This window comes from Cyrtonyx montezumae, unplaced genomic scaffold (genome assembly GCF_038088225.1).
Source record: "Cyrtonyx montezumae isolate F1298 unplaced genomic scaffold, pur_monq_1.0 scaffold_3, whole genome shotgun sequence".
Taxonomy (NCBI): Eukaryota; Metazoa; Chordata; class Aves; order Galliformes; family Odontophoridae; genus Cyrtonyx; species Cyrtonyx montezumae.
The window spans coordinates 40,282,096-40,354,184 of NW_027072034.1; the positions used below are offsets into that span (position 1 = coordinate 40,282,096).

The 72,089-nt window shown below is 35.8% G+C and overlaps 2 protein-coding genes and 1 pseudogene across 3 annotated transcripts; 1 reads left to right on the forward strand and 2 right to left on the reverse strand.

Moving 5' to 3' along the window:
- The first annotated feature begins 11,714 nt into the window (after nucleotides 1–11,714).
- Nucleotides 11,715–20,835, forward strand: LOC136051719 (uncharacterized). The gene is made up of 4 exons (XM_065741291.1): nucleotides 11,715–11,956; nucleotides 14,444–14,791; nucleotides 16,574–16,677; nucleotides 19,432–20,835. Exons 1-4 carry the CDS (start codon nucleotides 11,908–11,910, stop codon nucleotides 19,609–19,611), a joined length of 681 nt encoding a protein of 226 aa, XP_065597363.1. The 5' UTR covers nucleotides 11,715–11,907; the 3' UTR covers nucleotides 19,612–20,835.
- On the reverse strand, nucleotides 15,782–15,900 carry LOC136053390 (5S ribosomal RNA; annotated as a pseudogene).
- Nucleotides 20,836–24,683: 3,848 nt separating the features above from the next.
- PNPLA4 (patatin like phospholipase domain containing 4) lies at nucleotides 24,684–45,585 on the reverse strand. Of its 2 annotated transcripts, XM_065741300.1 has the most exons (9): nucleotides 45,533–45,585; nucleotides 44,258–44,549; nucleotides 43,336–43,462; nucleotides 39,725–39,909; nucleotides 35,054–35,148; nucleotides 34,757–34,892; nucleotides 33,038–33,103; nucleotides 28,173–28,325; nucleotides 24,684–25,568 (listed from the first exon to the last, which is right to left on the reverse strand). In XM_065741300.1, exons 2-9 carry the CDS (start codon nucleotides 44,414–44,416, stop codon nucleotides 25,437–25,439), a joined length of 1,053 nt encoding a protein of 350 aa, XP_065597372.1. In that variant the 5' UTR covers nucleotides 44,417–44,549; nucleotides 45,533–45,585; the 3' UTR covers nucleotides 24,684–25,436. The 2 variants fall into 2 exon arrangements, with proteins under 2 accessions (XP_065597372.1, XP_065597373.1); XM_065741301.1 differs by lacking the exons at nucleotides 43,336–43,462; nucleotides 44,258–44,549; nucleotides 45,533–45,585 and having other exon boundaries at nucleotides 39,820–39,908.
- Nucleotides 45,586–72,089: the final 26,504 nt, after the last annotated feature.

The following is a 72,089-nucleotide window of genomic DNA, read 5'->3' on the forward strand; positions in this document are numbered from 1 at the left end:
AATGTTACCAAACTTCTAATGTACACCAGTGTTCCATAACTATACAATATTTGATGGTGTAATAATAAGGTTTTATGCTGTAAGTGTTTGGGATGGTGTCTTTAATCCTTGTCAAGAACAACACAGTACAACACCTCTGAGAGAAATTAAATAAAATTTTCATACCATACTTCTCTGTCCTATTTCTCAGTAACACATTTACTAACAAAAAATAAAAATATATATATTTTAGGAGAAAATTTATTGCTGTTTATGAATATATTTATGGAATGATAGTTGGTATACAGTTGCAGGGGGTTTTTTGTTTGTTTTTCTCAACAGTATTAATCCTTTCCAAAGCGTAAGGATATTTGATGACTGACATGGTCAAGAAGAATTCAGGAAACAAGAACTTACTGATGCAGTGCTTCACATTACACCCCCAGAACGTAAAAGAATTTCATCAGTAAGACAACTATGTACTGTATATCTATCTGTATGTACATATTTAAGAATATAGGAAAAAATATTTTTAAGACTTCTTTTTACATCATTTATTTGACTAATTCTGTGTACAAATTTATTAGAATACAAAGATGTTTTGCATTTAAATAAGGAACATTTGTTCCTGAGGACAAAACCAAGAAACTTGATGCAATATTAAGAAATCAGACCTGATTTACATTTGACTAAAATACTATATTGCGGTAGTCCTTTTTTCTAATATATCTCTCACATGAAAGAGAGTACTGAAGTATTAACTAATCCAAATTCTTCCAAATGACAAGAATTTAAGGCTGTAACTGATCAATTTTCAATAAACATCAAAATCATCAAAATTTCTGAAGTGCAGTTTGCACTCGTGGATTTTACAAACTTTGTTCTCCTTTGGGTTTCTTTCATTACTTATGATAAACAATTATTTTAGTTTAAGCTATGACATTTTTTCTGTACAGACAGGGGAAAATTAAGACAATTTTCTGCACTCATGAGTACAGTTCACATAAAAAATGAACGCTCCTTGGAGAGTGGCATGATACATAGTTCACTCCGAATGTAATGCTTCCTGTTTATTTCAGTGGAAGCTACAACAGATACAAAGATCACAATTACACTATTTAACTTGCAAGTGATGAACAAGAGCCTGAATGTTGTGCTAGAAAGCATCTGTGTGGCTGTCTGGTATGTGTCTTTTTTTTCACATTGTTGTCACTGCTGCTGAAATGTACCACCACTGTCTCGTTGTGCTCATATCCACTGTTTGGTCTCCATAAGCATTCAGCATGCACTGATGAATGTCAACAGGTGCATTTTTCCTGCATTGAGTAATTAAGTTCAATAACTTTGCTTCATCCACACTTCCACGTCACATGCCATTGTGTCAGACTGTCACTCTGCTGCCATCTGTCATGTTGCAACAAAATGTAATGGGATAGTGGACAGAAGATTCTACTCCCATACCACCAACATCTGCCTCTGGTGTCATGGGCCTACACAATAACATAAGAGGCATTACTGTCAGAGCAACCTTCATTTTTAGTTGTGATTTCAATGGCTTCAAGATATAAACAAACAAACAAATAGATAAATAAAAAGGAAACAAAGAATATATCAGTCTTTTCATCTCAGTTTCATAAAAGGTAGGATTGGCATGTCCAGCAAGTTGGCATCAAAACACGGTTTCTAGCTATAAAAATTAAATTTCTATGCACAGTCTAAGAGACCTTATACATGATACAGATGACACGCATCTACTTCTGGATAAGCTTCAGAAAAAGAATATGGTATAAAAAGAAAAGTGTGTGCAAATAAAATACATATTTATGATTCTCTCAGAATTTATATTAAGAAAAATGGTACAAATTTTATAGCAAAGACATAAGCCAGAACAGTCAGAGGCAGTTTGGATTTTCACTTTCTCTGCTCAAAAGGACTTTATTGTTCTATGCATCACTGACCTTTGTCAGCTGCATACAGTGTTACTGGTTTTACTCACTATACAGCATACAGAATACTAGCACAGCCCAGTGAGAGAATACCAAACTGAGTGTGGGATAGGAAGTTATCATTGCTGTAGCCACATGAAAAGTATCCACATTGCTGTTAAGAATGTTACAGACATTGCTGTAGAGTAACTAAAGTGACCAAATCTTATTTAATAATAAAAGAGTTTTGCAGTAGCTTAAAAATAATAACTATTCAATTGCATTGTTGTGGTCATGGCATGTTAGAATATGCAAATTATTAATATTTAATTTTTAATTTTTAATAGTATTCCTTCCATGTAAACAAGAAAACAACAGAAAACAAACCCAAAACAACACTATTGTCTGGCAATTAAATGATGATAGTATTCTCAAAGGTACACAATTCTTCTAATGCAGGATTTCTGCCAAGAATGTCTGGGAAGTCTTAGATAGCTGTATAGATGTTGTTTGCCAAGCTGATGTGATTATTCTCTCAGTGTTTCATTAATTTGATGTGTGAGAAATAAATATTTTCTGTGCAATTAACTGGAGATTATTATGGTCTAATGGAACTCCCTCATACAAACAGATGTTCACCCTTTAGATGCATGAAAAGAATATCAATACTTAGTAAATAGAATGAAGCTGTGGGGAAAATATTTTGAAAGATATTTAAGTGGTAAGTAAAATTGATGCTCAAGTAATAGTTTTGGATTCATTTAATTGAAGTAGTGAACAACAACAACAATAAAAAAACAGTTACTATATGTGCAAATATGACACTTGCCAAAGCTGTGGAAATTGTATTGAACGTACACATGATAAACAAATAAATTATTTTTTTAACAAAAATACGTCCTCCTTTTCTCAGTCTTACATATTTACCTTATACATAAAATATTTTATACAATTAGATACATTTCTCTTTGTTTCATAAAACAGGAAGTAAAAAAAGGACTGAAAAATATCAGCTGAAAATTAGCTAGGACTCGTGGTCTCTCTCTTTTAAATTCTGCATGTGTCTTACATTCATGCTAGCTAACACCACTGGTACAAGACTTCCTACAGTACAGTATCTTTCTCGGTAGAATAACTGAACATGTAACAAACCAAAGAGGAAAAACTACATCCAATTCAAGCTAAATAAAGATAGAAAGGTACAACAGTCTTGCTAAATATTTCTGTTGCAATAGCATGCAACTTTTACAACATCGATATAAATACATAAATTTAAATCAAAGCCTGTATCTGTACAGATACGAAAAATAAAATGAGTCAAAAGAAAAATCTGCGTTGAAAGGGATGCAATATGTTTTTTAATACCTTATTTCTGAAACTTCTTTAAATGCTCCTATTTTTATGTTTTTGTTGTTTTTATTTTGTTTAATATTTTTTAATGCCAGACACTGTTACAGGGAAGTTCCTTGAGAGTCTCTGGTGCAAGAACAGATTTTCTTAAGACAGAAAAATAAATGCAAATTGCAGCCAAAAACAAGAATAGAATATAAAAAGCTTCATTCTCAAGTATCACTGTAATTACTTTTGTATGGAGATTCACTTGTTAGTTCTGTGAAACAATTTAAAATGCCAAATTATATTAAAATAACAAACTATGTAATGAATAGTCTTTGATCTTTGATGTTAAGGTTCCAGTTGGTACACAGACTTTAACATCAATTATGTTATCAGTGTTATTCAATACCACTATTAAATTAAATCAAGAGTGAGTAAGTCCATTAAGGAAACATTCTGGCTTAAGAGTTCATCATTCAAAAGAAAAACCTCACAAAAATGTAAGGTAGCACACAGTACACTAGAGAAAGGAAAAGTGTTTATTTTCATTCTCACTGCTCAAAAGGTAAACTTCTTTTTCATTAATTCTGCAGTGGCTATCATGTGCGCAGAAGGATTAACTAGACCAAGAAATGCATGTGTGTTAGTTTAGTTAGATCTATAGTCTGCAAAAAGTTTAAGCAAAGGTTTCTGTTTTGTAAACATGCTCAATCACGAGGCACAGATTCCTCGTGTTTACAACAGTGGCAAATATCTATTCTTTACAAAATGTATACCTAGTAAGTGTTGGACTGGGTTTGTTATTTAATGTGCCTAATGAATAAATGGCAAATATGAGCACTGAGACAAAAGCACGAAGATACATAAAGAAAATAGATGAATAGAGCAATAGCAGAAAAAAATACTGAATGTCTTCATAACAATAGGGCCATGTAAATGATCAGAGGACTGGAGCACCTGTTCTACAAAAGGCTGAGGGAACTGGGCTTGTTTTGCTTGGAGAAGATTCTGGAGACACCTCATTGTGGCCTTCTGGTACTTGAGGGAATCTTACAAGGAGAGAGAGAGACCAACTGGGACAAGAGAGAATGGCTTTAAACTAAAAAAGGAGAGCTTTAGGTTAGATGTTAGGAATACCTTTTCAATCAGAGGGTAGTGAGGTACTTGCATATGTTGCCCAGAGAGGCTCTGGGTGCTCCATCCCTTGAGGTGCTCAAGGCTGGGTTGGATGGGCCCAGGGCAGCCTGATCTACTGGCTGGCAACCCTGCTCATGGCAGGATGATGGGAACTAGATGATCTTCAAGGTCCGCTCCAACCTAAGCCTTTCTATGATTCTGTGATTTTTATGAAAAGAGAATATGTTTGGCACAACAGCCTACTTTTCACAAGTCTTTTCTTGTAAATTCTGACATTGCCAGCCTTGGGAGATTCTTCCAGAAATCTCTCCGTAAACTACAGCACAGAGCACAATTAAATGACAAACTTTTTTCCAAAGGAAGTTATGGGCATATTGTGGTATTTCTCAAATATTTCTAATAGGTAATTTCATAGTACAGGGAAGGAAGTCTGAGGAGAAAGTTACTAGTCCTGGATCTCAGCATCAGAAGTGACATAAATTACAAGGCAATTTACAGACAGTTGCTTTCTTCCTTCTATTTAAAAGTACTTGTAGAAGTGGAGAAAGACTTGCTTTCCAGCTCTAAGTATTCATAACTCTTTTTCCTTAGTGTTATTTAGGTGCCACACTGGGTGTTTGCACACTCTGACATTTTAGGTGATGTGCAGGAACTGAGTGTGAGCATTCAGAGCTTCTCATTGTGCAACTATCAAGGAGAATTTCCTTTCCTGGCATTAAGCTTCTCTGATCTCTGCCCTGAGCTGAGATTAGCTACAGAATCACAACTGTGTCTAGAGATGTCAGAAGCACTAAGGAGAAACACTGCTGGTAGTTACTCTGTGAGAGGTGACAGAAGAGCAACTTCTTCCTTCGGAACCAAACATTGCAGTAAAGGATCCTCCATAGCTTTCAGCAGGCAACTGTATTTCCACCAGGGTTTTATGGCTCCTTGTGAGAGTGGCACATTTGGTTTTGCGCATGCTTCTAGACCTGAACGCAGCAAAAGTTTCAGTAGAAAATGAGAAAACTGTCGATTCAAGCTTCTCTATGAAGACACACAAAAGGTTAACCTCTACAGTAAACTGAAGTGGTAATATTGTATTATAACTTCTCCAGAATCAGAATTTCCCCGAAATAATTTGCAGAGCATAAGGTGCTCTCACAGCAAATGATGCAGTGTATGTACAAGAATGTGGAGAGCTTAAAGAGAATCTGTTCCAGAAGCACTTCTTTCTGTAAAAGGTAAACTGGTGCAATAATTTGCTATGGTTTTTGCCACAAAATATTACAGTTTATCACAAGAATGTCTTCACTGATAAAAGGACTTTTAGAAGTGCAGACAATGTATTAACATTAGGAAATCTAACATGATTCCCTCTGTAACAATATTCTGCCACACAAGATAATGCAAGATTTTGTGGTAGGGCCTGTTATGATGAAGTAGCCACAAAAACAATATTTCATCTTAGGGAATGATAAATCTTCAGTGTCTTTTTAAGCAAACCTATTCTGCCAACCGTAAAAGCAGATAGTCTAGTTAAAGGATCAAAGGAATACTTACTTGTTTAGGGCCTCACAAAGGTCACGTGGTTTACTTGGTTAGACGTGTGTTTCTTTTCAAGGTTTCAGAGGCATGTCTGTTTGCTTTCTGCTTACAGTTGTTGCCATTGGGAACTATGTAATTCTCATATCTCAGCTGCTACTAGTAATAAAACAACAGCTGGGGGCAGGCTGTAAACTGAATAAGGTTATAATAGGCAGTATTAGAAAATATTAGGGTTGTTGCAGTGATGATCAAAAGAAACGCTGCAATAAAAGTAGTAAAAATGCCCAAAACATAATTGTTTATCATCAGTGACAATAGCTTTACTCTAAGGCAGGCAATGGGTATAGGGCTGAACTGAAATTATATCTAGTAGAAATTTTGTTAAAAGGCAGCATATTGGAAATTATTTACCACCTGTTGACCTGCTCTGGCTAATCATCCTGAGAAAATTTCCCTTGTCCAATCTGACATCAACCCCTTGCACAGAGAAGAAACTTCTCTTAAGACATATCAAATCTTAACCATTCAACCTTGTCTTTCTAGCTTTCAAATGTCACATATCTATAATGAAAAATATGGCTGCATACTTACAATATTTGTATGCTTACAATACTCTGAATGCAATAATATTATATTCAAACAATATTTGAAAAGTTAAACAATTTTTCCAATTTCATCACAGAGAAGAAAATCAAAAGATTAAAAACTTAAGACATTGTTTTCCCTAATACACTGTACAGACTTCTGACACAGAGGCAAAATTGAACTTGCTACACTCTTCAGAATTTGACTCCAGTGATTTCAAAATGATCTGACACTTTTCCATCATCTATAATACACTTTACTCTTGCCTTGCCTCCCCTCTCTTTCTTTCCTTCTTTTCTCTTCATATACTCTTGGGAACATAAAAATTACAATTTAAGTGTAATGTTAACAATTCTAAACTTCCTGGTCTTGTATTGGTAACAGTCTCCTTCCCACAAAATAAATAAATAAAATCTATTTAATTTCCAATTTAGATGGAAGGTTGACTTGATGACAGTAACAGGTCCTTAAGAACACAGATTTAGCTTGGTTTTTCCCATCTACGTATACAACTTTGTTCCAGTAGAGGCTACCCATGAGCTTTGGACACCATTAAAATGATGACTTCAAGGTACTGGAAAAGATTTTCTCTCTCACATTTTTAAAAATATTCAAACAGGGCACAAAGTACAAAATGGAATTGAAACTTGAAAAAGGAGGGACAAGTGAGTGAAAACATTGTCTGCTTGTATCTTCCTTAACTTCTCCACTCACCCCTCACGTGATTAGTTATTGACAACTTATCAGCCACCTTCCATTAGTAAACACTGTTACAGAAAATTTGAATAATTCCCAATTTTCTTTTTCAATATCAGGATTTGAAAACATCAGAAGCATTTATGCCACATTTTCTGAAGCACAAAGATGTTGATACTATCAGTGATTATCTGCTAATGGAAAACATGTGTGTTCATCACAGTCAGAAGAGAAAGATCCTGCAAGAGAGAAAAATACAATTAGTACATTACATTTTCCATTCACCATCACCTTTCAAGACTTCAGTGTGTTTGCCTCAAAGGCTCAGAAGTTGTGTCAAATTGGACTCTGAAACAGCTTACCTTCTATATTCCAAGACAAGATCAAATGCTAGAGAACTGAGCCTTCAGCATTCTGGTGCTCTGAAGCTTTAGACTATGGAGATAAGTGAAATGGTTTCCTTTTTGCTTATTTTTATGCTTAAAAGCAGAAAATAAGCAATAAATGCTCTACAGAGTGTTTAATGATGTTGTCAGTTTTATGGAGAAGGGAAACATTTGTATTTTTATTGATTCAAATGGTTCTAAAATTATCTGAAGCTTGCCAGAGCAGGGAGGTGTGTATGGGAGGTCTTCAGTTAGATTAATACACTTTCATAATGAAACTCCAGTCTTTCCATCTGAAGATGCTCTAGCAACTGGCTGTTTAGATGCATGGGTTACAGTATCTTCTGTTTTGCTGACTGTGAATGAAAGTTCTGGTGGGTGTGTCTGCTGAAATCAGCCACATTGGACCCTTAAAGGGATCATTTTACAAAGAAGCTTAGATTAGAAAGCCAGTGTAGTATTAGAAAAGAAAAAGCCAAACAAATATTCTTACATTTCTACTGCCTTTTATGACCTAAATAAACTCAGGGTGATTTTTAAAAACTATCCTTTTGACCCTTGTTATTTAAGCTTTGCTGTTATTAAACTGTAGTAGACTGATAATATTAAGCCTAAATGCTTCTTTAAGGACTAACTTAAATGAAAACTGTTTATTTCACACTGGAGATTTAAGAGACAGAAAAGGAATTACGTTGAAGAAAGTTAAACTTTCACCACAATCAAAACATAAAAATTATTTTATAAAAGGTAATATTTAACACAAATGCAAGAAGTCTAGCAGTTTTATATTTTGATGTATTAAGTAAGGATGCATGCAGCCTGTCAGAATTTATTGTTGCTATCCGGGTTGGGTTGTTTGTTAAGCATTTAACTACTACAAGATCTTTTCACACTAGACTCAAGAAAAGAAATCCCAGGAAGTATAAGTTATCTATATATACTGTAGAACAAACAAAATATCCCAGAGACTCGACTGGACAACCTGGGTGCATCTCCTTTGATTATAATTGCAGTTCAAACATTCTCAAGGCTTTTTCCACTCACACATTAAAAATATGGAAGCCTCCAGAATTTGGAAGAACAGTTTATTGCAGAGTTAAAACCATCTCTGTATGAAGACGCACCCAGGGGAACAGGGAACTACTAGCAGGTTCCACATTCCTGTGCACAGAAATCTCAAATTCACAGTCTCTAACTATTCAGATTTAATCCAGAAATGTATTAAATATTTTTCCCCTAATGACCTGTGTTTAAGGGGTAATTAGCATTTTATTTATTAGTAACACACAATCCAATCAAACAATTAATGACTTTTTCAACATATAGCAGTTACTAAAGAGATGTCTGGGCATATAAAATACCCTGGTATTGCTGTAATTTCCTCTCTTGGCTATAAGATTTAGGAACAGCTATATAATTAAACTAAGCTTTTGGTTTTGGTCAAATGAGCCTACATACTCTTTCCATGTTTCTCTTGCTATTCATCTCATTTCTCTCCTAATCATGACTGTGGGGTGCCAATAAAGTATTTGCTTTTAGTGTGAATTTTGTTTTTGCTACTGTTTTGTTCTGGTAACTAGTGGAAAGGGATTTGCAGTGTCCTTAACTTTCTAGTAGGCTAACCAATGCACTGCTATGCAGATGCCCGTCTGGAGTTTACATTGCTTGCAATATTTGGACAAACTGCAGATTTTCTCTCAGGCATTCAGGTGTCATTGAACATAAAGCAGCCACTGCATGTTTCTTAGTCTATGCTTGTCCTCTCCTATCTTATACAACTAATCAGAAAACACAAAGAAATCCTGAAGTCACATGCACTATTGTCATGTTGTTCTTGACACAGGCTTGTCCCACCTTACCTGAAGGTCCCCAGTCTCCTCAGAGGATCTGCTCTGCTACTCTTACCATTAGGAAGTTTTCTATGATGTTTCTAGATTAAATTTCTGCTGAATAAGCCTAAGTGATAAACTAGCTGCAAGTTACGTTACTTGTTGAAGGTATGCTAAGGAGATGGTTCCTTTAAGCAGTTGTATATTGCACAGTAGCTACCTTAGAGTAGTAGCTGAACCACAAAGCATAGGTGTTTGTTTTTTTGTTTTTTTTTTTTCATACAGATATATTCATCTGCATTTGTATAGACATTCATAAAATGCTTGATTGCTTTTCATAAGTACTTCCAAATTAGGATTGGTGAAAAGCTATTACTCTTTGATATTATTTACTTCTGCCCTCACGTTGTTATCCATTTTCGTTGCTTCAGTAGAAATTGACACAGAATTTATTTTCTCATCTCTTGGTGATGTTATTATGAATTTGCAAAACAGATCATGTATTTTTTTTTCATTTAGAAATTTTTTAGCTGTGCCACTCCTCCAGACTACAACCACAGAGCAGTGAGACAGACATGCAGCTACACTCTTAATTCTCCCATTTAGTAAAGTGAAAATGATGCTGCTAGTAGAAAAGCTACAGCCTATGAAATAAATCCATTCATACTTTTCCAGTCTTGTAGGACAATAATCAGCTGGAATCTAGGCCTTTTAAATATATATTGTCTCTATTATAGCCCTGTAACCAATCATCATTTCAGCAGATAATTAAAAAGATATTTTTAGATAAATTTATATTTCTAAGTTCCCTGACATTATAGCTCAAACTGCTAATAAGAAACAACACAGGACTGACAGAAGACTAAATGAAATAGCAATTATATGTTGGTGTATCTCCAATATTTTAATAGAGCTGACTCTTATTTTTATCTCCATGAAGTGGTCCTGAAAAAGTTCTACATATCAGTCCTCCAGTCTATACCAAATTTATGCACTACTTTCTAGAGGAGGAGGTTAGAAGGTCATTGTCCAGTTATTAACTTGTTTTAAGATTCAGAGTTTAACATTCTTCCCAGACAGCTATGACGGAATAATATAAAATATTTAAGATTAATCTCCCTGCAGTGCTAGAGAGAAAAATAACTTTTTCTTTTTTACAGTGACATTTTAATAGTTTCTATTGTATGTCATAAAGTAAAATTTTTAGATTTGATGCTATTTTAGCTCTTCATTATTTCAAATCCTTCACCATGGTTTCTCGATAAGAAGTTTCACTCACATAGGTACTGTGAAGTAAGTACAGAAGTCTTCTGATTTGTCTTCATGAAAGTGTTTATGCCACATACACATCACTCCTATTCACTTCAATCATATTGACCAAATAGCAATAGATTTAAGCATATGCTTATCATAAAGTATGAGTTCTGTGGAGGAGTAGTCTTGTATCTGTAGATAAGTCAGAAGAGCAGAAGGGAAGGAATTTGATTTTAGCACTTTATATAATGGTTTCAAGGAATCTTAAATATCATCTTGAAGAAAAAAAAGAAAATTGAAAGAAAAAAAAAGAAAGGAAGTAACTGTGCTGGAAGCAGAGATCAGAATAGAAAGGAAGATATAGTCCTTCATAGCGAGAATGATTAGTTATTGCAGCAGCTAACCACTGAGTTAGCAGGTACTCTTCTTCTCAAAGCCTTCAAATCAAAATGGGATATTTCGATGGAAGTTATCCTTACTCAGATCTAGGCATTCAGATCAGTAGGCACAAGAGAGGGATGAAACCAAGATTTAATAAAACCCAGGGGTAATTCTGTGAGATTAAATTTAATAGGAGCAGCAAGGAAGTTAGCTGATCTCATGGTCTTATGTCAAATGCAAAGGTATATGTTAGGATGATAGCTGAATTGTCTTATTTGACATTTTGTGGGTTTTGGAAGCTAATGTTCACTAGTTCATGATAGATTGCATGGTGATTATTAGACATTCCGTATCACTTCATCAAAGAGAAATAATGTTTATTCTGAAACACTTTTGCCGTATGTTGTTTTTCTAACTAAAAAGATGGAGCAAAGCCATACTCACATATCTGGTGCTAGCAGCATAAACAGGGCTTTAAGAGCACCAGGGAGAGGCATCTGATGGAAACTTTGCTGTAATTACATTGTCACTGCCATAACAATTTTTTTTTTTGTTAAGGTGGGTGGCTTTGACTAAACTCACTGCACATAACTGATTTTCCTCTTCCTAACTGTCTGAATAAAAATCTCAGAATGGAAAAACAGTCACATTAGAGTTAACTTTGAAACTACAGTATTAGAAGCTGATCTGTTGCAATGTCCAGGATGTGCAATGGCAGAAAGGGAAATAAGTGAGTAAAACCACAAAAACCTCCCTCTTCGAAACAAGGTTAAAAACATGTTTTTTGGAGAACTTGAATTTACTTTTCAGCTTGGTCCCAGCAGCTTTGTTATTAGCAATCTCATCTGAATTTTTAAAACTATTCAAGAAATTATGAGGACTGGCATATTACTAATGATATCTTACCTTGTTAACATGACAGGTAAGTATGTTTTTTGCTGTTGTTTTATTGTCAAGTTTATATATATATATATATATAAATTAAAGAACAAAACCAAATCCTTTTATTCCAGAATTCTTCAAAACCAAACTGATCAAGAAAAGCAATGCTAATATTTAATCAAGAATGAAAGTGGCAAAAATAGTGTCTAACGTGCATTTTAAAAAGAAAAATCAGAGGGTTTTCTTTTATGCTATAAGAATCTGTGCAGACAATTTTAGGTTTAGGTCAATAAGTAACAGGATTTTAGTGTAAGGAGATCTTTGAGTATTTTTAAAACTTTGTTTACTTATACTAAAAATATAAAAGAAAAAGAAAAAATATTTGGAAAAAAATATTTTCATTAGTTATGATGGAAGTGCAAAAGGTATTTCAGATACAAGACATTTTTATTTCTCACAAAGTTTATTTCCCTCATTGATTAAGTTGAGAATGGTTTCCTGTGGGTTTTGAAATATTGCTTTCAATGTGATGTAGGAATTTCTTAAGATACTTGCTTTATGCCAAAATGAAGAAAGTAGCCCAGAAAGGTCCTGTACTCCTATGGGTTATTTACATTTGAAGATGTGTTCCATGTTAGATCTCAGAAAAAAACAATCTCTTTAAAGTACTACACATATATTTCTGAACATACATTTCTTACATGTATTCTAATGACATAAAGTCTAGAAAATATAATATATGAAAAAGAGATATTTAACTATTTTAAAACTTTTTAATATTTAAAAAAAACATTTGTTGTCTGTGTTTTGTAATGACCTTCCAATGTTTGCACTGTTTAAAATTCATATGTATATTTGGATATGACAAATTGCTTCCTTTCAAAGCAATTCCATAAATATAAAATCATTCATAACAGAAATCTGGTTTCACCTCCTCAGAGTGAAAATGATTAACTTCACAGAATTTTTACGTATTTTTCTAAACATGAGAAATATTTTTATACTAGTTGAGTAAATACATAGTTTTATCTGTTTAAATCTTTACTGTGGCATTAAAATCGAGCTGTTGTTTAAATTATTTCTGTTAACTGACTAGAAAGGGAGAATAGGGTTAATAAGTGCTGGAGTTTTAACATCATTATTTGACATTTAAATAACTGACTTAGAAGCAAACTAGTCTTGTTACCTATTAAAATTTTGAATAATTTAGAATGAGACTCAAATGGAGAAAAAGTTTAGTCATCTAAGTTGCTAGAAACTGTCACTGCTAGCTGATCTGAGATGAGTATCAAATATTATTCTGTTATTCAGAAAAATTTCTCAGTGTTAGTTATTATGGATCCAGAGATGTCCCACTGGATAAGAGGACGATCAGAGGACCGCAGCACCTCTCCCATGTAGAAAGGCTGAGGAAGCTGGGCTTATTTTGTCTGGAGAAGGCTCCAGGGAAACCTCACTCATTTTTCACCAGGGCCTCTAGTGACAGATCATGGAGAAACAACTTGATTCTGAAAGAAGGTAGATTGAATTGAACATAAGGAAGAAACGTTTCGTGATAAGGGTGATGAATGGGCATGAGAACAGGTTGATTAGAAGAGTTGTGGATGTTCCATCCCTGGAAGCATTCAAGACCAGGTTGGATGGGTCCCTGGGCAGCCTGATCTAGAGGTTGGCAGATCTGCCCACAGCAGGTGATTGGAACTAGATGGTTTTTAAGGTCCCTAACAGCCCTCTGGCAGACAGAATACTTTAATCCAGAAGGTTAAGCTGACAGTTCATTTTTTCCATTTCATACCTGAGGTATGCTGTCTTGTTCATTGCAGTCTTAGTTTAACTAATTGGTGGCTTTTTGTTGTTGTTGTTGGGCTTTTTTTTAATACTTTACCTGCTCAAGGCACAGCTATAGATGTCTTCAGTCATACTTACAGCCCTTTTTCTTATTGATCCCTGTACAACAGATATATACAAATCTCTCTCAAAATATCCATGAGCTATGGATCCTTTATTGTTGGATCTCTATTTTTATTTTATGTGCACAGAGTACACATATGAAGTTTTAACTGTATATAGACTTTAAGAATATATATATAAAAAAAGAAACAAAACAAACAAAACAAACAAACAAACAAACAAAACAAAGAAAACAGCAAATGACCTAGATATGATGTCAAGAATTAATGAAGCTGAAAAATAATGGAAATTTAAGGCTTGTATTAACATGGCATAGAAACAAAGGTTTTGGCATTGTACAGAAAATAATATCAGAAGTGGTGAACATGAATAAACTTGAATATTCTCATATTTATCTTCTTACAAGAATGAGATACACTATTGCAAACATTTTACTGCTGTATTTATTTTTTATTTGTACTTCATTTAGTTATTTCATTTCCTTGTTTTCAATTATTCCTGCACAAAACAAGTTGCAATCAAATATTTAAATAATGATGTATTGAACTAATAAGAATGACTAGAACATTAGCCTTAATTTCAATAGAGGTGATTATTAATTAATTATTAATTACAGCTAGCAGTGGGCCAGAGCTCTTGGTTTTGCAGTACCCTGAAGATGCCAGTGTGCTCCTTAATTCCACTGTGTGGATGTTGTGCGTCTTTGATTATCCCAAGGAGGAGAATGAGGAGCCAGTTGTGTACTGGAGGAAGGGACACAGTTGTGACCACCAGCAGAGTCTTCGGTCAAGTCCAGGAGCAGGCAGGCCACACATACACATTACCAAGAACATTTTCAGGGGATTCTCTATCTTAAAACTGAGCAATGTTGACAAGAATGACAGCAACTCATATTTCTGTGATGTGACACTAACCCAGAAAACCCAGGGCAAATGTGGAAATGGGACCAAGCTGACAGTGCACGGTAAGAGGTATCTGATAGTCAAATAAATTATATTAACGTATGAAAGGTAAGTTAAATATTTCATCAGTTTTACTGATTTCCACCAGTCAGTGCTGTGAGAAGAAGGATGGGGAAAAAACAGTCTACAGTCATTAGCTGAGGATCTGATTGTGGGCATGAAAATATTCAATAATTAATGTTATACATAAGAAATATTTCGTGTATTATAACATTTTAGTTAATCTTCTATATTAATATATACATTACGTATTTAGAACGTGAAATATTTTTCTCTATATTATCCACAAACATTTACTGAAACTCCATACATAAACAAAAAATCCTTGATATTCATTTTTCATCATTTTCCCCAGTCCTTGTATGCTAGAGATACTGTTTTGAAGTATGCAGTCTGTGCTTCAACCCCCAATTACTGAAAAATTAATAGTAAATTGAGCAGTGTGGATGTTTTTAAGATGTGTGTGAAAGTAGGGATGTGTGGGAGCAGGAGATTGTTTCCATTGTAAAATCATTTTCAGCACCTTATAACTCTTTTCCTAGCCTCAATTTATATAAACAATTTCTGTAATATGAAGGGGACCGTGACCTCAGTGATTGAGGGAAATAATTTTGAGGAGCAAAGTTTTTTGCTTGTAGACTTGCAGGCAGATCTGACTAGTGTATGCTAAAGGCTGGAAAATATCTCTCTGTTTCTAGATTTCACTTATATATAACAATTGCCAAATGTAGTTCTTCTGAGTCCCTAAAGAAAGCAGCTGACAATGAAATTCTTCTGACTTGCACACCATAAGAATATGTTTGATTTACTTATTTAAGAAATAGCATAATTTTCATCATAGCTTAAGTATGTGAAATATAAAAAAGATAGTTTTGGATCTATCAACTTAAGTATGCTGTGAAATGAGTTTGCTATTTGTTATGGTTTTATGATTTTTGTTGTATTACTGATATTCCTCATCATAACATCATGTGGTGTATTGGGAGTTAAAAAGCCTACAGAACCCAGTATTCTCAGGAGGTCTCTCATCCAAGTCCTAACCAGGCCCGACTCTGCGTAGCTTCCAAGATCAGATGAGATAGGGCATTGCTAGAGTGGTGTGGCTGTAGACTTGGACTGGAACACAAGAGTGAATTATTACTAGCTCGGTGGGCCCATGAGACCTCTGGCCATCTAGGAAGAGATGCAACATATAAGTGGGCTAGAGACCGAGGGGTTGACTTAACTATGGATGCTATTGCACAGGTTATCCATGACTGTGACACATATGCCACAATTAAACAAGCCAAGAGGAAAAAATCCCTCTGGGAGGAAGGGCGATGGCAAAAGTATAAATACGGGGAGGCGTGGCAGGAATTAAAGAGCTAATGCTCTTGGGCTAGTGGTCAGGAGCTGGTGCTCTCAGCGCTGCGGCCCGGGTTCAATTCCCAGTTGGGAATTCCCAGAACACAGCTAGAGCATTAACTCTTTAACTCCCAATACACCACATGATGTTATGATGTGGAATATCAATAATACAACAAAAACAATAACACTATTCATTTTATAATTAACTCACAGCAGTTTAAAAAAATTAATCGCTGATGAATTAAGTAGAAAGAAGACAATATTTTTTTTCAGGAGAGGTTTAACCTTTTGGTCTGAAAAATAAAATTGAAATAAAATGTGATAAAGACAACTGTGCTGACTAGTCAGTCCACAGTAATCCTTTGGGTTAAATCATAACAGAAAAGAAATTATTTCTTTATTTTTCAAATACTTAATTTTCTTCCTCTTCATTTCAGATTTCATATGCAAAGACTGCATAAGTTCTGAACAGACATGGTGGTGTTGGTTCCTCCTTCTTGGATACACTCTCTTTGTCACTACGGTTATCATAGCTTTTGGTGTAAGTAATAACTTCAGAAATAAATACTACAGACCTAAAGATGGGTGGCATCTTTTGATGGAAAGATACTATAAGTAAATTAAAGACGATCATGCAGCTATGGCAAAGTAAAAAAAAAAATCTCTTTTCTGTTAACAAAACATTTAGTGATAGAACCCCCTGTGTTTGGAAATTTGAGGGTACAACCATAAAAAAAAAAGCTCTAGCAGTAGACATACTTAAAAAAAATAAAAGCTGTTATTTTCAGAGCTTCCTGAGAACTGAGAAGCTATTCTTTATATTGCTGGATGACGTAGAGTTACTATTTTCACCTAGAAATGAAAGAGAATTAAAAAAATAGCAGTTCAAAACACATCCTGTTTCCTTCACCCTTTTGGGCTCCAGCTCCTAATTTCATGAGCTCCACTGGGCATATATTAATGTCTGCTTAGGTTTTATTTTACATATTTGGAAATACACTTTATGTGAAGGAAACCATTTTGAAAGAAATAAATCTGAGCTATGCCATAACATGATGCAAATTAGAATCTCAATCTCGAAGGCATGGACAGTCCTAAAATGGGCTCAAGTTATAATTATAAGGTCCTTAATTGCAAACGTTTAAAATGATAATTTATGAGACCTAAGAAGTTCCTTGTTCATCACCAGTAACCTCTCCCATAATAAAACAATATTGTATAGTCCCTTAGAAGTTAACAGATGCAGGCTAAATTGGGCCAAGAAAGAATAGGTAACTAACTTAGCAGGTTTTCTCAGCTTGTTAATAGGGCCATTTAAGTGTCACTGAAACTAGAGTTACAGCAACAGCTCCCTCTCTGCTGATTTCGTTATCAAAAGATTCAGCACCACTGACAAGCTGCAAGACCTACAAACATTTGTAGTATCTGATTGCCCTTCTGGGTCAAGTAAGGTTTGGGCTTTGTTTTCTTTGCAAACTCGTTGTTAAGTGCCATTACTTCAAAGCCACATCAAAATCAGAAATGCTCACACAGTTCAGAGGTGACAAGAAATTTAAGAATTTGAATCATTTAAGAAGATAGGGAAAAATGAAGTCAGAGAGGTGGTAAACAAACAAAATTTGCTAAGATACAAAAGCTGAAGAAGCCTGTCGAAAGATACTTGCACATCTGAATATACAAAAAGAGTCAACTGAATCTTTCCTGAAGTGAGTCACTGTGAGCATAATTAGTGGTAGCAAACAGTACCAGTTTGCAGGTGCACACAGGGATTAAGTTAACTCTCCTCACTGAGAAAGCTCAATGAAGAACTGAGCTCATACACTGCTATGTTTTGGATTTGTGGTTAAAATAGTATTGATAGCATACCAATATATTGGTTGAGCATCACTTGCATGGCATCGAGTCATTTTCCATTTCTCACTGTGCTCAGAGAGGTAGCTGGGAGGGGATGATCAAGAGGCTGGGAGGGAATGCAGCCAGGATGCTTGGCCAGTCGACCAAAGGGAATATTCCATGCCACATAATATCGAGTTCAAAAATAAAATCAGAGTAGAGGAAGAACAAAGGGTATTTGCTGGCTAACAGGATGACCACTGCTCAGTGATTGGCTGTATGTTAGTCTGCTGGAGCAAGCTGGTGATTTCCTCTGCTTCATTTAGGAGTTTTTTTGTTTTTTTTTTTTTTTGTTGTTGTTTTTTTTTAATTTTTTTCTTCCTGATTCCTTTACCTCTTAAACTGTCTTTATCTTGACCCAGGAGACTTCTCATTTTTGTTCTTGTCTTTCTTCCCTGTCCTGCTGAGGAGGGGGTGGTGAGTGAGCAGCATTGTGAGTGTTTGGCTGCTGGCCAGGGATCAAGGCAGCAGAGCAGCTAAAGAGAAATACACTGACATTTTTGAAGTCAGGGAGTCTATAACTTCTTACAGGTCATTTCTTCATTGAATGACAAATGTGCCGTATCATGAAAATGCGTGTAGTGTCAAAATCAGTGTGTGAAATAATTGAAAGAGGTACTAGATCACTCAAAAGCCCCTTGGCTTTTTGACACTTCTAGGCCACTGCTTAAATTTGGTATGTCAGGGTTGGCTGAACCCTTCAGGTATTTTCTGGAAGGAGCAGATATCTCAGGAAGAAGTCTGGCTTGTCTTTTCCTAGCTTAAATTAGGAATAATTTATTATTTCTCTCATATTTCTTCTTACTCATAGGTTCATAGGTACATTAGGTTGGAAAGGACCTACTTCTGTCAAACATTTTTATTGTGCTTCAGAATCAAGACTAGGGCATACCAATGTGCTATTCCCATGAAACCTGGCTGATAATTGTGCATATTTTATGGCGAAGCCATTACAGCTGTTCTGAATTCTCCCCAAAATAAGACACCCATCCCATCAACTCACCTAAAAGATCACTTACGCTACATAAAAATACAGAACTAATTAAAGAAAAAAAAAGTATCCCTAAATAAGCTCTATATTTAAATATAGTAAAGGCATTTATGCATCTAAACAGACAGAACATGCATTGAAGAAATATTAAATGAAAACGCTGATATACAGTCAGACTCACATTCTTACTATTTCTTGAATACAGATAGAATTACCCTGATTCCACTACCTGTGAACATCAGTTCTTCCATGTTTCATTGTGACTGTGATATGCATTACAACTTTATGAGTAATTCAGAATAAATACTCTGTTATCTTAGCAAAGTTAGGAATATACTCTCTAAAAAATGGGGAATCTGAAAACAAAACATTTTAATAGCCTAACAATATATTTTTGGAATATTGCAACAGATTCATCAGTGCTGTAAAAAGTACAAGAATGATTCAAGAAATGCAGATAGCAGCGCTACCCTGCCAAGTGAATGGATTGATGATAAGCCATCCAAACCTGTTATTAATAGGTCTAACCAGGAGTATGAAGATATGTCTCTAATAAGAACTTTCAGTCACATTGAAAGGAAAGTGATATGAAAAACAAGACTCACAGTTATAACCATAAAGGTTTGAGCATGTGAATGATGTGTACTACTTCAGGATACAGAAGAAAAATACACACAAGTCGTTTTTTAAACTTGGAATATTCTTTAAGATTTTTTTTCATCTGTTCATGTATTTACTTGAAAGCTAATGACATTAACACTCTATGGAGATATAAATGTAATGATATTTAGTGTGCACAGTTACCACCAAAATACTGTTAAAGCTAAATGTATTCATCATATTAAATACCAAGAAAGCTGACCACACATGCTGATTTTTTTTTTCCATTCCAAAAACAAATCTACATTCAGAACTTTGTTTTTATCTGGCTTAAGACAGCTTCTTTTCTTCATCAAAGCAATGGCAAATTCTATGCCACAGTATCTGTCTGCTGCTGAGGTAAATTTGAAAGCTTGTGTCATAGAGGAATTCTTCACATGCTCCTGATGTACTGTTTGACCTTATTTCCAGTTCCTTATCCTGCCCTCATGTTTACACACCCCTGCAACCTCTTCCACTTCAACTGTGCAGCCAGCTATGCCATCACATAACATATTCCTACATGCCTCTCTCAACAGAATGAAAACACTGAGTGCGTTTTTAATAGTTACAATTTATGAAGAAAACATAATAATTACTGATGAAGAGCTTGTCTTTGTTGTTCTTATTCTGGAATTGCTAACATTAGAATGTAAGCTATTTGGATTAAAAATACCTTTAAAACTTGTTTTAAAGTACTTAGAATGCTTTTAGAGTCTACATAAATAGCAACAATAGAATTAAACTTCATAGAAAGAGCTTATCACAATTTGCATAGTAATTAAGTGCTCAGACAAAGTGGTGCCTTGGAATGGTTATGTACGTGTGACAAAAGAGAAATTAATACTTTGACAAACTCTATTTGAGTTATTGATATTTTTTTCCCTCAAGCAATTGAATATTACAAGCTGAGTACTGTGTATCAAGTTTTTTGGTTTTTAATAATGAAAATACACATTACGAAAGGAAAATGTTCTCAGGCTAAAATGCCAGAGATTACAGCTTTATATACTAAATCTGCTGCTCTTAAAAAACAAAGAGTAAGCTCTTTTTTTTTTTTACTTAAGGTGGCAAGAAGTCACAGTTAATATTCAAGGCTATACATTATGATATGGATGCACACTGCTATTGAAACTCAGCTAAAGCTTTATCAGTACTGTATTTTTCTAAAATATTTGCCTGTTTTCTGTAATTAAAAATACTAATTAAAATAATTTAAAAAATATATTTCAGTATTTGACTCCTTTTGTTGAACGTACTTCTGATTCACTTCAAAGATTGTTAAGTGTTGACATCCAAAAGGGCAGAAAAACAATGCGGAGGGCAATCAAGATGTCATGAAAAAATCACAATTTCTTAATTTGGAAAGCAGGAACTAAATAATGGTCTTCCTCACGCCTTGACTCAAACTGGGTTCTGAGTGAATCTTCAGTCAAAGATACTCAGGTTTCCAGATTCAAAAATTCAAACTCTAATTGGGGATGAAGGTATATAAGTTTCTAGAGAAACGAGCTCTTCAGATGCACCTCAGATTTCCTATTTTAAAAATCTTTTTTAAAAATAATAATAATAAAAATACATAACTAGCCTCTTTTTTTTTTAAGAATGAATTTATTAATTGGGTTAAATATTAAGGGATTAAATACAGAGATTGTTTGTATATCTTAACATGTAGCTCCAAAGAAGATCCTTTACAAGGTGTGAAGTCCATCTGAAAGGAAGATGCAGCTCTGTGAAGGCAGCAGTCAGTGAACCAATGTTACCTTCAACTACAAGAAGCACTAAGATGTTAAAGCATCCAGTGGAACTTTTTATCTGTTGCATTTTGGCAAAAGTGACAATAATTCATTCTTAATCTAGCAGACATAACTACAAGGCAGATGCCTTTTAAGGTGTCTCATTCAGGTAATATATACTTTCCCCCCTTCCCAGGGTGTGGGCCCATGGGTTCCCCTCACCCCATTCATCATGGAACCGGGCCGAACCAGCCCGTAAAGCATTGACACAGGTATACACAATATTACATTGTCTAATTTATACTTTTTTTTTTAAACACACATATTGTAGCATAAAAAATGTTAGCATTTATATAAAATTCCGATTCTACAGTAAATTACAGAATCAGGGAACAATTGTGTAGAGGAGACCTCTACAGCTCATTTGGTCCAACCTCTGCTCAAGCAGAGCCTCCTAAGAGCAGGTTGTACAGGTCCATACTCAAGCAACTTATGAAGATCTCCACAGAGGGACTCTATCCTCTGTCAGTGCTCCGGTATCTGCACAGCACAGAAGTGCTTCCTGATGTTCAGAGAGAATCTGCTGTGTTCCAGCTTCTGCCTGTTGCTTTGTCATGACACTGAGCAAAACTGAGAAGAGCTTGGATTCACCTTTTTTGTTCCTTCCCATCAGCTATTAATACACATCTAAGATCCTCATAGATCATCCTCCTTCCTGTGCTAAAGAGACCAATAACTCTCAGCCTCACCATGTAAGATGTACCAATACTTTAATGATCTTTGTGTGCCTGGAGTCTGTAGTAAGTCTGTATCTTGATTGCAACCACTCATCAGCAGCATAAAGGTAGAAAATAGATAAGAGTTTTGGCAAGTTTGATTTCCTTCAACAATTTAAGATACTAATAATGTATTTTCTTAAGAAGATAAACAGCCTATTTACGTAGTAAGACTAACAGAAGGTGAAACTCCAGCAAGCACAAATTACACTTTCAGCCATACGAGGACTTCACTTAAAACACCTCTAACAGAAAAAGAACAACAGAATCTGTTTAAGAAGTATTCTTAAAATTTTAAAATTTTACATATTTGACTTTGGATTGACAAAGGAGATCCAGATTCAATTCTAATTAATTTACCTAGCATTTCTTTAAAGAGGAGAAAGATAACACCCTATTACCTTAGGCTTCTATTATAGATGCTAATAAGTTGGTCAGGACTCTTCCACAGCATAAAAAATTTATGATGTCCTAACAGAAAATTCCAGCTGTTAGTCAGCAAAATTAGCCAGGAAATGCCAAACTGTGTAACTTGCAACGTGGTTTAAAACAAAGCAAAAACAAAAACACACATCCAACAAACAAAATTTTCTTGACATAGAAACATATCCACTTCTTGAAAACATGGCATCTGATAACAGGAAACCAAGTTCAAGAGGCTCTCATTTTATTAGATGTTGCCCTTTTAAACAGAAAATACTTAAACAATAATAATGCACAGAACTCGTCCAGTAAACACCGTACAGAGAAGAGATAAAAAACAGAACAAAGCATTAGGTTAGGAATACATTCAGTCTTATTATGTACAGCTGGGAGAGCTGGGACAGGGAGTGGGAAGAACTGCCACTACTACAGATGAAGAGACGTGGGTAAAGAATTATTTGAAAGGGATAGGATTGTTTGCTGTGAAACCAATGGACCTGAAGGTACTTTAGTCTTTCTAACCTAGAAGCAGCTTTTGCAAACATTTCTAGGTTCTCTCTCATTTGAGTAGTAGCAAACTCTGCACATTCCACAGAAATAGAAGCAACAGTCACCACATTTCTATGGACTTCCCTATTGTGAATTATTTCCAGCAACAGAAATTATTTTCTTAAATATTAAAAGTTTTGAGATTCACGAAGATAAATAGAAGGCAATTGTGGCCAATTCTCACTTTATTTGGAAAAAAGATTTTCTTAAACAATGTCTGAAATTTTCAAGGTGGTATGGCTTGAGCACGGGGGAAGGAAGAAATAAAATGGGTGGTACTCATAAAATCTGAATGCACAGAAAAAGATCTTAGAAAAGAGAGATTACAACTGTTCTCCTGATTTAAGGCAGCAAATACTTCCCTAAGACTACCTGATCAATAAACACTTTATTTCAGAGATTCAAACATTGTTGGCAGAGAATAAAACATTTCTGAATGTGCTTTACTATGTCACATTATGACCAAATTAGCAGCCTAAAGAGAATAACCTTGCATTGTTTTGCTTTAGGTAGACCATCTGCAGTAAGAAAACATTTATAAAATGGGGCTAACTGAAAATTCTCTGTGTCTTGCGGCTCTCATTCAACTTTTATACTCCAATATATATATAAAAAATATATATATATATAAATATATCTTCCTCTTGTCATAATAAACACATCCACGCCTTTCCTCTGCATTACTATGATTTTATTCCCCATGAAAAATGTTACGTTATCATAAACATCTGAAGGTCAGTTTCTAAAGCACTGACAATTGCCTGTGGCACTTGGAGCTCAGTAAACAGGATACGGCATATATATTCCTGTAGGTGGCATTAATACATGCAGAAAGAAGTCAAGTTTTAATGAACTAAAGAACACATCAAATTGTGACACACAACACTATAAATATACATTATCAAGAAATGAACTTTTCATTTAATAACTATAAACAGGATTTTTTGCTATTTCTATTTATGTTATAAGTTCTCTGTGTAAATAAGAATAAAAGCAAACACAAAAGTGTTCTTGTAGCACAAAAGTATTTCAGTTCTACCTATAGAAATGCTGTCCTACATATTTGGAAATGGTATCCTGTTTTCACTACATACAGAACCTCATGCATCAAAAAATGCTGATGCAAAGTATTATTAGTTATTTGTTCTAGCAAAAACAGCAACAGATATTCATCAGATAATTCAATCTTACCACGTGAAATCTTATCCTGATATCATCTACATAAATATTAAACTGTTGTTTACAGTAAGAGGCCTTCCAACAGCTACAAAATATGTACATTTAACCATAATTCTTACAACCCTAGATTTCTGATTATTTTAGAAGAGTGCTGTACATAATTCAATCTCAATTCTTTGTAAGCATTAAGAACTCATCTTAAAATTGCACTTAAAGAACAAACACTTTGCTTTTAAGTAGCTGATGACTTTAAAATTTAGGCATGAAGACTAAAATTTGTGAACTTTCATTTAAGGAAATGGCTGCAAGGTGAATAGTAAAATAACTCCTTTCCAATGAGTTTATCAGGTTGTTAGAAAACATTTATTTATGATAAAGCATTCTGAGAAATTTATAAATAAGCTCTTCACAAAAGTTTCAAGAAAACACATTTATTCAATTTTAGCAGCAGAAGAAAACACAATAGAAAATAACTACTCCTTTTTACAAGATATTTTTAACACAAAACATCACAATTCTGTTAAAGAAAAAATTTGAAATAGTATTTCTAATTTAGAAAGTGCATTCATTGAGAAGTGCAAGACCTTTTAATGATAAAAAAATGTATCAGAGGTAAAAGTGCAAATGTTTAATTTCTTATGGCTAGTGCTATGAGTTCAGATCCTTTATAATGCTTTAAGAAGTTAATCAGATTGGCAATATTGCAAACACTCAATGAGCACACACAGCTACTATATTGAGGATTAATACAGACTAAAATTTTTCATAGTACAGCATTGATTAGTTTCTCAAATAATATTTGAAAAGACTTCCAAACTTACGTAATTATGGTAACAGAAGCATTTACAATTGCAAATCTAAAGTCTACTTCTGAAGCAGAATGGATCTAAAATTGAATCTTCTCAAACAAGCCAACTACTAGGCAAGTAAGGTTCTCAATCTGACAAGTTTATAAAGATCTTCTGAATGGAGCTGATACTTCCTTGGCAGAAGTTAATGCAATTCCAAATGGGATTTTTATTTCAATAAACAGAAATAGTGAAAACAACTCTTTATGACAGAATGACTATAGGTGTGTTTTGAAAGCCATCAGGTTTTATTTTTTAAGTTCTGTCTATTCAAACCAGTTTTCTTTTAGTAAAAACTGTACAGCATCATCAAATCCATTTTGGTACAGGGCTTCCATTTTCTCCTGGTTTGGTGGGAACATAGCTTGATTAAGTCTTACTAGGTTGGCCAAAGACAACTGCAAAAGAGAGAGGTGCTAGAAATTAATTTCTTAAAGCAACTTATGTTAGACTTGACTGTGTTGTTATATTTTCTGTCACCTGTTTAAGGTACCATATGTAAAAACTTTCCATGCCAGCAAATCACATATGTTCAAGCACACTGCTGAAAACCGAGGCAAACTTGTACAAATGGTCTGTGTGTGAGCAAGTAAATTCACAGCCTCCAAGTCAGGCTGACTGTAAAACTGCACGGTTTCTGAAATGTTCTAAGTAGAAAAGCACACCAGTAACTGAGTCAGTGGTAGCTGACACATACTATACTTGCGCAAGAAAATATTTTGCCCACTTCCTAGTGCAGTTAATAATATTTTAGCCATATATTTTATTTATTTATACTTTCAATACAATGCCAAAATAATCTTCATTATTTGAAACAAGTATTCAAATTCAGACCCCAGTAGAAAGAAGAGGTTCAAGGAGAAAACACTGCTCACATTCCAATCCACATACAAATACACATAGGCAACATGAAAGTATGATTCTGCTGAAAGAAAATCATTCTTACTTCGTGCTTTTGCAGCTCTAAAAGCCAAAGGTATTTAAAAAGAATTGTTTAAAATGTTGCCTATGTGTATGTTGCATTTGGATGATCCTAGAAGCAATGCAATTCTGCAATATATTCTAAAATTATTCCACTTATTTTCTTCCTCTAGATGCACTAAATATTGAACATTTGCAATACTCAAAAAATATAAAGAAAGGTATGCATTTATTTTCAATAAGTTTAATAATCTCATTCTTCAGGATGATTTACCAAGTATTACCATGCTGTGAAAGACTACAAAGATTTAGAAATTGGTCCAATTTAGAACATTAAACTACATAAATTTTATTCAAGCACGGTTTAAGTGAAACTTAAAAAGTGTAGCAACTATTGCTAACCGTTTTCTTTTTTTTTTGTTTTTTTTTTTCCATTCTAATGAAGTTTCTTTGACAACAATAGTAGATCTACCACTATTCAGTATTTTCAGTATTTCAGAGATTCATAGATTCATAGGTTCGTAAGGTTGAAAAGGACCTACAAGATCACTATCCCTATCCAACTACTAAATCAAATCCCTTAGCACCTCATCTAAACGCTTCTTGAACAGCACTAGGGATGGTGCCTCAACCACCTCCCTAGGCAGGCCATTCCAGTGCCTGACCACTCTTTCAGAAAAAAAATGTTTCCTCAGGTCTAATCTAAATCTTCCCCGGTGCAACTTGTGGCCATTCCCTCTCGTCCTGTCATTATTTATCAGGGAGAAGAGGCCCACCCCCTCCTCACCACAACCCCCCTTCAGGAAGTGGTAGAGTGTAATAAGGTCTCTTCTGAGCCTCCTCTTCTCCAGACTAAACAATCCCAGCTCCCTCAGCCGCTCCTCATAAGACTTGTGCTCCAGACCCCTCACCAGTTTTGTTGCCCTTCTCTGAACACGCTCCAGGGCCTCAATGTCCTTCTTGTAGTGAGGGGCCCAAAACTGAACACAGTACTCGAGGTGCGGCCGTACCAGAGCTGAGTACAGAGGGATGATCACCTCCCTGCTCCTGCTGGCTACACTATTTCTAATACAGGCCAGGATGCTGTTGGCCTTCTTGGCCACCTGGGCACACTGCCGGCTCATGTTAAGCCGAGCATCAACCAACACGCCCAGGTCCTTTTCCTCTCTACATTCTTCAAGCCATTCTGCCCCAATCCTATAGCATTGCATGGGGTTATTGTGGCCAAAGTGCAGGACCCGGCACTTAGCCTTATTGAACCTCATCCCATTGAGCTCAGCCCAGCTGTTCAGCCTATCCAAATCCCTCTGAAGGGCCTTCCTACCCTCAGGCAGATTGACACATCCTCCCAACTTGGTGTCATCTGCAAACTTACTGAGGGTACACTCAATCCCCTCGTCTAGGTCATCAATAAAGATATTAAACAAGATGGGCCCCAATACCGACCCTTGGGGGACACCACTCGTAATGGGATGCCAGCTGGACTTATTTCCTTTCACCATGACAAAGGATGCAATATTGTAGTAAAAATCTGTGAGAAAAACCTGACCACGCAGAAATGTTAAAATGAAAAGGACATGAAAATCAGCCTTGGTGTACATAAATATTTCTATAACATGTAACAAAATGTCTGGAAAAGTGGTGCAATCACTAATTTTAATATCTTAACAGGATCTCAACTGAGCAATGAAGTGTTGAGTCATTGGATATAATTTCAAATGTACAACTTAAAGGCATATTTTAAACTAATTTACAGCAGGTAATCTTAGTATGTGTGAACAGATGTGATAGTTTCCCTTGAGTATTGTACAGAAGTAGCCTAGATTACATAAATTGAATAGCCTGTGACACACTTGCTCTATTTTGTACTAGATACATGCCTTTCAACCTTTATGGAAAAAAATTTACTATATTTTTCTTTCCTTCTTTTAAGAAAAAGTTTACATTTTGTATGCAAAATAGAAAATGCAAAAAAACATCACATAAAGAATATTCTATTAAAAAGTCAACACTTAAAAATAAGCAAAAACTGCTCAACTACTTTTTCTTCTTCTGAAGTTAGTAAATAAACAGTAACTTACCATTATGTCTTGTTTTGCAAATTTAACATACAGGTCCACGCGTCCTTTATCTTGTGGACAGATATCTAACCGACCACTGAAAGGAGAGATCGTGATTGTCCGTCCAAAAGGCAAGATAGGAAGGCCATTGGTAATGCCACCATCAACCCACTTCTACTGCAAAATAAAATTTTCTAAATAGCTTTAGTACAATACGATAATAACTGAATGCTTCACTTTTTCTGTCCCTTTCTCTTCTACAACACTCAAGGAAATCTAAAAGTTTTCTTCTCAATTAATAGGCAACTTGAAGTAAAATAGGCATGAAAATCTAAGAAGATACAATGTATACGGTGTGCAATTTAAGAGCATTTGACATTGCTGAAACATATTCATAAGCTTCCCAGACACTTAAATATTTTTAATCAAGTGAATAAGTCTTTTTTAGTTGTCCTATTAACAAAATGTCCCAAAGAGTATAAAAATATAGATTTTTTTCTCAGCAGATAAAGGAAAATGTAAGGTCGTTCCTAATGAACCATACAACATAACATATACATTTATAAGCTTTTATCCATTGCACACTAGGAACTGGAAAAATGTGCATGTTGAGGGTAAATGGCTGCATGAGCTAAAACAAAGGTGACTTCACCTCTCCTAGGATGTCTTGTTTTCTTACAGACAGAAAAAAATAGTGCAACACAAAACAGCAATAGCTGGAAAAGAAAGGATAAAGGTGAGAAGGAGCTGGATACTTAACATCACTTGAGAGGGAGCAGACATCAATTCTGACACAGGAGTTGAGTCTACCTGGTAGACCACAATAAAGTTGCTAAAATAATGTGAGTTTTCTCACAGAATTCCTGAAAATGCTACAGGAATTTAGACACAAAAACAGCAAAAAACGCCCCAAACATTTCCAACAAAAAATATAGTACTGGCAAATAGTTTATGGTATCCAAATTAAACTGTCTTCATACTGTTGACAAGATACTAGTATTCTGTGTAATGACTGCTATACAGAAAGCATCTCAGGTTATAGTGTCTGTTCTTCAGGAGCCCTTCAGATAACTGAGGTTCATGATTTGGTTGCATAGACCGCTCTTAGCTGTATCCTTCACTCTCACTTAAAGGAAGTCTCCTCTTAATTCCACAGGTACAGATTATTCCCCAGAGCCATGAGAGTTTATACATTCAGATTTTGTTGTCACTAGTGCCTTATTTCATTGTCAAGTTCCAAATTGTCTGATACATGATGGACTTAACACTTTTTCATATGGATATATAGTAAGAACCACATTGTTTTTTTTGCCCGCACACATACTTTTCACTTTCTTGGATTCAATTTGAATCTTGAGCTTAAAATATAAGCTGCAGATATATATACTCAGTATACAAATGACCATTCTCATCCTATTACTTCATAATCAGCTTTAAGAGCTTGACTCTTGACATTAGTAACTGGTGTCTGTAGCCATAAAGCACCATGGAATTCCTTCACTTCCCACAAAAATTGCACTCTTAGGGAGATTATTTTACCTTAGAGGAGGGTATTAAAAAAAGAGCCATCTAAAACTATCTTTCAGATTTATCAAACTCTATTACAATAGTACTACTGTGAGTACAGGTGAGATGTACCTTGAAACTAACACCACTACCTATCAGTTTGAATCTATTCTTGAGCTTTCTTTTTGATCAATAGATAGCTGCTTTTTATTGATTTAGATGCAACAACTCTTGGATTTCAAAAGGTTCTTTTTATTCTATTTTTATTCTACAGCGATGTGAGTAGTAAAATCCCTGCCTAAGGCAAATCAAAGATACTATAACAGAAGACTTTAACATCTTTCACAAGTCGAGCTTAGTCTTTTTCCACCCTTCAAGATCTTCTATGTTTAAAAATTCTGATTATTTATTTTTACTTCCTTCTCTTTTCAATGCAAATTAAAGATTTCTTTGAAAATCTGAAAAACATATAACAATACAAGGGCAATCATTTTTATTAAGCACTATCCTTTGTAGATTATGTACTCCTTGGATGATGCTCTCTATAGCATTTCCTTTTCTTTCAAGTACCTGGGAGAAACTGTTTCTCTTGTCAAAAATATTTTGGCTCCAAAGTCCTTTAAGTTACATTTAAAAATAGAATCTTCCCATGCTGCAAAAAATAGATGTAATGCACCAGCTTCTTGTAATTCTATTAACCAATTATTCAAAAATGCTTCTTAGCTGATGAGGCAAATTCCTGGTAACTTCTTAATCAGTTCCATTTTAATGTAAGTACAGTCCAAAGACAGAGTAAGTTCTAAAATAACGTGCAATAAAATACAAGACAAACACAGAAGTTGAGGATGCAGGATAGACCTAATAGAGTCTGCCCATTTATCTGTAGATCACTTTTACAAAGGCATTCTTTCAGAACTACAGCAACTCAAACTACAGCTTCGTCATCACATAGTCAACTCAGGGTGATGGAGCACTGGCACAGGCTGCCTAGGGAGGTTGTGGAGTCTCCTTCTCTGGAGACATTAAAGAGCCACCTGGACCTCTACCAGTGCAACCTGGCCTAGGAAGCCTGCTTTGGCAGGGGGCTTGGACTAGATGATCTCTAGAGGTCCTTTCCAATCCCTACAATTCTGTGATTCAGTCATCTGGGAACATTCATTCAGTCCAAAGATCAACCTTCCCAGGCATTCAGAGGACACCAACTCAACTCAAAATAAGGTAATTTTCACTTGAAGCAGGTTTTGTACATCCGAATGTATATGAGAAAAGTGTCCCACTGCTTCCAGTAAAAGTTTGTTTCAAGAAAAGTTGAAACAAAAGCCAGTTTGCCTAAGTATGCATATCACAAGGCCACTCTAGTCTTACTGGAAGTGTAATCCAAGGCAATCTTAGGTGAAAACCCAGCGTAGTCTGGTTAAGACCACTAACAGTTCAAGTTCTCAGATGTTCTCTTTGTATTACACACCTTTTTTCTTCAGGATATTTTCATGCTTATTAAACCAGAAGAAAACACACCATCAACAGATTGATGTGGAGGCTACACTAACACACAACAGATTTACTCCCACCTCAGATGACTTGGTGATGTGCAAGCAGGTGACATAAGTAGTCATATACTTGGTTCTATTCTGAACTCTCTACATCTCCTACTACCAACCCACACTCCCTCATCCACTACACCAATCCACGAAAGTGTAATAAATCTTTTAAGTTTTCCCTCGAATAGTACTCATAATGTTTTTGAATTGCAGTCACTTCAATTTACTGGAAGTAGTTGTCTCAAATAAATAAACAGATAGATAGATAAATAAATAGGTCCCAATCCATAAGTAGACTTTGGGAGAAAAGTCAGTGCAGGCATGCAGAATTAACTGATTTCAACAAATAGAATTAAAAGTAATCTACTTCTCAGAAAGTATCTTTGATGCATCTGACATGACAGCAGTAAGATGCTTGGGGAATGACGTGCAGGTTTTAAATAACAGACGAATGAGATGTCCTGAAACATTCATTGATTTAACTTCTGAATGCAGAAAATAAAGCTAGGTAGGAATGGGAATTGTCCACTAAGTAGAGGTTGCACGTATTTCAGTAAATATCACAAAACATGGGTAAATCCTAATAGCAGTATTCACCCAGTAGAATGGTTTTTTGATTGATTTAGATGGAAGTCTGATCCAGATTTCCAACTCATTAATTGAAAGAATGATGTAAAAAGTTTAACAAAGACGCTCCCTTCCCTCTGAGTAGAGACAGAATGAATCTCAAACATCCACGTATGTCCCCTGAGCTGCACAAGCAACATACAAAGACTTAAATCAACAAAATCTCCAGACCTTGGCAAGCTGCAAGCAGTCTCATTTAACAGTCAAGTAAACTCTTCAAGCATTTTAGCTGGTATCTACTAATGTATAAATAGTACAAAAGCTGACAAGTTTTCTCACATCAGAAAAGAACTCAAAGTCCCTAGACAGAAATATAATTGTTACAGACAAATAGATACAGTTTGGTGTTGTTTTTGTATTTTTTTTCTGGTTTTTTTTTGTTTGTTTTTTGGGGTTTTGTGTGTGTGTGTGTGTGTGTGTGTGTGTGTGTGTGTGTGTGTGTGTGTCTATGTGGTGATCATGAGGATGGAAGATATGCTAAAACACAGTATTTGGATGTCTGAGGAATAAAAATGAAGAAATAACATTTTTTAGAAAGAAAATATTTTTCTGGTTCTAGTAATTACAAACTATATCAAAATTGTTCTTAAAATGTTATTGCACCTATATAAGACAAAAAAGTTATTGTAACTAAATAAAGAAAATTGTGAACATTTTTTCCAATAAATATCTTTCAAAACTTCATAGCATTGCATGATATGGAAAAGTTTATTGTTTAATGTTTGCCCAGAGATAAAAGATTTATATGAGTTTGGTAAACCTACTATCATATTCTGAATACAACTGCAACACATACATAAACAGTAGCACTCAAATAGAGTAGGAGATGTCAAGACATCCCTTATGATTCCCTCTACTACACAGAAAAGCAGAATGAAAGTTCTTTAAGTTGCAATGGTCATTTTGGAGCTGGTAGTGCAACTTGTTAGAAGAGGCATCTGTTCTAAGACAGACTTCTTCTCTCCGTAAATGTTAGACATTATCTTTAGGAAACAGTTTCATAATGTACAGACTCAGCACTCTCAGTGTATGAATAAACTCATGGCATTTTCCACATCACCCTGCAGAGTCAATAGAAACAATGAAGATTCTACAGAATAAAGTAATGCAATTCCCACTTGACTTCCCGTCAGATCAGACAGTTATATCACAAATGAAGGAAGTTCTTGGAAAATTAGAAAAAAAAAAAACAACTTAAACATGGTGAAACTTTACCTCTCCTTTATATTCGACTGGTTTCATTCCAGCATATACTGGTACAAAACTACTTGCTAGCAGGACCTAGATAAAATAAAGAAGAAGGACTGGAGAAAAAGAGTGAAGAAAATGCAACCAAGTAATTCTGAACTGATAAATATTTTCATGAATATGTCCAGAACATTACACATTATAAACACTGGAAATTAATTTATGTACATCTTCTATCAGTTCAATAAGTTACCTTTGATACATTCAAGTATTAACAAATTGCTACTTGTTTCTCTGCAAGCTACAATGCTGTGTAGAGCAGTTCTCAAATTTATTTTAGACTGGAACACCTCTTCTGCTATATACAGATGTGCACATTCATATACTTTTCTATCCACTCATAACAGTGCCTATAAACGTGTGCATGAGCACCTATGTATATGTACACATATCTAGTGATCTATCTGTGTTTGGAATCTGCATATAGCTAGATGTGTCAGATATGTCAGACGTGACAGATATTTCAGCACAGCAAAATGTGGTCCATATGCATAGGGGTGAATGAGAAACAGATCTTGGAAACACAAGTAGCTTGCAGGCATGCAAAATGTCATCAGGTCCAAACAAACAATCAATGGAAATTATGGAAAAAAATTGTCCAAGGGTGTGTTGTTTTTTTTTTGTTTTGTTTTGTTTTTTTAATCTGCAGAACTGTATTTCTTTTGGCAAAAAAATTAAGCTACTTTCACTGTTTAAGATTTTTTTCTTCCCAAACAAGTTCAGATTAAGGCTTTACATAAAGGCTCTAACTCTCACTTTTTCTTGCCTATTTCTATTCCCTGTGAACCAAAGCACCAGATATTTGTCTGAGCTTATATAAACATTTTGTCTTCTACCTTCAAAAAACAAAATCATTTCTCTAGCAACAGGCCCTTTCCCTGACAAAACAGTAAGACAAGGTCCACCTCTAACCCGTTCCTCAAAGCACCTAGAAAGATGGTGAAAAAGGGAATTTTATAAAGCTTCCTGCCCATTATATTTCCTCCTTTTTTTTCTGTTATATCTTATAACATCCTCCACTAAAATACAAGCAATTATTAGAAAGAACATTTCCTTTACATATACATGAATTCCTCCTACCATTTCATTAATCAATTTATATTTATAATCCTGATCTAGACTTTTAAAATTGCATTCAAATGGATGAGATGGGCAGCAAATGATATGCCTTCCAGCAGTGATGAAAAATATAGTTTAATTTATAATACTTAATATAGCAGTATGTCTATTCCTCACATAGTACTGGGAATTTATTTATTTATTTTCATAATAGGAATTCCTTTTGTTCACTTTTTCTTGCAGCTGAAGATAACTGCATATCAGTGAATCAAGAGATGCAAAAAGAGTTACTGTTATAAAAATGGAAGATTATTTATTTTCTTGTCATCTACTAAGCAAATAACCATCAAATGTTAATTAACAATTATGCTGGCTTTTTTTTTAAATAGACTTTGCCTACAATGTAATACTTCTGAAACAAACGAGGGAGACAGATTAAAAACAAATTTTAGCAAAATCTCCAGAACATCAGTATCAAGTTCTGCCTGTTGCTCATCTACTTAGCAGCACTGTAGTATCAGTGACTATTTGACTAAAATAGTTTTTATTATATACCTTATAATAACACTTGTATGCATTGAAGAAACATATACTTTTATTTAAAGCAGAAATACAAAACTTCATTACCTTAATGAGGTCCTCTCTGGAAGCAAAATTTGAAAACAAGTAATTTTTCCCATTTCTCACATTAGTAACGGACACGTAGAGCCGGCTGTCAGCTATCTCATGAGCATTAGAAGGAAGAATAGACTCTATGCCTTCCCTAGAATAAAGAAAGCACTAAGAATTATTCATCACGTAAACATCTTACAAGTACATTGAAGGATAAAGCTCTCCACAGTATGAAAAAAAAATGCTTAACTCTACATTTTTATTTAGAGACCTTCATGCAAAAATGATTTAATAGATGCTTAAACTTAGTACCTAAGTCTTTTCATAAAATCATAACCAGGAGTCACTGCACCGAAGTCCAATTTTCTAACTTCTTCTGCAAATTCATAGGTAAACTGCTGACATTTCTGAAAATTAAAATATTTGCCATTAAAGATGCTTTCATTATAGTTTTCATTATAGAAAGTAAGTTCAACTGTGGTATCTATAACATAGTAACAGCTTAACCTTTAATCAAGAGCAATCTCAAAGGTCAGACTAAGATATTTTTGTGTGTGAGTGGTTTGCATTAAGATATATGTAACAAACTGTTGATCCTGTCTTACAAACTAATTTGTAAGAGAACGTATACAGCAGAATTCCTAACTATTTAATAACAAATATATTTGAAAGGGAAAAAAATAGCCAAACCTCCCAACAATATCATTTTCTCAACCAAGGGAAGTTAAAAGGTTACCTTTCTAGGTATTACTATTGCTCAATAATTGGTTCTCTCAATCATGTCTCCAGAAATGTTTCTAGAAATGATGATTTGTATTCCAAGCATACAGCCACCTCCTATGTTAAAGACTACTTTTGTTCTAAAACCAGACATAAGCATGTAAAGATGGCTATAAGCCATCTTTATAAGAAGCCTTAAAAACATTATAATTTCTCCTTGCTAATAGAAAAAACAACATCAACAAACAACAAATGTGATTAATACACCTTTGATTCATAAAATACTATGTTTACTACAACTGATGGAAAACAAAGGAACAAAAGCCTACTTCAGTAAACCAGGCTATGGATTCAACAGCCAGAGAAGTTTTCTTACTTAAGCTGAAATCCTTAGTTCTAGTTACTGTGGAAAAAAATAGCTTGAAGTGTGCATAATATCTCCAAAGGCAAGTAGAAGAATATGAAGTGTTTACTTTTTAGCAAAAACAATCCTGAAACCTTGAATTATGATTCTAAACGCATTAAGACTTGCTATTCTGTATCACTTTTACTTTATTATTATTGTTCCATGAAGACAATACAACTTCAGAGACTTGGGAAAAATCTAAAATTCAATCTTTCCCAACTTTTTGTAACTGGTAATCAAAAAACACACTGTACCTACATGTACCTATATGAACCCTTTTTTTTTTCTTTGCATAAGAACTGTCTATAAATAGTTTGGGGTTCTTGGCATACTAGCTTACTGCATGAAGAAGTATACTGATAGTAACAGAATAAATGACTGACACGACTGCAGAAAGTCATGGAGTGAAAGCGTGTGGAACAAGAAACATGAAAAAACCTGGGTTAAAGATGCGTAGCAAGCTCATTGGAGCAGTTTAGTTTCCTCAAATCACATATACTCTCCTATGTACAAGAGCAATAAAGCATTTATCTAGCAAAACGTAGAGTTGAAGATCGTGCACCCACTTTTCCAAAACAGTCTACTAGTAAATGTATCAAAAATGCTAGTGAAAACTATGTTCCACATCTCTCACAGCAATGGCCACTAATTTGTTTCACATAGGTTAAATTTTCACTTCTACCCTAGGCAGTATTTCATTTGCCATCGCCAGTCCCAGTCCAGTTCAAATAAATAAAACCAGTTACATGCACCAGGCCTTCAGTTTATTCCAAGGCTTCCATAGTCAGTGACTGGAAAGAAGCATATTCAGACAGTGATTCAAATCTTCAGCATCTCTGTCTCTCTTTAAATGGACTGAAGAAATCCCCAAACTGCTTCAGATTATAGAAGCATCTCATAATTAGGATCGTTGCCTTAAATACAGTGACTGAAGTGACAGGGAAGTAAGAGTAAAAGGGAGTTGAACAACTGCAAACATAAGTGAATGACAAAAACCTACTTTCCGTATTATAAATGCTAAGAAGAGATTATACCTAGACTTTCAATCCGTGCTGTCAAAAGGGATGTCTCCTTGAAGGTATGAATTATTTATAACATTTAGTGTTGGAAACTTTAAACAATGCATCTAAATTTCAAATTGTGACTGAGGACATGTTTAGAAATAGTAACTACCTCTACTGACTTAAGTAAACTTGACATCTAACATGATCATATACTTCAGAAAGAAAAACGTACTCATCTGTAATTCTATAAGCCTTCATATATTTGAAAATCTGTCCCTACAATTCTCAAGTCCCATGCCTTTCCAACAGTGACAAAAATCAAAGACATTACACAAATGCATTTGCAAGCTGTTATATTTGAACAATAGGCAAGAGAAGAAATCTTCAACATTACATTCTCATTACATCCCAGTTCTCAAAAGTTTGTATCAGAGCTTTCATAATAAGAGATCGAAAAGTCCTAGTTATAGTTTATCTAAGACAACCATCACTCCAAAAAAATAAAAAGAACACCTAACTGATGACAGTCTTATATTTGTGGATATTTCAACAACTAGAAATGCTATATCAAATGAAATAACATAATTATCCTGATCTGAGGATAAAAAAGCTAAAGAAAAAGTTGTCAATTATTTGATCAGGCTGCACAGCGTCCCATCCAACCTGGCCTTGAACACCTCCAGGGATGGAACATCCACAGCATCTCTGGGTAAAGATGACCTCATAGTGATGATTTTCTTTCTTATACGCAGTCTATTCCCTTTTAACTTCCTACTGCATCCCTTTGCTCTGTAGGCCTTGGTAAAAAGTTTTCTTTTGTCTTCCTTATAGGCCATTTTTAAATACAGAAAGGCTGTAATGAGGTGTCTCTGGAACCTTCTTTTTACCAGGTGGAACAACTCCAACTCTCTCAGCCTTTCCTCATAGCAGGGTGCTCCAGCCCTTCGATATTTTTTGTGGCCCTCCTCTGGATCTGCTCCAACAGGTCACTATCTCCCTTGTACCGGGGACCCCAGATCTGGATACGGTACCTCTGGTGAGGTTTCATGAGAGCAGGAGGATAAATTATCTGCCTCCCTCTGCTGGACACACTTCCTTTCACATGTGCCTGAAACACATTTGGCTCTCTGGGCTGCATGCATGCATGCTGACTGATGTCAACTTCTTCACCAGTATCACAAGTTTCTTCTTTGCAGAGCAGCGCTCCATCAGTCCCTTGTCTCTAGTGTAACAATTGCACCACTTCATCTCAGTGTCAAACTTGCTAAGTGTGCTCTTAATCCCACTATCTATGACACTGATAAAGATATCAAGTAGAATTGGTGGCAGTACAGACCCCTGAGGGACAGCGCTCATTACCATTTTCCACTTGGACACTGAACTGTGTTAACTCTCTGGATGCATTTGTTCAGTCAATTCTTTATCCATTTAACAGTCCATCCATCAAACATATCCCTCCAATTTAGTAGCAAGAATGTTGTGAGAGACTGCATGTTCCTGGTGGACAACAGATTGGCCATGAGCCAACAGTGTGCCCTGGTGGCCAAGAAGGTCAATGGCATCCTGGGGTGCACTAAAAAAAGCATGGCCAGCAGGTCAAGAGGGGTGATCCTCCCGCTCTACTCTGACCCTCCCCCTCTACTCTGCCCTGGTGAGGCCTTACCTGGAGTACTGTGTCCAGTTCTGGACTGCCCTCAAAAAAAAAAAAAAAGAAAAAAAGAAAATAAAAATAAAAAGGACAGGGATCTCTGGGAAAGAGTCCAGTGGAGGTCTACAAAGGTAATAAAGGGCCTGCAGATCCTTCTCTCATAAGAGGATAGTCTGTATGACCTGGGTCTGATCAGCCTTGAGAAAAGAAGGCTCAGAGGTAATCTGATTCATATCTATAAATATCTTATGTGCGGGAAGCAAAGGGATGAGGCTGGACTCTTTTCAGCAGTGTGTGGTGATAGGAAGAGGGGAAATGGCCACAAACTGAAGCATGAAGTTCCACAGAAATGTATGTGGGAACTTCTTCACAGTGAGGGTGACAGAGCACTGGCACAGGCTGCACAGAGAGGTGGTAGAGACTCCGTGGTAGAGACAACCTGGTCTAGGAATTTGCTTTGCAGGGGAGTTGGACACAAGGATCTCTAGAAGTCCCTTCCAACCCCTACAGTTCTGTGATTCCGTATCAAAGGCCTTATAGCAGGCCTATACAGCAGGCCTAACAAGCATGACATGCCAGAATAAAAGTTTGCAAGGGTTAATTCTCCCCTGGCTTACAGTGCAACTATTACTATTAAGTCCTAAGCTGTACTGACTCTAAAGCACATGTCCAAAGTTATTTAATCAAGAACAAACAAGGAGCTTGTGAAAATTAGAGCCTGTGTGTGTTGTACTGGTGATAAGGATAGAGACATCCATCATTTTCATCTCCTTCTAACAAAGGACAGTGCTACATATTTGCTTAATAATCTGCCTCTAGACAAGAAAGCAATTATCAACTTTGTAATGTACAACAAATAAGTAAAACGCAGATATATTTTGATATCCTAAAATAAAGTACATCTGGTTGCATGCAACTCAACATTAAAACACATGAAATGTATATTTACATAGCTTAAAATATACAGTCCACACAATTTTCTACTACAAACTGAGAAACAGTTTTTGCATAAATACATGGTTTTTGTCCAAATGCTTCACAGATTTTGCTAATGAAAACATATATATGAGTCGTGTTACCTTACAAAAAGCAAGGTGAAGATCAAAAACTAAGGATATCTCTATAATTTAAAAAAATTAACTTATATATTTTAAAATAATCTTTAAAAATAATTATGTCCTACACCTACGTGTTTATAAATTTACCTCTATATTTTCTGGTACTGCTAATAAGACAGTGGCAGCCAGGGATCCCGCAGAAGCTCCCGCAAAATCTTTCACAACTTTCAGTAACTTCTTACCATGTCTGTAAAGAGCAGCTGCTGCCCCCAAGTGGTAAATACCCAGAAACCCACAAGATGCAAATGACAGATTGACGTGTCTCATTTTTGCTGTGGAAATAAAGTTTTGCAGTCAGGAGGAGGATCAGTTACTTTTATCTTACAACATACAACTGTTTTTGGCAAAGAATACACTACATACATATATTATATATAAAAACTCTGTTTATTTTAGACGAATAAACATTTTTGATTAACCACTAAATCAAACAACTAGCTGCTTGAGTTCAGCATCTCCAAAATTAAGAGCAATTATTTTAAAATGCTCCTTAGCACAAATTCCTTTTTCAATCAGGACACAAAATTATGTATCTATATATAACATAACTGCACATTTTCACCTATTTCCTCAAAGAAATACAGTAGTGACTTAAAAGTGTTAACAGTGACGCTGGAATACTAAGTACCATCATTCTTCCTTGATGCGTACAGCCTTGAATCTAATAAAATTCTCTTAGGAAACAATTTTTGTCTCTCATCTCTGGGACTAATTTACTTACTAGTGCTAGTATTCAGTAACAGATAAATTCCTATATAAAATCATTTTTTATTTAGAAAGGAAAAATACACAACACATCACCATTACTATTTTAAAAATATATAAAAATACTGAGGCAAAATACAAATACAAAGCAAAAGTTTGCTCATAAATGCATGATCACAGTATGAAAGTACTAAGCACAGAAAAAAATAAAAAAAGTTAGCATAGAATTTGGACTATTTGAGGTGGTTTATTTTAAATAAACCATATATATACAAACATATATACATATGAAGCTATATATTCTATTAGCTCTTCTGCTTCTGAAAATGACTACAAAAATGAGAACAAGATATTCTCCATTTTACTGCATGGATATACAGACATTGCCTAGATACTCTTAGTTCAGAATTAAAATATAAAATCATAATATCTGGGTACAAATCAATAAGAAAGGGACTGAATACATCAGTGCACTCAGGAGTATACCTGATTGTTCTGGTCTGTAGTGGCACAGCTGATGGAATTTTTCTTTTGGAAACCACTTAGAGACAATACAGTGTCAGTTCTGATGAAGCTTGGCAGGCACATAGCAACAGACTTTGATTTAAGTTGCCTCTTCAGCCCAGCAAGGAAAGGAGTGGGAAAGCAGCAGCTTTCTAAACCACAAGAGAAGGAGACATGCTAAACTACCGCTTCACATATACTATGCTTAAATTCAGACCATGAATAAGTCCCTCTGCCTAATTGGAAGGATTACTATTTCTGTTATTAAAGGAGAGCGCTCATGGATCAGGGCATAATGTTCTCTGTTTTAGAAGACAAGTCATTCTGCTAAACCACACCATCATAAGGTAGTTTATCAACTTATTAACCATACTTCATCCTCTTTTACATACAGAACACTTCCGTATCCACTACTGAGCACGAACATGACAAAACACTACAGATGTGTATACATAGAAACAAACCAAACTGCAACAAGAAACCTGTAATAAAGCAGTTATCCTACAAATATGATACAGATGAATAAAAATCATGGCTCTATAAGAAAAATCTGTTTGACAGATGTAGTTAGACTAAGTTGTTTCACCTTGTAAAGCATTCTATAATAGGAAAAGATGAGACAGCAGTAGATGAATGTCCTGTAAAATCATAAAAGGAAATCAACATACCCACTCTTCTACAAATTATAAACTGTCTCATTTGTCTTGACTCTTACAAATCTTTAATGGCAATACTTGATTTGCAAGTTAGAATGGTGCATTTTAGAGACAGTATGATTCAAAAATTAATTCCCTTTCATGATCTGGTGAATCACTGCTCTTCGATCAAAAAGAACAGTAGGGTTTAACAATTCTCAAGAGACATATGGAGAAATGTAATCAAGTGTACAATATTCTCCACTACTTTCTAACAGAGCACCACAAATAGGAACACTGTCACATCTGGACTTAGACCATTTTTTCACCTGACTGAGTAAACAGCAGAAAACTTGTTGTCTTTGAAATGGTATGTCATGCAAGACTTCAGAATAAATATTCTTTGATGGTTTATGGAAGTTCTTACTCTTAGGGATATTAACTATTAACTAAAAATATATCATATGGATAGGCTCTTAAGAATAACATTAAATGCACCTTACAAGATGCACAAATACATTTCAACATAGCTCTGGACAGTGTATACACTGTAGAAATATGACTTACACAGAACAAAGCAAATGCACTAGCCACTGCTTTTCAAAAAAATTTTCATCTCAGACAACTGACAAATTTTAAAAAGGCACAGTTCTGTTGCTTACAAGTAAAAAATGTAAGAGCAGATAAATATAAGAAGCTAGGACACTGGGGCTAATAGATCTCCCAGCTTCACAGATAATGCAAAAGCATTCAGGAATAAAGATGATCATATACATATATATTTGAAGGATTCTCACATCTGCAAAAAGAATTAATTGGTGATGAGAAAAATATCTGGAAGGGAATCATCTCTAAACTCAGTTGCACCTCGAGCAAGATGTATAAGGAGATACGTTTATACTGCAGAATTATGTTATGTTACAACATAGCTTTTAGTGATTACTGTTTTCCTAGTGGTCATAAACATGAAACAATCTTCCATACTTTTGTTTCCTGAACAATGTAATTATATAAACATTTTATGATCTCAGTGCCTTAACCAGTCACAACTACCTCCTAGGCAGTCTGTTTCTAAACAAAAGCTGTAAATGCCCAAAGCAACTGACTAGAAAGCCTTTAGAAACAAAAATTAAAAATACATAGAATAAGAATGACTAAGCACCCTGAGGCACATAAGTACTTTGAATCATAATGTATGACGCATATAAGGACGTTTGAAAATGTGTTATTAGGAATGAGAATGCAAGCAATGGTATGGAAAGAACTATTCACGTAAGCAGCATTGCTAAAATAAAGGATATATTTGTGACTACTAAGGTACATTACAATCTTAAATTGAGCCAAAACAAAAATCACCACTCACATGCTTGACGCTTCGTCATGTATACAAAAGGAAATAAAAATACTCACTAGTACCACATGCCTTTAGTAAATACCCAAGAAATTGTTTTCTCAGCCAAAAATAGGTGCATAGAAAATGACAGCCCATTCTACAGGCTGTACTCTAAGAGTTACAACAGTTGCCAGGAGAATGGCAAAAAGTTTTGCATATATCCAGTCACAGTGAATAAGCACCATAAAAGTTTGATGAGTTGGTGAAAAATAAACATAATAGTAATAATTTAAAAAAATTGATGCATCATCCAAGCAGACATTAAAATTCTTAGAAAAATTATACATATCTTTGCAAGCTATAGAAGTTGCATATAATCCCCTTAAAATAAGAAAAATAAATAAAAAGCATTATGTCAGACTTTCAAGTACATAAATTAGATTGCCTTGGTAATTAATACAAGATGCGTAGAAAAGACAGGAAAAGCTGGCCTCCTAAGATAGCAAAAAAAGTTTTAATACCTTCTAATGTGTGTTGTCTTCCATTATATTCTCCACAGGGACTACTTCCAGAAGGTGTTTTAGATTCTTCTGCACTGATACCAACTGCAGTATTCATTACTGATTGGTTATCATTTATCTTAGAAACCTACAATATTATAATTAAATATTACTATTTAAAAGTAAAATGAAGAGTACAGATAATGGAGAAAAAAAAGCTTATTTATCCTTAGACCTAAAAATTCTATTAAAATAGTCATAAATCCATCTGAAAGCATTTCGCAGAACTGCCTAGCCTCCATGAAATTATTTAAAATCACAAGGTTTGATTATTTATAAGCTATGTGCAGCAATTTATATTTTAAAGATTAAATTAATTAGAGATTTAGAAAAAGAAAAATATTACAATTTGGAACAGTCAAGCCTTTAAGATTAGCCTTAATTTTGTGTCTTTTCCCACTAATTCTGCTTATATCCACAGATTTCTTTAATAATCAAATTCATGCATTTTTATAGTCTTTTCCCAATCTGATATACATAGACTTTTTTTGCCCTCTGCAGAATACTGAATTAGTAAAGACACTTTCTGGAGAACTCTGCTCCTATTCTTCACTAAATGGCTTTCACCAGCCAATAATTCTGTCAGTTATCATTCAATATTGTTTGGAATATAACTTGAAACAACTTAAATTTTCTCCCAAGCTTAGAACTACAGGACACACAAAAAATTCATACTACAACTGGTTCTCCTGCAACTTCTTGCTGCCTGTGCCCTCTTATACTTACAAAGGCATCTTCAGTTCATAAAGATGCCTCTCACAGGCCTCAAAAGATATCTGCTATTAAGAAAACACTTAGGCAAGTAGTTTATTACAAAAGTGACACCAACACTGTACTGACAGTTATCATATATACCTAGAACAATATGGAACTAAATACATACCTGGCATTTAGCTCTGTCATACGGTGCTCTTAGGGTACAATAGTTTAGAATTCCAGTCCAGAACTGCTGGTCTTTTGGAAGAATGGAATTACACAATGTGCCTTCTTTCAGCTCAAGTAATTTTATTTGTGCAGTACAGAGACTTCTGGCAGCCCACATTTTCTTAAAAGTAAACTCTGGATCCAGATGATGGCACTCTCAGAAGCTGTTTTTATAAAAGTTACCAAGTATCAACAGATGAGCTGCTTGGACACCACAGAATTACACTGTAGAATTTTCTTCTCAATCTAACCTGTTTAAAAATATGAAGAAAAAATAATAATAAAAAATAAGCAATTGAAAGGTTGCTCTTCACCAAAGCTCTGATCCTGTAACAAGGCTCCACTGACAGTCCTCACATTTAGCTTTTAAGGGATTATGACCTAAAACAGAGGTCTTAAAAGTTCATTTGTAAGACTGAAAAAGCTGCAGGAAGAACCCTTTCTCAGTAGCTCATTCGCTCTCTGTATGCACCCAGCACTGTTCTATCCACCACCAGCCATTCAGTCAGTTGTTCATTTCAAAAACAAGAAAAGCTACAATTACCAAGAGAACAAATGGACATAACCTTCCTTATAATTAACATGAACAGGTTGCTAATTCCCCACTGAAATAAAGCAAGAACTGTTGTAGTGACTTCAAACCTGTTCAAAACAAAAAACAAAAAACAGGCAGTGACATCAGAACCCAATAAGAATTGCTCAGGCATGCTGGTTGACCTTGTAATTTTCAGGGCTACATATCAAAAGGGTTACACACACTCTTAAGTCCAAAACTGGTTCACAGCCATTAAGACAGGATAACATATGGATACATACTCAGGATAACATATGGAAACAGCATGAAAGAAAAACCAGGCTACTGCTTTGTCTACCGGGCAAAATGGAATAGCACATTCCTGAGGGTGCAGGGTCTCAGGGGTACATGAACAGCTTCAGATGTAACCCTGCTCCATGAGCTTCAGGTTTTCCACCTCACCCCCTGTGCCATGAGGCCTACGCTGTTTGACTGTTGTTCCCTCCACGTACGCTCAGTAAAAACGTGACATCAACAAGCCAAACTTTTGAAACAGTGAGATATAATTTCTAAATGGAATAAACGCGGACAGCCAAGCGGCAATGTACGTGACATAACGCTGAGAGCAGCTGCTAAGCCGTTTAAGCTTGCAGACTTGAGACAGGAGGCCGATGTTCTGGCATTTTTCCCGGTGTCCCGCCGTCGTCACGGCAGCAGCACCTTCCCCTCGGATCGACTCCCTGAAAAACCTGGAGGCACGGCCCCATTCTCCCCCCCCCCCCACCGCCATTTCCAGCCCGGGCCCCGCTGACAGCCCAAGCCGCACCTCACACACGGGCCCGTGCAGCCTCCTCCCGCGGCAAAGATCGCGAGACTTCCGGGCTTCGGGGGCGGGCGAGCAGGCAGGGGGTAACCATGGAGATGGTTCCGCGCTACCGCCCCTGCGCGGCTTGTGCAGGCGGGAGTGGCGCAGCTCTGAAGTACCCTGAGCAGTCGCTGCTTGTCCCCGCTGGCTGGCGGTGGGCGTAAGAGGCACAGCATGCAGCTAATAGTTACACATTCTTTACACTGATTGTTTTGACCCTCGTGCCTTGCCAAGAGACGCAGATTTGTAATGGCGTAGTTACCTTTATCTAAAGTAGAAAATAGGACAGTTGAAGTTTAAAAGGTGGTTTCTACATGGAATCATTGCACAGAGCAGGTATTTTCTTGTGTAGATCCTACAGACCCCGTTGTAACATAACCCACTGTTGCACTTGTCAATGCACAGTGAAGATAAATCAGCAGAATTTAGGCAGGAGGAAGATGTAACATAAAAAGTAAATCACGGGGGGGGGGGGGGGTGGAGTAGATAGATAGACAGACAGACAGACAGTCAGACAGATAAACTGCTTATGTGATGTATGTGTGTAATTATCAGCAGCTATTGGATATTATCAGACCATTAGATATTAGGAGAGTCACACCACCACGAGCCTGGACCTTGGAAGATATATGTTCATGCACTGATTTCAGTGTGAGGAAAATACACATTCAGTGTGACACAAGCTAGCTAACCAACATTTAGAAAATGTCTCTGGAAGTTTATCTTCTTGTATAATGAGTCCTTGGGACTGCTTGCTGTGAATCTAATCAGTCACCTTGGATTCTTTTTCTGTGTGATTACGAGTGCACATTCTCAATCTATAAATTAAAATACTGCTTTTGTGGAAGGAAGAAGCTAATTAAAATAATCAGTGGCACAATCCTAATTATCCTTCTCATTAGAACAATACAGACATTTCTAAGTGAACGTGTCCTGTTTTCACCAGAACAGAAGATGGATATATGGAATTTTCACATGAATGTTTATCTGTAAAAAATAAATAAATAAAAGGAGCAAACTCCATTGAATTTACGGAACTTATCCTAAAATCCTTGTGCATCAAGCATTATTTTATTTTCTGCTTGTTAAGGAATAGTTATTCAGTACTTTACAGACTGTTGTGAGTGATTTTTGTTTTGGGCATTTATTTTAAACTGAAATTTATGGCAAATATTTTTGTATGAACAAGAACAGGAAGCAGCAGCAAGGCAACTGGCTTGCAGCACATTTCCACACACACACAAAAAAAGAAGTTGTTGCAAAACAGGACCATAGGATTGTCTAGTATACAACAACTAAACCATCTTATGGTTTTTCTTCTCTTTTTACCGTTCTGCACTATTTCCTCCAGTTGACAGGGTGAGCCTGCAGATGATGAAATCAGATGAAGCCCAGTACTGGAAAAAACATCTTAGTTTAACTATAGAAAATTCTAATTTGAATTCTAATTTCTAATTTGAATTCTAATTTCTAATTCTAATTTCTAATTAATTCTAATTCTAAGGCATTACAAGACCATGCTTACATCTGAAGTGATACTTGGGATGACAGATTTGACATGTACAAATGTCACTAATATAGCAGGATGACCCTTTTCATCCTCAGATGTATAGATGTGTACAGTTTAATTCTAAATAATTGAGCTGAACTTTCTGTTTCATGTCTAATCTATTAATGATCTGGACAATTAGTGATGTAGGTTAAGTTTACTGAATTGGTGAGATTTAAACCTTCAATCAGGGGTAGTTTCAAGTATAGGAGAAGCAAGTAATAGTCATTTCCATGAGTTAAGGAGATGTGACTGTCTCAAATGTAGCAGCAGTTGTATCTTCTGACTTCTTAAGAGGGAGTGTAAATAAGACTTCTTCAGCACCCTATTTAATCTCCATCCCTCCTATTTCTGTTTTCTGTAACTAGAATTTAACTGTCCTGAGTTGATGCTTAGATAAATTCATCCTTATTCAACATTTTATATCATGATACATATCTTTCGTTATTTTTTCCTTTAACTGTTGCTGTTCTTTGTAATTCTCTGCCATTTACTTAAGACTAAAGTGCACCAAAAAAGATGGTATGTGAGTCATGAGTTATATAAAGGCATGAGGTATATAAAAATTTCAGTATGGTGCTTGACAGTACAGGTGTTTTGAAGCACCGATATATTTAATTTACAACTTACTTGAAGGCATATCTCAAATCAGTTTCCTTAACAGGCCAAGCTGCAGCAGCAAAATAAGCTCATGATAATATAGTTTCATATTGTCACATTTTTGGTCAGCGTGAGTAAGTCAGTTAGTGGTGTGACTACTGTAACGTGCCTCTGCTAGTAAGACTGTGACTGCTTATTTCACAGTTTGAGTCCTACATAGAAGTGAAGAGATATAGAAAGAAAATCAGTTGAGAGTAAAAGTTAATTTGAAAGTCTTATTACTGACAAAATTGTTCCATGTATTATTCAGAACTATAGATATTTGATTATCTCTTCTGTTGAATGGCTCTTTTTTATGAGCTCAGCATAGTAAATTTTCCTGGAGAAGGTGAGAGATTCTTATTTTGGGTGGATGTCATTAAAGAATTTAATGCAGTGTTTTGCAACATTAATTCAGCCTGGCCTAGATCCAAACGGTGATACATGGATTGAAAACTTGGTTGAAAATACAATGATTCATCAGCATATTTTAACATCTGAAAAACAAACAAAAAAAAAATCAGCTGCAAAACTAGTGTAGGAAAAGGGTAAGCTGTTCCTATAGGCTAAAAGCAAACACACAGGTCACTAATTTACGCTGTTGGTCAACCTGTGAGTTTTAATGGTAGGACCTATAGCTAATGATTTCCTTACATCCACTAACTGTTGAAAAGGAGTATAACTCTCTCCCAAAGTTTCTTTGTTTGTCTATGCTCTAAGGCTTATTGCTGATACTGCACAAGTACATAACCGTGGCTCAAATTTGTAAGAAATTTGCTATGTTGTGGTGAAAACAAACAAACAAAAAGCCATTAGAAAGTCTGTAGAATCTTGTGAGATGAAAGGGCTAAAATTGCAGGCAAATGAGAAAAGTAAAAGCACTCATATGGACAAGTATAAAATAGAAAGACAAGATTTTAGAAATAACAGACAAAAAACAGGCTGTGTTCCAGGGAGCTGCAAGAAGTGACACTTCTTAGAGCTGTTTGGTTCTTTGTGATTCATGAAAGAAGAAGTGAGTATATTATTATTTACTGTGATAGCATTTTTTCTTTATTGTAACCAATAAATAGTTTATTTATACATTTAAGCTGCTTGCAGAATCACATTCTGCATGGTTGGCTTTCCAAACAGTGACGCATAGAGGAATGTTGACTGGAGGAAGAGGTTCCTAAATAAAGCAGTTATTGGAATTGTCATCCAAAAAAGTAAACTCAAAAGAAACAGGGATGCTTTTGAATTAAATACAGTTTGTTTTGGAGTGAGAATGACAACATCATGGGGGAGGGAGGAAGAGTTAAGATGAAAATGTTGGGCTGCAAGGGAACTGTGACAGAAGGAGAGTTAAAGATGCTGAAGATAGGTGCTGAGGTTTGTGACAGAACAGTGGCAGAAGACTTTCAGAAGGTAAAAGTTCAACATGTGATTTGGAAACCATCTGTTATATTTACAGCCAGTTTTATGAAATTGTTGGTAGCGAAGATATGGTCAAAACAGTGTTTTATACAGGATTATTAATTATTTAATAGAAAAGGAAAAATAAAAAAAAAATTAAAAAAATGGAGTTGTCTTTGTTAAATGACAAGGTGAGAATGCATACAGCACATCACTGACTGGAATCTTTCTGAGGTGTACTTCAAAAAATTCTGCAAAAAATATTTTTAAAATTATGTTTTATGTAAACATGAGAATAGAAAAAAAGTTTGCCTGTAAATAAGCATGCTGAAAAAGTGTAGAAAACGTCATATGGCAAGATCATTTCTCAGAGAATGCAGTGTAGAAAAAAAGCTTGGTTACAATAGTAACTATCAGAGCCATGTGATATTAATTACTGTGTAGTGCTTTCTAACTGTTCTTCTGATTGTAAGCTGAGTAATTGCAGTGTCTCAGTTATTAGAGTCCAAGTGTCTCAGCAGTACATAAGCAGACAAAAAGCATCACTGACAGATGTGCAGACTTTGCATATTAGTTTGTAGAAATTCTAGAAGGCTAAAATTTGACATCTTTTAAATCTAAAGCTTTGACATGACTGGTTAAAAAAATCTTTTCCACAGAAATCTGAGTAAATGGAGGGAAACTCATTCTATGATTCTATGATTCAGTGCCTCCTTTAAACTGTCCTTTGAGATGCTTAAAGAGTCTTTTTTTTTCCTGTGTCATATTCAATTACATGTAAATCTATCTTAAGCAGCTGGAACATAAGTTTGCAGGATTCCAGTGCCTAAGCCAGATTTTTCAAGATATGGACCTGTAATTTGCCCCCTTCAGATACAACAGAACAATATATATATATATATGAGACAATTATCATATTGAGTTGATTTTAGCCAAGGAAATCGTAAAATAATGAAGGTGTGGTTTCAGCCCTTGTGAACAAAAAAGTAGTATGTTGTGTAGAATATAGCTTATATGAAATTGTTAGTTAACTATGCTAAACCTTAGAAGAAGTTAAGTTCAAGCCTTAATGATTTTGACTGAGTTTAGTCACATCCAGTATAGCCTAGTAACCTCATACAATATAGCTTGCACTCAGACCAGCTTGTTGTTGATTTGAGCTGCAAGCGGTGCTATAATCAGCATAATTAATTAAACCAAACACAAATATTGTGAAGAGTAACTGATATTGTATTAAGGCTTCTAAAATAACATGATAAGATCTCATTTAAAAGGAATACATAACACTAGGGTTTTTTTTCATGGTTGTATCTGTTAAAGCTTATTTTTATCTTCATTTCTCTCTTTCAGATTTCTGCCTGCAGTTTATCACTTAAATTGACTTTATTGAAGCTAAATAGGCAAGGTACATTTCATTATTATTCTTCTGTCTATGCTGTATCTGGAAGATTCTTTTAATTAAAACTGAGCAACGCCAACTAACAGAAAGACTGAGTATAAGACTGCCCCTCGGTTGATTCATAGCTGCTCTCTAGTACAAAGATAACATGTTCAAGATACTTCTCAGTATCAAAGAGAAGATAGTTCTTCCTCAATTTCAAACTCCTCATCTGTCTAGATTAGCGTTATGTAAATCATGCATTGGATCTGATCTTTCTTCGTACCAGGTTTACTATGTCAGCCTTTGTATCTCACAACAGTCTCCAAGAGTTTAGTTTTTGACTTTACGTATTTACATTATTATCTATTTGCAAGATTAAAAAGACATTTTCATTATTAGTTATCAACATGGCACTGATATAAAAAGTCCTTTGTCCTTTGTGGTATACAACTAACTGTTTTAGACTAGAAAATTTATCTTCACAGGCAGATAGCCTGTAAAACTCTTCTTTGATTTCCTTCGTCGCACGCAGCAGATATTCCAGAGTAGGCTGTTAAAAGGATTGATAATGATTTCTAAGCCCCCAATTATTCATTTATGTCTTTAATACATAGATAACATCTATGTTCCTTTACAGTAAACTGTATCTGTTCATATCATATGTTAAGATGAAGCAGTCCTCTGAATAGCATCTTCTTTGAGGCATGCAAGCTGGTTAATTTAGAACACCAACTGCCAGATAGCTTAACCAATTAGTATGTATTCTATGTTTAAGGACTTATATATTGTTGGAATAATTATTCATTTTGCAAGAGAGGAAGAGTGTATAGTACTTACAACTTCTTAGGATGGTGTCTTCACACATATGAGAGTTAAGAGAGAAACAAAAAAAAAAAAACACACACACACAAAACAAGGTCATTGTAGGTTGCTAATTGTCAGGACAAATCAAGAGGAAGATAGCTAAATAGAAAATTACCCGAACCCTATCAGCTGTTAAGAATTTCTGCATTTAAAGTCTAACCAGTAGGTGGCACTGCAGTTTGTTTCGTCTTTATAGGTCAATATTGTCGACATAAATGACATTTACTTTTTTCCAGTTCCCATTTTCATAGTTTCTTTGATTTGGCAAAGGAGTCAAGCAGAATTCTGAAATTTAAATATTTTCTAAATAATACAGAAGATAGATTCAAAGGACTGGAGTACCTTACTTATAAAGAGAGGCTGAAAAGAGCTGGGATTACTCAGCCTGGCGAAGAGCAGGCTCTGAGGAGACTTTATAGTGGCCTTTCAGTACCTCAACAGGACTCAATCAGGGAGTGTAGTGATAGGACAAGGGGAAACAGTTTTTAAATAAAAAGGTGTAAGTTTATATTAGATATAAGGAATAAACTATTCACTATGAGAGTGGAGGCACAGGAAAAGGTAGCCCAGAGAAGGTGTGGATGCCGCATCCTTGCAAGCTTTCAAGGCCAAGTTGGATGAGGCCTGAGCAACCTGGTCTAGAGTAAAATGTCCTTGCCCATAGCCAGGGGGTTGGAAATGGATGATCATTAAGTTTCCAACCCAAGCCATTCAATGATTCTATCATTCTGTAACATTGCCAGGTGGTTAATCTGAGGGCATGGAGAAAAACAACAAAACTAACAAGATATATTTATAAATGTAAAACAGATCTTTTTCATTAGTTGCAAAAATTCCTGGAAATCTTACAAATTGAATGAAATACAGGAATAATTTCTGAAACTTGTAGTCAGAACAGAGGTAGTGGGCTTTTTCTTTTTCTTTTTTTCCTTGTTTCCTAATTTTTTTAATAACTGAAACAGAAGACTAAAATGACAATGAAGATTTTTACTCAGCAGGTAGAACTACTGTTAGTCTTTACTCTTCCAGGTAAAAAGATATTTTATTTTTCACAAAAACAGTATGCATGTTGTTTGATATTGTGTTACATGTCCATATCTTTCATAAAAGGCCCATCAGTTTTTGTTTGTGTTTTCATATAGCTAGTCATTTTTATATTTCTCGTTTCAGTTTTGGATATCTTTTGTGTGGGATTCATCAAAGGAAAGCAGCCATAGTCTGAAGTCTAGACATGGATATTTGAGCTAGTTATTCTGATCTGCCACAATCTTCAGGAAGAAGAAATAGACATTTTTGGAACGGAATTCATTTCAGCTCACAGTAGAATTTTAAGTATATTAGAATAATAATTCCCTACAACTGTTTTGTTTGTTTGTTTGTTTGTTTTTGTGGGGTTTTTTTAGTTGACATTGAGGAAGGTCTCAGAAACCTTTCTAGAAGAATATGCCTTTGGTTTATCAAAATTAACCTCTGTCCTGGCAACAGTGTACACTCAGCTGCCAAATGTTATATCCACCATCATTTGTAATTCTGAGGTGTGATGAATTGCAATCTGGAAACCAGAGAGCAAAACTTAGTCATCCATTAAATACCAAATAGAGTCAGAAAAATGAACACCATAGCTGGGAATGGTACATTGTTGTGAAATCACTCCATCTGCTTATAATTTGCCTCATTTAACTTCTTTAGACACTATTTAAAGTGTCTACTTTAGCACTCCATCTTTTTTTTCTTTTTCTTTTCACAGCCTGCATGGGTGTCTGTGTTTGGCTTCATATCTGACATGCCCACATTTCTCACTACAAAACGTTCTGTAGGAGTTTGTTGTTCTTGTTGCTTTCTCTATTAAATATGACTGACTCAGATTCATTAGAGGATTGATATGAGGTTTGTGTACCAACAGTAACAGTTCATAAACATTGCTGTTGCTGTGTAGACTTCCTATGTTCCTTTGCAACTTCTAATTCAATAAACAACTAGTTCAGTGTTTTGCATCTTTCACCTTCTTTAATATTTAAAATCTACCAAATTTACTATTTTTTACCCGATTTTCTTATTTTTTCCCAATTGTGTACTACTATTGAAAAAAAAAAAGGAAGAAATATATTTATATATATATATAAATATATAAATATATAGAAGTGGACTTCTGTAATTGGAAATTATTTTGAAATCTTTGTACTTTTGATGTGTTTCCTCTACTGCATAACCTATTGCTTGTGCAATTTCCAGAAGTCATCTTTTTAATTTTCTTTTCACATTTTCATGACATCTGTCTACTTTTAACATTCCTCATTATTTTCTCTTGTCTTCTTTACATTACCACTGTTAAATGAATTGAAGACTTGTAAAGCAGAGAACTCACTGGAGGTATACATATATAAATACATATATGTAAGATATGTACATGGCACTAGGCACATAGTTTAGTGGTAGGACTAGGTAGGTCAGGTTGATGGTTGGAAGTGATGAATGTTACTAAACTTGACTGAGATCTGGCAGATCCAGTGGATCTATCTATCTTGAGAGGTAAATGTGAAAATATTGAGGTTACTCTGATAACATCATTTACCAGGAGATCAAGATTTTGCCCTGACAAAGCAGAGTTTTTGATTAAATATTATTCAATATTGCTTTTCTTCTACCTAAAGAAAGATATTCTGAAACAAGTAAAAAGCTTACTACTGTGACATGTAGTGAAGGTGAAGCTCTAACAGTGTAACTAGTCTATCTCCAGAACAATTAAAATGAGCCCTGCGTGAAAAATGTGTTTTCAGTGCTAATGTTTTTAAGATAAGAATTCTAGACATGAAAATTCCCATTTGGTAATCTTGTTTCCCACATCTTCTATTTTTTTCTTGAAACATTAATCACATTCTTTAGGCATTTAGCTCCAACAACTGTGGAAATATACCTATCCTGAAATAGCTAAGTTAAAATCTGTTCCACATGGGGCAGAACTGGCCTTAGAAGGAAGATTGTTGTCTAACCACTCTGAAGGATGGTCTTGCTCTTACAGAAATGCCATCCCAGAACTAAGAATTTTTAAGGAAGTTTTTTTTCTGAACGATTTTGCTGCTATAGCTAGAAACAATTTGTTGAAAAATCTTTGCGTGGCAATCTTGTCTGATTATATTCTCTTGCTGTGTAGCCTCAGGAGTCTTTGTACAAACCTCTTGCATAATCAACCTTACAGTGTTTTCCACTGCAGAGGAGGAAAAGTGTCGCATCTCACTGAATCCAGTTTAAATGTGGCAGCAAAGAGCAAAGCAGCCATCAAAAGGTGGCTTCCTGATTTTCTTTCCCAGGTGTCCAAAACATGAGCAAGAAGTTCTGCCCAAGAGCAAGGAGTCCACCTGTCTCATTCTCAACTGGCAGGGCTTATAATTACTGGAAAGACTGTGAAGACCAGAGTCCTTTTGAAACAACAAAATTATTTTAGATTACCTTCATTCATATAGCCTTGCAGATGATATTTGAACAAAACCAAGGAGCTTTTCCTTACAGATACACTTAAAAGTATCAGAGTTCTTTCATTATCCTTGTGAGAAATACAACAAAAATGCTTACTGGAAAAGAAACGATAGCTCAGTGTTAGAGACCCTGGTGAACATCTTAAATATGGAATCAGGAGGATGTGATAAAGAAGTGTATTTTTGCTTAATTTTAAAAGAGACATTGTCTTACATGCTTTTGTAGTGTAACCCTGGCAGGTAGCTGGGTAACACACAACCACTTGCTCATTCTCCCTGTGTGGCATAGGGGAAAGAAGTGGAAAAGTGAAAGTGTGAGAATATGTGGGCTGAGATAAAAGCAATTTTCTAGTAAAGCAGAAGCTCTGTGTGCAAGCAAAACAAAACAAGGAATTAACTTACTACTTCCAATTGGCAGATGGGTATTCAGCTACTTCCAGGACAGAAGGACTCTCCATGCATATGTTTTCTAGGGAAACTGTGAATGCCCTCTCCTTCCTCCTTCTTTACTCCACCTTTTATTGCTGAGCATGGCTCCATGTGGTACACCATGGCCCTTTGGTCAGACTGGATCAGCTACCCTGGCTGCATCTCATCTGCTTGTGCACCCCCAGACTGCTCACTGGCAGGGCAGCATGAGCAGAAAAATCTTTGCCTTTGTGAAAGTTCTTAATCTTCTACAACTAAAACCATTAGCATGCTATCACCACTATTTTCAGAAAAACACGGCATCATACAAGCCTCTAAGAGGAAAATTAACTCTATCCCAGTGAAAATCATGACGTATGCTTATTTTATGAAGAGAATGAACACCCTTCTGAATTTGGAAGATAGGCTGCCTGTGCTTTTCTCTGACAACATAGGAATCCACAGAAGCTAAAGAAGGGAATTTCATTTTTATTTTCTCTTGATCAGTCAGCACAGCTGGCAGGAAAAGTACATTTCATGACCTTTTAATGGATACGCAGCCTTCAAATGCATATTGAAGTCTTTTTGAAGCATTCTGTTTCTTTGAGCAATATAAAGTTTACTTTATTTGATAAATTATAGAACTATAACTTTGAAATAGTACTTTATTCACTGGTCAGTCTTTGCACTTTTGTATGAATGTGTAAGCTGCAAAAAAAAAAACAACAAACCTTGGTTACATTTAGTTGAGTTCAATGCTTTCAGGATTGCTAACTGACCTTAAGGAATCTGAGAGGAAAAACAGTTTTTTGTTCTTTCAGTCTCACTTAAGCATGAGGTTAGAATCATAGAATATACCAAGTTGGAGGGGGTCCATAAAGATCATTACATACAAATCCTAGCTCCACACAGGACTGCCTAAAGATTAAACCTTATTTCTGAGAGCATGCCCAAACACTCCTTGAACTCCAGCTTCCCTCATAAGCATGTGCAGACCACCATGAGGCCTCCCCTCAGTCTCTTCTGTGCTGAATAAACCAAGGGACCTCAGCCACTCCACATACATCATGTTCTCTAGACCTTTCGCCATCTTTGTAGCCCTCCTTTGGACACTGACTAATAGTTTTAAGTTCTTCTTATATTGTGGTGCCCAAATTTGCACACAGTACTTGAGGTGAGGCTGCACATCTCAATGCAGAGTGGGACAACCCCTCCCCTCTCCCTGTGGCATTGCTGGGCCGGATGCATCCCAGAGCATGGTTGTCCCTTTCGACTGTCTGGGCATACTGCTGGCTGTTCAACTTGCTATCAACTAGAATCCCCAGATCCCTTTCCACAGGTCTGCTCTCCAACCTCTCATAAATGAAAAACACTTGTACTGGGTAGGATTTTCTTGGACAAAGACTGTAATGACAATCTGTATAAACCAACAAATACAATTTTTTGGTAGGAATTAGATGAATTTTTAAAAAGAATTAAATTTTTCAGATGCTCTTTGTTTACAAATCCATACTTGTCTTGATTCATATTTCCATTTGGACTAAATTTTTAAATGAGAGAATCTTTAGTTGTGACAATCCTTGTTAAGATAACATGTGACTGGGAGCTTTTCAGGGGAAAACTGTCAAACAGATAAGTATCATCAGACTACCATGTGACCATACAGACCTTGGGCTACAAAGCCTGTAGCTTCATATATTCGCCTTCTTGTATATTACTTTTTTACTAAAAGCAATTTTAGTACTTTTTGCTTCAGGCATATACTACAAAAGGATTTTATCATCCTTTAAAGTCTGATTTGTTGAATTTTAAATTCAGATTGACAGATTATATTTGACAGGTTCTGGGTATTTATGCCCTCAAATAAGTTGAATCCAGGAGAAAGTAATTCTTATCTTGTAATTATGAGCTGTATAATATGAAGAAACTTGCATATGCTTGGCTTGGACTGTTAAGTGAAAATATCTTCAAATCCTTCTACAGTTTTAGCCTACTCCTAAAATAGTTCAATCTGTGTTGTAATTTTCTGAGGATAAATGTATTTGACTATGTTTGCATATCTTCTATTATATTTCCCTTTTCTGTACAACTGATCTCTGCCTACCTAATTTCTGTGATTTAGAATTGAAAAGCTTTGATGACACTCAAACATTTTAAGACAAAAACAGAAACCCAGATTTGAAGCAAAATGGAATTTTGATTCAATTCTTAACACAATATATGTGTATAAAAAAAAGCCTCTCTTAAAAAGAATGCCAACCAACAGCAAAAATAACATCAGTTATTTCAGTTTTTTTATGTCAGAGAGTGGTTTGACTATGTCGTAATTCTATGACTGTGGTAGCTTGGATCTTTTGCTGTAGCACCTTTATTTAAAAAATGTGACCCAAGAGGTGTCTCAGTAGGTGCTCTGAAAGGCTCTGTATATCCTCTAGTTAAGTTCCAGTTTACTCTTCCTGTTTTGATTAAATTTTAAGTTAAACCAAGCAAATAACATTATGAAACCAATTTTCTAACTTTTAAGAAAGTAACACAGTCTGCTTCATTGTTTTGGACCAAGAATCCTACTTACTCTAGTTATTATCTTCAAGCTGATGAATCTCAATGTTCAGTATGTATAAAGCTAGAATGAAATATCTTTGAAATGCTTGATTAATTTTCAGCAATATCAGTCAGAAAAGACAGACAGGTGCCTTCAGGCTGAATTCATACAATTACTGTTGATGTTTTCTCCAGGGAGATATGTGAGAAGTAGAACAACTTGCTATGCTGCATTTTTTTCTAAGGTTTATCATGAACCCAGAAATACATGTGAGCATCTTTCTTCTAATGGAACAACACAGACTTTGAGCTGTTTTTAAAAAATGCAAGAAAACAGCACATAGATTCATAGAATGACTTGGGTTGGAAAGGTTCCCAAGGATCATCAAGTTCCAACCACCCTGTCACAGGCAGGGCCACCAACCTCCAGATCTGGTACTAGAATGTGTTGCCCAGGACCCCATCCAATCTGGTCTTGAACACCTTGGGAGATGGAGCATCCACATGCTGTCTGGGCAGCCTGTTCCAGTACCTCACAGCTCCCTCTGTGAAGAACTGCCCCCTGACGTCTAAGCTAAACCTTCCCTCCTTGAGCTTAAAACCATTCCCCCTGGCCCTGTCACTATCTACCTGAGTAAAAAATGTATTCCCCTCCTTTTTGTAATCCCATTTTAAGTACTGGAAGGCTGCAGTGATGTCTACTTGAAGTCTTCTCTTCTCCAGGCTGAACAGTCCCACCTGCCTCACCCTGTCTTTATAGGGGAGATGCTCCAGACCTCTGATCATCTTTGTATACCTCATTTAAATAAAACATTTTCTAGTGATTTTCACAAAAAGCATTAGAACTTCACAGAACTTGGCTTTGATGGCACATTAGAGTCCTTTGCTGTTGCACATCACAATCTTACCCTCCCATCTCTGAGCATCAAATGTAATTCCTGATGTCATATATGTTTACCAGAGGTTAGCTAAAGATATGAATTATAGAATCATAAAATGGCTTAGATAGGAGGAGACCTTAAAGATCATGTAGTTCCAACTCCCCTGCTATATGTAGGATTGCCTGTCACTAGATCAGGCTGCCCAGGGTCCCATCCTATCTGGCCTTAAATGCCTCCATGGATGGGGCACCCACAACTTCTCTGGGTAACCTGTATTCCACTGCCTCATTACCCTCTGAGCAAAATTTCTTCCTATCATCTCACCTAAATCTCCCTTCTTTAAGTTTAAAGACATTCTCCCATGTTCTATCACTATCAGATCACATAAAATACTGGTTGCCTTTCTGCAACAAATGTAGATCTAGCTTTTGGCTTTCTCTAAAAATGAAAAGTTGGACCATCTCTTTTTATGTCCCATCAGAGAAGCAAATCTCCCTGAGTCAAGAAAATGAAAGTAAAAGTCTGTGCTTTTCTTTGCTTTGGTTGTTCTTTCAGACATGAAGCTACAATCTTTTTTTAGTTTTATGAAAGATAATTATACTGGAGTTTAATTTATAGCATCATGAACCTTGAGGAGATGTTTGTGATCAATCCAAAAGTGGCTTTAATATCGGGCAACAATTTACCTGTATATTTTCAGTGATACATGGGGAAGCTGATTCACTTCAACTCACACATACTTTAATGGATTTCATTTCAAAGGTTTCCAGAATTATGGCAAAGCATTAGTGTTGTGGTTAATAATTTGTAGTTAATGAACTCAAACATAACCTCAGATCCATTTTTATTCACTTTTTATAGAGAAATCTTAATCTAGGGTAGATTCATTATGATTTTGCTCTCAAGACTTTTTTTAATAAGTTGTTAGTTGTTTGCCTTTAGTTTCTAAGTACTTTTGATAATGATTGCATTCAGATAGTCTTACACTGTGAGAGTTCATAAGTTCATAAGTTCATAAATTCATAAGGTTGGAAAGGACCTATAAGATCATCTAGTCCAACCATCCTCCTATCACTATCTCTACCCAACTACTAAATTAAGTCCTTTAGCACCTCATCTAAACGCTTCTTGAACAGCGCTAGGGATGGTGCCTCAACCACCTCCGTAGGCAGGCCATTCCAGTCCAGTAGAGGAGTACGCTAATCCACTTTTATTTCTCAAAATTTCCCCTGGAAGAAAACACTTATAGATTTTATTTTATACACTTCTGGATTACTTTAGTGGAAGAGAGAGATTGATATTTCCAGATGTCAAACAATTTTGCTCCTATTTACATGTCTGTCACAGGATATGTGTCCTTGCCCCATGTTAAATTTCAGTACTCTCACTACAGAGAGAATACTGAGCAATAGGTTCAAGTAAGTACATTGGTTCTAGATATTTAGCATTATATTAATCTGACCAAATGTATGTCTATGAAATTCATTAAGAAGAGTGAAATTTAATGATGTAATGATGTATTAATGTTATGATGAAGAACATGAAAAAGCATTAAAATAAGTTGTACTTGATAATCATGTGTGCTTTTTCAGCACTGAACAAAAGTGATAATTGCAGCTTTGACATTTAAGAACAAAAATGGTAACTGCAGCTTTTACATTTAATTCTATTTTTCAATTTTTTTTTTTTTTGCTTTTTTTTTTTTTTGGTATTGTCTTCTTGTGTAAGAGTGCTTAGGTGAACTGTAAGATATGGCATAATTGTAAAACCAAGTCTGCAGCCAGTTTATTTCTAGAATTTTTAGTTATCTGTAGGCCACTTAAAATATATATTTCAATTTAACTCCATATACTTGCCTAGCAAAGTATAAAAAAAAATGCAACTAAACAAACACAAAAAATCCCTTAAAGTTGATGCACAACAATGAACTAATTAGATGGACTGACACATCCTGCAAACTGAACAGTGACCAAGTGGTTCATTTGCTGGTATCTTATCTGATTTGTAGTGGTGAAGGCATACCACAAAGTCACTAATTATTACTGAGTGTAATTTAATCCCAAGACAACAAAACCTTATGTACTGAGTATGTATAGGAAATGATCACCAGTTTACAGAGCCTAAAGAAAGAAAATAGAATCATAGAATGGCTTGGATTAGAAGCATCATCTATTTCCAGCTCTCCTGCTGTGTCAGTGTTGCCACCCACTAAGTCAGGCTGCCCAGGACTTCATCCAGCGTGGACATGAGTACTTCCAGGTATGGAGCATCCACAGCTCTGGGCAGCCTATTCCAGTCCATTCCACCCTCTGAGTAAAGATTTTGCTCCTAATATTTAATCTAAATCTCACCTTGTTTAGTTTAAAACCATTTGTCCTATCACTATTAACCCATGTAAACATAAGTTCCCCCTCCTGTTCATATGCTATCAGACTGTAAAAAGTTGATCTCCATCCCTCCCTGCCTCCCTTCCTGCCTCCCTCCCTACCTCCCTTCCTTTAAGTACTGGAAGGCCACAATGAGGTCTTCCCAGTGCCTTCTCCCCACTAGGCTGAACAAACCCTAACCCCTCAACCTTTCATTATAAGAGAGATGTTCCATCACTCTGATCATCTTCATGGCCTTCCTCTGGATCCATTTCAACAGCTCCATGTCTTCTACTGGGTGCCCCAGACCTGAATGCGGTGCTCCACCTTACAAGGAGGAGGTAAATAGTTCAAGCCTCATTCACCTTCCTCGCCTTGCTGGCCACTCCTCTTTTGATTCAATACAGGATACAGGTGGCCTTCTAGGCTAATGTCCAACTTTTCATCTACCAAGACTCCCAAGTCTTTTTCCAAAGTGCTGCCCTCATGTCAGCAGTTTGCGGGACTGTTTGACCCGGTACCGTGACAACTGGGGCAGGGGACCCACGGGCCCTCACCCCGGGGAAGGGCAAGGGGGAAAGGGAAAAAGGAGAAGGGAGATGGGCCTAGGAACAAAACAGTGGCAATGATCTGAGGAGGAAAGCTAATTTACTAAATAAGATATCAGAAAGTAAAATAACACAATATAATATAATTGGAATTGAGGCTAATTAATCAAATAAAATGAGCAACAGAGAGTGTCCGATAAACCGAAGGCCTTACGCTAACGCTGAAGGCAGACGGCTGCAACAAACACCCACTGCTGAGCTCTGTCTCGAAAGGAAGAGAAAGTCCCGTGACTGCAGACAGTTTTTATCTTTCCCTCTGGGCAGAAACACATAAAAATACAAAGTAACACAAAGTCCCCTGGCGTACATAGTTCTTCTTCTCTTCTGAGACACGTACACCCAGAACTATGGATGATCCACGGAGCTGCAGCATTAACTCTTTAACTCCCAATACACCACATGATGTTATGATGTGGAATATCAATAATATAACAAAAATCATAAAACTATAATACCTCAATGTGTTTTTCTCCCAGTCTGTACATATACTTGGGATCACTCTGACCCATGTGCAACACTATGTACTTGGCCTTGTTGAACCTCATTATGTTTCAGTGGCTCACTTTTCAAGCTTGTTCAGGTCTCTTTAGATGGCATCTCTTCCTTCTATTGCATCAATGGCACTACTCAGCTTAATGTTCTCAGCAAATTTGTGAGGGTGCACTCAATCCCACTGTCTATATCACTGATAAAGATGTTGAGGAGCCCTGGTCCCAAGATGGACCCTTGGGGGACACCACTCTTCACTGAACCACCTGTGTATAAAGCGGTTGACCACTAAAAATTTGTTGATCTATTATTATCCCCATCTACTGGGGAATAATGTACTGAAGTAAAGACATAGCTTCCTTCTGATTTAATAGACAGTTGTCCAATAACGACAAAAAGAAATATTGTCTGAGGTAGTAATCAGAAAAATAACTGGCATAAAAGGATGTGGAGAAATAGGAAGAAAAAAGGTGAGTAGAAAAGAAGATGAAGCGGGTGACTTTGGATCAAGGTATAAGTTAAGGAAAGTTACATGTGACAATTTCCTTGCCTTTCCTAAAATTTATACTGTTCTATTTCTGCACCTTGAGTGAATCTGTCATTGTCTGCAGGGTTAAGGAGAATCAAATTCCACATGAACATTTGAATTTTTGAGATAGAGCTAAAACTTAGTGTAGTTATTAGACTGGCCAGAAATCAGGGACATGGTTAGATATGTGAGTGTATGTATATGTATTTATGTGTATCTGACTCTCTTTATATATATATGTATTTGTATAACTACCATTGCTGCACAATAACCTCTCATTTCATAAACTGAGATCTCTAAATCTGAAGTTGAGCTGAATAGGCATTTTCTTAATGAAATTTTTGTGGCCTAATTTATTGAATGTACTCTAATTTCAGTCACATAGCCTGGAATATATCAATTGTGCAAAAAAAGTAGCATTTGGACAACTTCATCAGTCACTACTAATTAAACAACTATAACAGCTATTTATATAATCAATGTTTTTAATCAAAGTCCTAGAACTGGAATTCACTCTTCAGCTCTTCCAAAATGATACTGCAATGCCACTGAAGTTGAAGTCAGTTTAACATTATCAGAGACTACTTGTACACAAGGGTTTTGGAATGTTGCTTATTTTGCGGTTGAATTACTATTCCCTGAATTTAGTTCAATCAGTATTTTCATAGAAACATCTTTGTTTGCAGAGCAGTCAACAGGATAAAAGTAACTCATTTAATAGATTTAACCATCATAATTCAAACAAGTGGATGAGGGCCATGCCTACAGTCTGAGACAGAAGCATCTTATACACCTATGTTGAGATGGTGAATGTTCCACAGAAATGGAGAAAACATTGCATCCACTCTTTCCTGTCTGAGCTGTGCCATTTCTGCTGTGATTATGCTGTAATCATTTTGTGGAGTTTCTGCTTAGCACTCTTACAGAGTTTAACGATGCAGGAACCATGTCACTTAATTAACAAATGTTACCAACATCATGAAATCTCCTTTCTTTGACTCTTTTTTGACATGCTTCCTTAATGAAGCTACCAGCCTGTGAACAATTTACAAAAATCCCTCTGTTTGCAATGTAATAGTGATAGATTAATAATCACTTTCATCATGCCAGCACAACTGCTGTTGAGTGACATCAAGATCTCATCAAGGTTTCAGAAGTCCATATCTATTCTTCAGCCTTTTCAATCATCTGCTCTGTAGCTTGCTATCACAATCCTACAAAAAAGAAATGATCAAGGATATTTTTTGTCAAAATATGTATTGAAATGTAATCATATAAAGTCAGTCATCTAGTTTCATGCATAATATGCATTGGTGTTGTAGTTCAGAACACATACTGACTTGAAGCAATTAATTTACCTTTTTCTCTTCTATTTATATAAGAAAAACATAGCAATTTACAGATCACTTTTTTTTGCTTTGTTTTTCTTCTTCCTGTGCTTTATGAATATTGACTTCTCCATCTAAAATACAGCATAGATAAAATTTACTTTTCCATCTGTCTTCCATTTTCTAGTTTCACATATTTGGTCTGTTCTTCAAACAATGTTTTTGGAATTAGCAGGGTTTTTTGAAGCTTTGTTCTCTTCATGATGAAGCACTCCGCTCCAAGGACTAAAGAAAACACTATGGAAGAACAGAAGCTCTTTTACACCTGCTGGGGGCACTGCAATACAAAGAAAAGGGGCAATGAATGCTGGTGAGATTGTTTTCAGACAGTTTGTCCAACAGCATTTTATGACATAAGGTCATTAGACTTTCATGTTTGGACTTGTTTTTTCCCCGAAATATATTTTTCCTGAAGTGTTTATTTTAAACACATTAATGTTAATGAAACAAAATATGATGATTAAATGGACTGTTAGAAATTTTGTTGACTCATCTACAGTACATTAACCATTCTCTCTGCTTGCCATTCACAGAAAATCTTTCACTTTAAAATGTGACAAAAGTAAAAAGCTGCAACTGTCAGGAAAAAAAAAGTTCTACAAGTATAGTAGTATAGCTATAATGATAAGTGCATGATTGACAGTAGTTCCATGCAATTTCAGGTTATTTCAGAGTACCCTTTCACTTCTAAAAAGAGATTCTCTGTACTCTTCTCCCACTAGTAGTCAAATTATATTATCTTATAAGGTTTAGTTGCAGTGTGATTTATGATAACGGGGTATTATTCTTACAAAATGGATTCCATCTTCTTTGCAAATATGTTTGCACCCAGTTGTGTTCTGGGAATATGAAATACTTACTTTGATAGTATGATAATCACAGATTAGAGGCTTAGCTGAAAATAGGTCATTTTAGTTCCAGGATTTATCAGTAAACTTATAAATACTATTGATTTGCTGACTGCTTCTTTGTAGTCTTAAAGCAAAGATTTGATATCATATTCCTGATATTCTCTGTTTTCTGATAAATTCTTTGCATTGCAATATTCATTTTGTACTTGCATCAAATACCCAGTTTTTTCATGCGTGAGAATTTACTATATTTTTCCTCTGTTAGTTTTATTGGGAAAAATAAAACAACAATAAAATAGTGTTGGCATTGCATTACGTTTAGACATGGCATACTACTACCTAGTTTCATGTTATCCCTACAAGAAAGATAATACATTATCCACACTAATATAGTGACATCTTTTTCAGATGTGCATTTAATCATACAAATTTCATAATTCACTTAACTTCCAAATTTTAAGTCAGTTTTGGAGTTTTCTTACAAAGGCTGTTTACACGTGTAAGTACATCTTCACTTAGTCATCTATATTCTGTTAATAACCATTTAGACTGAAAGCAGAAGTACTTTTTAATGCTTAACAACTAGTAAGTCTATTTGTAAATATTACAATGATCAAAGAATTCTCTGACCATTTCTGAGGTTCTGTTTCCAAAATGAGAAAATTGAGGAAGGATAAGATCATTATAGCAGTCAACAAATGAATGCTGACTAAAGGGAAAACAATATGAAACAGCTTAATTCTTAATTAGTTAAAGATTTGCTTACTTCATCTGAACATCACTTCTTGTAATAGTGCTTATGCTTGGAAGAACACAGATACTGATAAGTTTCTTAAGATGACAGAGAGAAGAGTCATCACCTCTTGACATATATTTGTTGTAGTTTCTCTTTCAGACTAGGAAGTGTTAAAGGTCAGGGCTTTGGCATTCAGGTTGAATCTCAAGAATTTGTACTTTAAGTCTTGGCTTAAAATACATTTTCCACATTTAACACAACTTGAAGCTATTTACAGGTGTTACAAAATAATCATTTCTTTGTTCATGGAGAAGTTATAAGATATTGTAGAATTTTTGTACAATGGTGACAGAGGAGAAGACTAAAAATAATAATAAAAGAATGTTTTCATTAAGTATTTCCATTTTTATCATTTTTAAGGCCTCCAGCTCACTTTTTCCCCTTCCAAAACAGAAACCTGACAAAAGTACACAAAAGAACAGTTACAGTGAAATGAAGACAGAAAATATTAATTTTGTTAATAATAATGTTTGCTTATAATTGTAGATTACATAATAGATTTCTGAAGCTATTGCACAGTGACATTTCTTTAAAAGATATACTGATCAGAAAAAAGCGATTGGATCAGGCAGTTACAGACTAGTCCCAAAATTACTTAATTTAAGAGGAATCTGAAAGCTCACAGTAGAAAATAATATCATTGTGATGGGGTTAGCTACAAAATATCTGAAGACTTGATGCAGAGATAAATACATAGATTTCTTCCCATCATCTGAGATGTTTAAATACAGTTATAGATGCAATTTCCAGCATGAAGTGGGTTATTATCCCTAGAAATTAATCTATCATGATCTGTAGCTAGAAAACTGTGGTTCCAGAAGACAAAACTCAGTTAGATTTTTAAACCTTGTTTTAACTAGTTAATTAGCAAAAGATCTTTAATATTGCCATGCTTTCAGATCGGTGCATTCAGTACCAGCCCTCAGAAGAACTTCATGCATAAAAAAATACACCTTTTCTCAGTTAAACTTGAGATATGAATTTCACTGTCGTTACTTCAACCATACTATTTTGTAGTTTCTCTCTATAACAATTTCTATGAACTCCAACATTAGAACATCAGAACACTGATTTTCTGTAGTGCTTATTACCATGGCACTTTAAAGTAACTACTGTACCTTGACACTAATACCGTAAACTATTTAGATCCTCAGTTCTGCCATTCTTCTACATACAGCCTTTATTCCTGAAGTAGGGATTTAGTAACTCCTGTTTTTTACTTCATTTTTTTTTTCTGAGAATTCAAAGCAGACAGTGTTGGCAAAGGGACTCTGTTTGCCTTCAACAGATCAGAATACTGACTCAGTTGTTACACTGGATTGCATGAGATGATGCCACGAGCCAAACTACACGGCTCTGTCTCTATTTGATATTACAGAATTGTCTAGTAACTTGGCTGAAAGGGAAAAACATTTTTTAAAAGAGCATTTAAAATATACAGAGTATTTCAACCAAAAATCTTGATGTTACTTTTGTAAGCTAACAATAGAAGAGGTTTTCAGCATGTGATAAAACTCGGAGGACCAAAGAATCACTGAATCACAGAACACTTGGGGGTGAAAGGGACCTCTGGGGATCGTCTAGTCCCACCCTCTGCTAAGGCATGTTGCTCAGGAAAACATCCACATGGGTTTTGAATATCTCCAGAAAAGGAGAATTCACAACCTCTCTGGGTAGCCTGTTCCTGTGCTCTGTCACCCAAAACTAAAGAAGTTCCTCCTCATGTCTGTATGAAACTTCCTATGTTACAGTTTTTGCCCACTGCCTATTGTCCTGTTGCTTCAAACCACTGAAAAGAGCATGGGACCATCCATTTGACTCCCACACTTCAGGTATTTATTAAGAGTGATGAGATCTCCATTCAGTTTTCTCTTCTTCTGGATGAGCAGTCCCAGATCTCTCAACCTTTCCTCCTACAGATGTTCCATGCCTCAGGATCATATGAGCTCATGACAAAAACAGAAATTCCTTCTTCCTTCTAGTCTGTAATCTATTGAGTAGATCATGTATGGCTGTTACAGGCATCTTGGAGGAAGATGCTGTTTTATGGTTAGGTGCTAATGAGAGAAGGAAGCATAGATATTCGTGTCAAACCAACCCCTGATATGTGGTATAAGGACCACAGCATAAGGTAACTCCAGATTTCAAGGTAGTAGAGATTTCTCTGTTCAGCCTCATGCATAGCAAAAGAAAACTTATAAAGTTAATACGTATATTCCAGAATCATTTCATACTTTAATATAACATGTAGTCCTCCCTCTTTAAAGCATTTCCAACTACCTCATAGTAAAAAAATAACACTTCTCTCTTTCCTGGAATATATGATCCTTTGTTGGCCTTAAGGGCCTACTTTAAGAGCAAAAGTGAATTATGATCAAGTTTCCAAAACACTTTCTTAAAACAGTAAATTGCAAATAATTATAATATGTTTCTTGTAAGCAAACGTTTGCTACACTATCTGTTGATGACAGTTTTCACAAGGTAAGAGCTTGCTTATGACAGGCAAATTATGAGTATGTTTGCATGTCTATGATTTGATATTATATATATTAAACTGCAATTATTTTCTCAGACAGTGAGGGACAGCCACAGAAGAAAGTGGTTAGTTTGTGGTTATGGATTAGGTACAGGCTATTCAAAAAACAGGATGTACAACAGACACATCGCATGAATGGTGTCATATTTCAAATATAATTTTCCGTAAGACTTTCTCTTAGGAGAGGAGTTAAAGCTTAGTGACGACAAGAGGCAGACATTTTGGCAGTCCCAACTCCTAGACAGCTTTTATAGAGCCTAAAATTATGAACGTAAGAGAACTAGTTGTGCTGCTGGAGGTTTAAATGAAAATGAATCCTTATTTTTAAATCTTACAGCTATCTATCTTATAAACAAATTTCACACACATAAATGAATTTGCAAAAGTGTTTTAATTTTTATTTTATTCATTTTCAACATACATTTCTAACATACTTCTCAGTGTAGTGACTTTATTAATAATCTTCATTAGTGTCAAAAACACATCATGCATAAATGAGAGCAGAGAATTAAACTACTAGCTAAGATATGGCCGATACTAAGTTTAGAAGGTATATAAATGAAATGTTGGAGTGTTTTTTTTAACTTATTGTTAGCATCTCTTGAATCTATTACTAAAATACAAAATGCTATCAAGTTCCAGGTTTATTCATTTATTTATATTTGTAAAGATATTTGTGCCTTTACTGATTTTGTTAGTGAATCAAATGAAATTTTAACAGATCTAAAATATGACAGGGTCAAAATATATGTATTCAAGTGACACTTTCACTTGAGTTGGCTTTCGTGTGACAAGGTTTTTGGTCAACTTAAACTCAAATGAACATATCCTCCGTAATTTTTATTCAATATGAAGTAAACTGTGTTGGTAAATAGAAGCTTCATTTGACTAAAAGATCACCTGTGGTATAAATGGACTGATGTTTGCTAAACCCATCTTGACTTTATTCTTCTTCCCTGTTTAATTACTGTATCAAACAAGATTTTTCTTCTTAATGATCAATAACTGTTGCAGGAATAGTTCACTTCCAATTTGAATATAGTCTTGAAACCTGAAGCGTGTATTGCTTGTTAATATGGTGTAAAAGACATTCAGAAACTGAGAGAGGCAAGAAAAATGGATGTCATCATACCTTTTTTCAAAATATGATAGTGAAATTTTTTTTGGAATAATCATTAAACTCATTTCAATTTTTAAAACTAGAGTAGATTTCTTACCGTTTATGTTTCCTTGTTTATTGACTCAATGACAATTAAGCAAAAAATGTACAGAGAATGGCTTGGATTGGAAGGGTTCTACCTGTTTCCAACTCCCTGCCACCTTCTAGATCAGCTTGCCCAGGACCCTATCCTGGGGTTTGAATAACTCCAAGGATGGGGCATCCTCAGCTTCTTTGGACAGCCTATGCCAGTGCCTCACCATCCTTGTCATAAAGAATTTCTTACTGATATACAATCTAATCTAATCACATTCATGACCAAACCTGAATGTCCACAAGTCTCTTGGTCCCAATAAGATGCATCCCAGAGTCATTACGGAAATGGCTGATGTAGTTGCCAAGCTACTCTTGATATTTAAAAAGTCATGGCAGTCAGATGAAGTCCCTGGTGACTGGAAAGAAAGGAAACATCATACCATTTTTATGAAGGATAAAAAGAATGACTCCGGGAATTACCAACCTGTCAGTCTCATCTCTGTGCCAGAAAAGATCATGGAATAGATCTTCCTGGAAGCTATGCTAAAACACATGGAAGGCAGGGAGGTGATATGGGAGAATAAGCATGGTTTCACCAAATGCAAATCCTTCTTAACCAACCTAGTGGCTTTCTGTGATGTCATAACTGCATCCACAGAGAAGGGAAGAGCCATTGATGTCATCTATTTGGATTTCAGTAAGGTTTTTGACACAATACCTCTCAAAATCCTCTCCAAATATGTAAGATATGGATTTCATAGAATGGCCTGTGTTGAAAAAGATCAAAGATCATCTAGTTTCAACCTTCCTGACATGGGCATGGTTGCCAACCACTAGACCAGGCTGCGTAGAGCCACATTCAGTCTTGCTTTGAATGCCTCCAGGGATGGGACATCCACAATGGATAAGATGACAAAGAACTGGCTGCAGAATTGAATCCAAAGAGTGGTGGTCAATGGCTCCATCCCTGGATGGATGTGTGTGATGAGTGGTGACCCCCAGGGTTCAGTGCTGGGACCAATACTCTTTAATATCCACGTCAATGACATCAATCACAGTGAAATTGAGTGCACCCTCAGCAGTTTTGCTGAAGACACAAGCACTTGAGTGTGATCGACACACCAGAGAGGTGGGATGCCAACCAGAGACCAAGACAGGATTGAGCAATGGACCCAGGAGAAGCTCATGAGTTTCAATAAATCCAAGTGCAAAGTGTTGTACTAAGGTCAAGGCAACCTTCACTATCAGCACAAGTTGGGGGATAAGATGACTGAAAATTGTCCTGCCAAAGAAGACATGGGGGTACCAGTGGATGGGAAGCTAAACATGAGCCAGCAAAGTGCCCTCACAGCCCAGAAAGCCAGCTATATCCTAGGCTGCAGCAAAGGAAGCATGGCCAGCTGGCCAAGGGAGGTGATCTTGCTCCTCTTCTCTGTGCTGGTAAGGGCTCACCTTGTGTACTGCTTCCAGATATGGAGTCCTCAATACAGGAGAGATGAGGAACTGTTGAGAGATGAGGAACTGTTGAAGGGTGTCCACAGAAGGGCCACAAAAATGATCCAAGAGATGAAACACCTCTCCTATGAGGACAGGCTGAGAGAGCTGGGGCTGTTCAGCATGGAGAAGAGAAGGCTGTGAGGTGCCCTGACAGTGGACTTTCAGTATCTAAAGGGAAGCTACAAGAAAGAGAGGATAAGCTCTTTAGGACAAGGGGAAATGGTTTCAAATGTAAAGCTGGTAGATTTACGTTGAGTATAAGGAAAAACTCTTTTACAGGGGGAGTAGTGAGGCACTGGAATGAGTGTGGATGAGTGTTTCCCATCTCTGGAGACTTTCAAGGCCAGGCTGGACCAGGCAACTTGATCTATCTGAGGATACCTGTGTTCACTGCAGGGAAATTGGACTAGATGACCTCTAAAGGTCTCTTCTAACTCTGAGGTTTCTGTGATTCTATGAAACTTACTATTTTTTCAGTTTAAAAAAGTTTCCCCTTGTCATACACTCCCTTATAAAATGTACATACTGTCACGCATACATGCTCCCTTCAAATACTGGAAGGCATCTATAGGTTCCTTTGAAGCCTGTCCTTCTCATAAGTTCATAAGTTCATAAGTTCATAAGGTTGGAAAGGACCTATAAGATCATCTAGTCCAACCATCCTCCTATCACTATCTCTACCCAACTACTAAATTAAGTCCTTTAGCACCTCATCTAAACGCTTCTTGAACAGCGCTAGGGATGGTGCCTCAACCACCTCCCTAGGCAGGCCATTCCAGTGCCTGACCACTCTTTCAGAAAAGAAATGCTTCCTCAGGTCTAATCTAAATCTTCCCTGGCGCAACTTGTGGCCATTCCCTCTCGTCCTGTCATTACTTATCAGGGAGAAGAGGCCTACCCCCTCCTCACCACAACCCCCCTTCAGGAAGTGGTAGAGTGCAATAAGGTCTCCTCTGAGCCTCCTCTTCTCCAGACTAAACAATCCCAGCTCCCTCAGCCGCTCCTCATAAGACTTGTGCTCCAGGC

Bases quoted from the DNA above. Each gene is read 5' to 3' on its own strand.
- LOC136051719 (XM_065741291.1), top strand. From the start codon at position 11,908: ATGAGGACTGGCATATTACTAATGATATCTTACCTTGTTAACATGACA. The intron at 11,957-14,443 runs GTAAGTATGTTT...TATTAATTACAG, and splicing joins TTACCTTGTTAACATGACAG to CTAGCAGTGGGCCAGAGCTC. The intron at 16,678-19,431 runs GTAAGTAATAAC...ATATTGCAACAG, and splicing joins CGGTTATCATAGCTTTTGGT to ATTCATCAGTGCTGTAAAAA.
- PNPLA4 (XM_065741300.1), bottom strand. From the start codon at position 44,416: ATGTGGGCTGCCAGAAGTCTCTGTACTGCACAAATAAAATTACTTGAG. The intron at 34,893-35,053 runs GTACTAAGTTTA...TCTTTATTCTAG, and splicing joins GATTTTATGAAAAGACTTAG to GGAAGGCATAGAGTCTATTC. The intron at 28,326-33,037 runs GTAAAGTTTCAC...ATTTTGCAGTAG, and splicing joins CAGTCGAATATAAAGGAGAG to AAGTGGGTTGATGGTGGCAT.